This window comes from Apostichopus japonicus, chromosome 7 (assembly GCF_037975245.1).
Source record: "Apostichopus japonicus isolate 1M-3 chromosome 7, ASM3797524v1, whole genome shotgun sequence".
Lineage (NCBI taxonomy): Eukaryota > Metazoa > Echinodermata > Holothuroidea > Aspidochirotida > Stichopodidae > Apostichopus > Apostichopus japonicus.
In genome coordinates, this window is record NC_092567.1 from 22313684 (window position 1) to 22385772 (window position 72089).

Genomic DNA, 72089 nt, shown 5'->3' on the forward strand with positions numbered 1-72089 from the left:
CCTACTGGCAAATAAAATGTGCCCCTTTGATGAAGAACAGTCTTTTGGATATCTTAAGCCTTTGTTAGTTTTAATATTTTATTTTAATTATTCATTTTTAGTCTGTACATGCTATTTTTAAATTGGCATCCCATATCTTTTTGTAGCATGGTTAACAATAAACAATCTCAATGAGTATATTGATAGCATACTAACACTTCATATATATTTAAGTGATATGGCCGTTGTGTGTCGGTTTATAGCATAACGAGTGGTGGTTGTGGAATGAGAAAGTGCCCCTCTGATGTTTTGCCCCCCCCCCCCCTTTTTGGAAGCTTCCTACCCCCATGAGCACGAGAACTCTATACTCGCTATGTGAACAAGTATACATGGCTACAACCGCGAGTTACGAGAACTTAGTATTGCACTAGCGGCACTTCAAGTGTATGTACTTATAATTTCCCAACGTACCATAAGTGAGTACCATTAACCAGAATGCAAAAATGTATTGTGGTTTCGATGATGTAACATGAGCAGTTTTCTTCATGAATCTGACGTAATTTATAGTGAGGGTGTACATGTTTATAAGGGTTTTGCGATTTGACCTCTGATGACCCCAAATGACCTCCAGCAAAAACAATAGGCTTCTAAAAAATCACTTTAGGTGAGTACAATATACAGGTAAGTATGCTAGAATCAGAGTAACAACTCACGACATTAGTTAAGCTAACATCAAATGTATGACCATGTCCGTCAGCCAGGAACTCCGAGTTAGAGGGGCAGCTGCAATTTATGCATGGAGGGCGGGCATCAATAATTTATGGAGTGACACAATAGTCGTGTCCTGTAACTTGTGAAGCATCTGTAACCATGATGGTACTCACAGATGAGAGGATGTGGAGAAAGGGAGGAGCAGTAGTCTTCAAGGGTTGACGCCCCTTCTCCCCTGGGGTCGGGCCTGTGTATAACAAATTAACAATGTACGGTGTGTCATTAGCACGACAATTAAGCATCGCTTCAAATTATCAGGTGTAAGTTGAAAAGTTTTTTCCAATTTGCTTTTGGCATCTGACTAATATTTGACCTGAAAAAGTGTCTCCCCGGCGAATTGTTGAAAACCACATATTAAGTGAACGTTTATGAACCTTGGTCAATTTTCGTTAGACTTCAATACAAACTGCTAAATTGGGAAATATTTAAACGGCTTGTGTCTGTGAGCGACCCCCCCCCCCCTACACCCTGCATCGCTGAACCGACCTCAGCCCTTTCACTCTCGAAAATATCATAATATCAGTTATGATAATTTGCACAAAAAATTCCAGCAAGACAATATTAGTTATTATTATTATTCTTTTTTATTATTATTAGAACAATAAGAACAACATACAGATACCGAAAAATGAAAAAGCGAACAATTTGTCCAAATAAATACTCGTTTATTTCTTGTAAGGACGGAAGCACTTTGATATACAATGAGATAGACCTATCTAAGGTTTTGACTAATTCTACAACAAAATATTTGGCTCGATTCTAAAACTACCTTCAATAAAAAGACAGAGGAAGGGAGAGAGACGGAGAAGAGGGAGGGGCAAAGAGAGGAGGGGGAGAGTGAGACACAGAGTGGAGGCAGGGAGAGGGGTGGAGACAGAGTGGAGGGGTGGAGACAGAGGAGGGAGAGACAGGGGATAGGGAGAGACAGAGAAGAGAAAAGTAAAGAAGATGAAAAAGTGCGTTTTTGTGGCAAGAAATATTTCGACCCTGAGATCTTGTGAAAGTTTAAACTACTATGTACATGTTTCTTAAAGTAAGTTAGGAGTGTAGTAGCAAGGTAACGTCAAAGGCCCCACCCCTCAACCACCCCTCCCCCTCCTCCCCCGTGGGTAATGTTGGCAATTTTACACCCAGGCAGAACCAAATGTAAAACCAGAAAGCTTTGAACACTTGAATGTTCGTATGTACACACTGCTACTTTTCAAAGTAGGTGTAGTATTATTTTCTTTATCATCTCACTGAAATGCAAATCGAATAAATTTATAAAATAGATATTGATGTCTATGTTTAAGACATGCTAATTCAACTATAAAGTTCTAAAAATTTAATATTTGTTTCATCTAAAAGGTTGAAATTCAGCCAGATTTTCCAAAAGAAAGATGAAGTTTTACAACTATTGTATACATTTAGCTGACACAAATGAATATTCAAAATTCAAGCTAATTAATAACCATATATTATTCAGAAATCACTAAACGGAGAGTACTATATTTTAATGCGATTTTTTTTCAACTGAAGTGTTAACTCCGCGCTGTAGGGGGTGTTGTTTTTTTTTTTGGGGGGGGGGGTGTACGATAAAATGGCGGACGGATATAATATCTGGATGGTCCGCAGTGCTTTACAGAAAAGAGAGGCGTAATAAATAACTATAAAATTATTTCTAATATTAAAATTAAGAGAACGTGAATCTGGCTCTGTATAAACGTTCACTGCTTACGGGCAAGGGTCATGTCTGCGTGTAGTTGTACAGCTTCCACACTGATTACTTCAGATTGGGATCTACATAACATTTATGATGGAATCGAACGTTATGTACAACAACTTGTGATGACGTCATACTCCAATAGCCGCACGGGTTACGTAACTTATTCCGTAACTAAGGCCCTTTATTGTTAATACCTTTAAAACATGTAACAGGTACAATGCTCATCTCAACTCACCTTCAAACAACTTCACAACGGGATTATACATATATAACTGGGTTAACGTTTCAAATTTGAGAACACTCCGTTTTGTATTCCGGTTTTCACATACAATTCCTATTAATAAACATATAGCCTAGTCCATCTATAGGCGTAGAGAACGAAAGAAAGTCAAAGTTTATGGTTTACTATATTCAAGGTATAGCATAGCACTTTGGCTGTAGTATAAGTCTGTTCCTTAAACATTTTCACGACGCCATCTTTTAAAATGGATTTATCACCATGGGTAACACCCTCTTACTCGGTAATAAAGTTTAGAATCTTATAATGATGTCATTCTATACTGTTAGTATGTCTCTCGCTGTCAGGATGTATATTTTATATTGGAATATTCCTTAACGGATCCCGATGCACGGTATATATGTGTGAAAGTTTTAACTCAATATACCTCTTTCAAGTCAGAGAAAGTATACAAATTTCGAAACATCTCTCGAACATCTATCGAACCCGGATGCACGTCACACAGTTCATCTCGGGAGAATCCAAAACTGTTATATAGTTTCGAAAACCTCAACAGCCGCCAGTTTAAATATATAATTGAAACCAAGTCAATTTTCGATCAAACGCTTTCGATTTGTCAATAGGCTCCAATCATTCCCATGGCAACACTGTGTTCTTTCGCTTTCATTCTCAATGCAGCGATGCTGTTGCTTCGTCTGTCTGGAGGAACGATTTCCGGTGTGTAACCGCCACCCTGATTACCGGACGTGACGGTGTTGGGAGCAGATATCGGTGGACTGGGATGGGTGGAAGAGGGTGGTGCTGACGGCATAAGTGGAGAATTCTGAGAGGAAAATGGCGGTTGACCGTGAGGGGAGAAATGTTGGTTTGTTGTTGTCATGTAGGATGGAAGGTTCGCCTGAGGTGACATGCAGGACGGATGGGACGGTGTGAAGGGTGAGCTAGACTGTGAATAACCGTTTTGACCAGGATTGATCTGAGAGAACGGTTGAAGTGGTGACCCCATGGATAGAGGGTGATTCCAAGAGGCTGGGTTAACCGTCATCTAGAAAAAAAAAAATTGAAAAAAAATTGAAAATAAATGCAAATAGTCAAGAATGTCACTGAACTTGTTTTCATTTAAAGACAATAATTTTTAAGGTACACGACAAAGCTTATACTATACTCTGTGACTTAAAAGAGATAGATAATAGTCGCAAATTTCAAGGGCATGCAAGCAAATGCAACAAAAACACTCAAATTTGTTATTATTGGAGTCTGCTCTTTGTACCCGTAAACAAGTTGTTGTCCTCAAAGCACACTACCCTTTTCTTTCGGGGTGGGGAGGGTGGGGTGGGGGAGGAGGGCGGGTTCAAGAAAGTTTCCGTGTTATTTGATATTGGATAAAACAAACAAAAGTCAGGATCTGAGACTAACAAAAAACGTCCTATATTTCGAGGGGATTTTTTTTATATATTTTCTTCTTTTTTACTGCAACTAATGACAATAAGTCCGTCCATACACATGTGGATTTTCTCTCGCTGACATATACATCGTAACACCAACAACCTAACACCTTTAAAGAGGAAGGATTGTTTTATCTGGTGAGGATGGGGTTTGTTACCTGGGCGTAGCCATCTCCTCTCGGCGCTATGGGAAGTTCATAATTTGTTCCAACCGCAGCCATGGCTCTCATATTGTTTAGTTGTCCGAAACGTTCCCTCTTACGCCATTTGGCTCTCCTGTTCTGGAACCAAACCTAAACAGGACGAAATATAAAGAAATATAGGATGTATTTTAATATTATTTAACAATATAGATGTATGTTTGATTTAATTAGCAATGGAAAAAAAGGTAACATAATTAATAATAGGAATATACCTGAATAATGACAAAAGGACTAAACGTGATATAACAAACATTAGGAATGTACTTGATATAACAAATAATAGGAATGTACCTGAATAATAACAATAGGAATATACCTGAATGACAATAGGAATAGCACAATAACAATAGGAACATAGCTGAATAATAACAGTAGGAATATACCTGAATGACAATAGGAATAGAACAATAACATTAGGAATATACCTTAATAACATCAATAGGAATATACCTGAAGGACAATAGGAATATACTTGAAAACTAACAATAGGAATATACCTGAAAAATGACAGTAGGAATGTACTTACACACATTATGACAAACAGTAGGAATGTTTATTTACAATTCTTTGTAGCCTAACAACAGCTAATGGGTCTTAAATATTGATATTATTATTATTGTTACAAACATTTTAAAACTGTATAAGATGTGGTTCCCTGCACCCCATCCCTCATATTACCCATTTAAATGTCTGTCCCTATAATGCCCCGGGATACAATATCATTGGTGAGATATTTCGTCCTCAACCAATCCCTTTAGCTTTTTACCATCAAATATTAAAATCGACATAAGGTTAGCGGAACCCTTTAACCACTTGGTATATATGGCCTAAGCTGTTTGAAATTGTTTACGTTTTGGATGAGAGTTAGGAAATCCCCTTGTGTAATTTTTTTACTTTTTATTTATTATTATTTTTTTTTTTTGCGGTTGTATGTGAGTTAGTATATATGGTCGTTGGCGATTCCCAATATAGGCCGACGCACAATCAAAGAATACGGTACATCATTAAGCTTTACAACCGACCCGAGTCGTCTAAACAGTTATGGGGTTTGTTCGATAAAGTTATAATATTCAACGTTTTGTTTTCGCGCCCTTTTCCATTGAGGATTAGACTTTGCCATTCAGCCGTTAAAACTTGAAATATGGTTTTATAATATCAAAGACATGCATGAACGTGGGGGGTAATGAGTTGATTCAAAGTGGTAAAAATTGTTCCCACAAAATAAATCGAGATAAAATAAAATAATAACAAGCGGCGGGTAAAGGCGGGGTGGGGTAGGGGTCAGGAAGAATAAAAAAGAAAAGAAATTGAGTTCATATACCAAGGGGAGTTTATTCGGACCGTCTGAAATACTGATGTGCTGATTGGTAGTGGATCAGCTTTCAAGGCTTATTAACGCCATTCACCATTGGGTTAAAATTTTATCTCTTCTATTGATTATCTTTATGGATTTTAAAGATATGACTGTCATATATACTTGACAAACAGCCACGCGCTTGAAAGAGGACATTTACGAATTCGTACGGATCAGTAGGGTTTTTATTTAGCATACATAAAACTGGGTTATTTATCTGAAATAATCAAAATTAGAACATTTTTGTTTAGTAGATATTAACGTTTGTAGATTATCATTTATGTTGCCTTTTTTTACGTTCCTAAAATATAGGCTCAACACTTCTGAAGAGCACGTAGGCCTACACAATGGACTTGTTATCTTACGAAAGAGAAACACACATTAGCCAACACGTGATTTGTGCGGAAGGGAGGTTCGCCGGGGGTGGGAGTAGACTACTAAGATTAACGCAATGTCTTGTTAGGGGTGTGTGGGGGGGGGGGGTCATAGGACTGGGAATGTAACCACCCAGAAAGTATCCCAAAACGAGACCCAGGGGTACATGAATTGGTTCGACAAATTCGTAATATCACTTTCATGTATCTAGCCTGCATCACGGGATTATCTACACATTTTGGTCAACATTACACTCGCTTTTTGGGGGGGATAAAAAAGACTTGTTAACCCTTGCAGTGGACACACTGTATTTGTTTTGTCCTTTCTATTAGCAAGTTTATGAAAACCATTAAAATTATTCAAGGTGGTCCTTTTTGTATATAAATATATAATATATATATATGTGTGTGGAAAGTCATTTAAGAGTAATGGTCCCAGAATCTCACAGGTTTCCGTTTTTCTCAGCTTCCGATTAGGGTCCCCTGGTAGAGAGAGGGCCCTCAAGGGGACCTAAGGCCACCCACATCTGTTAACCAATCGTAAATAAAATTGAACTTTTAGGTAAAGTTTATTCACGGTCTCTTGAAAATCATAAGGGAGTTGCTATTTGTTACGGTACAAATCATATACTTTGACAAGAGTTTCTTTTTAAATGTGTGTTCTCTAGAGTGTGAAATTATTTCCTAGTTTTAATGGGAGTTCGTGGAGGTCTTAAACGACACGGTTTGATAATCCGGGACAACTTCTACATGGTTCAATTCCTAACCACTTGTGAGGTAAACGGAATATTATTCATTGTTTCCATTCTTCAAAAGATATTAGAGAGAAAAAAACGCAGGATAAATTAAGTTTGAAATATCAAGAACAAACACAAGAATTATTCTGGAGAAAAAAACAAAAAAAAAACAATCCCATTTCATCTCTCTGTAGACTTTGGCAAGTGTTGATGAAATTTGTTCACTACAAAATTGGATGGCATAGGCTGCTCATATTGTGTAAAAAATATGTTAAGCGGCAATGCAAAGGCCTCCGCTTGTACGACTTATATGTCTGTCTGTCTGTGTGTCGATAAGTCCGTCATTCGGTGAATTTGTCTTTTTTCTCTTACTCCAGACTAAAATCTGTATATCTGTCCGTTCATATGACTGCCTTGCCTTTAACTTTGTTCCAGACATTTTCTTTATTTTCAACTTGATGTCAAAGGTGTTAAACGATTTCATGGTGAATGAAGCACTAACATAACGTCACTACCGCAACGTCGCGTCGACGTCGTTACTATAAAGGCCCGGATGGAATGACGTCACTAGACTGTGCCTCGCGCAGCATAGTTTTTCTTCCTTGCGTTGGCCCGGAATGATATTTTGCTCCAAAGTAGCAACGCCGGGCCAGGCAGGCAGGCAAATTGCCACCACCAGACCTATAGACTGTTGGGCAATTACTACCACTTCACGACACTATAGCGACTCTAAGATCTTAATAATCAGAAAGTGTCTCCCCCACACCCCCCCAGGCTTGTATATGATCGCCCCGGGCTGAGATAGATGTGCAGCAGCGTCTTATCATAACTGTATCAAAGCACCTGTGTCTGGGGGGCGGGCTGTGTGTGTGTGTGTGGGGGGGGGGGGGCAATTATGTGGGAGCATACAAGATTTGACAAAAGAATTCAAACTATACAATCAATATGGATCTTAACAAATATTACGAAGATACTTATTAGCTTTTTCTTTTTAATTTAGCAATATAAAGATCTTTGAAATTGGTCAGATAATAAACCACTAATATTAACCCTGTTTTTTTTTGAATATTTCAAAACTGAATTCAATCACCGCACGGTTTCAATATCTTGACCATGACACAGACTCACACCCACAGTCACAGACGGACCAACAGAAAGACTACATGCAGGGTTTAAATTCTTCAGAGGTCAAAGGTCACAGACCATATACGCCAAACAAAGAACTTTGTCAACATGTACATTAACAATTTGCCCCATTGAGAGAATTGTGTGAATAAAAAACAAACAAAAATTATGATATAGATAATAGACCTGTATATGGACAATAAAAAAACCAATCAATAAATGAAAACAATTTCTTCTGATCAGATTCAGATAAATGCAAATTTGAAGGAAAAGTTTTTCCAAAAAATATTCTGGCTTGTTCATCGATTGTAGCCCAAATGAAGCAAGCGGTGGTGAAGTTGGAGTAAAAGATTTGCCCTATGACCTACATTTACAATTCTTTTCGACAATAGGTTAATCTATTTCAATATACACTCTTATGGCTCAAAGGTCTGTATACTCCTGTTGGTATCAACCACTGGTAGGTAGGTATGGGTGACCCGGTGTGCTTATAATGAGGTAAATGTGTCTCCCTACGGCTGTTTGGAACAAAACGGAATAAAAAGTAGTGACAAACCTCTCTTGCAGGTGTTTCGAGCGCCTTACTGGTTATACACACTCATTAGCTATATACCAGTTGAATAGGATGCACCTATCCTAAACCATTCAAAACAAAACAGCGCGACATGGTTCTTGGTTATAACATTCATAAAGCTTGCTTGAAATTGTCTGCCCAAATTGTCTAAAACCACAATCTATTAAAGCAACGATAAGTGATATTGCGTAAATGCATTCCGGTAACAGCGGAGTTAACTAGAACTGCATTTGCATGCAAATACGCAGTGTTGTATTGCGAGTGGTGTGTTTATTAATAGGAAGAGCTTTTCGGTTGTTCGTGGTGTTACTTTTTGGGCGGACAACACACCAGGAAGTATAGTCATGTAGATACCTACAAATTGAGGGCGCTTGTGAGCGCCGTGACAGGCTCAGAATAAGTTAACTACGCAGCTAGCCTCTGAAACTGCAAATGTACAGAGGCTATATGAAACTTGAAGTTTCAACGACCAGTCATGTAGGTATCGTTCGCTTGGCCAATAATGCCAATATTGTAGCGCGCACGCGCACTACAATAATGATGTCACCCATGACAATTGAGCTGCAACTCCACCCCCCCCCTTAAAATTAACAAATCATTAATCCAGCAAAAAAAAAATTCTCATCATCAAATTGCATCATGAAATTCTTAGATAGGAGAGCAGACATTCCAAATGTATCATGTTTCAAGAATAAATCAACAAGTTTACTAGCATGGAACAGTTCAAGCTTTTGAAGAACATCTGTCATGATGACGTCACAGGTTACCCTTAATGTTCCAATTCCTGGATTTTTTTATAATTTTAAAATTGTTCTTTAACTAGTATACAACTTGTCATTAAAGCAACCGTATAGTTAGTAACAAGATATTTGAAAATTACGTTTTCAACTATATGACAGTGTGGAAGTCTATAGTCATCTCATCCACATGTTAGAGTTACATTGACTGTTCACCTAACTATCCCTTTAAAGAAACTGTATCTATATTTCAGTAAGTCTGAATAGACACGAACAAACCCCATTCATTGGCTGATATTCAGTCACGTCATTAGGCTGAGTTTGATGTTCGCGTATGTAACCTTCGACACCGGATCAGTATCGAAAAACCCCCCTTGAGGAACCAAAGCCTCACCTTCCTACCAATCATGAGAACAATGTCGGCAAGATCTAAAGACTAAAGCTCACGATAGAGAAGAAGAGACAATTCCTACCATCTATTCTCCATGTAAAGTGGTTGTTTTATAAATTCACTAGGGAGAGTAAAAAAAAATATCAGTTAAAAGAACCTATATGAGTCTACACCCACTTCTAGGTGGCGAAAGAATAAAAGCAAGAGAAAAAAAGAAGATAGATATAAAATAACTCTTAAAAAACAAATCAAAAGAGAGAAGAAGAAGACAAATAGACAATATCACATTTTTGAGGTAATCGAATTTTTGTTTACACCCAAACTTGGATAATTGGAAAGGTTTACTATTTCTGATGTGAGGATACTAGGAGATAATGGATTGTTGCGGAGTCCAATCATCGGCCGGGTGGAGTATTCAAAGAACCTATTTATTTCGATCTCTCTTCTGATCTTAAAGTAGCTTTCTTTGAGCGGTTGTAGTTGATAAAGTTTCGATGATATATGTTTATTATAATTCCCATGATAATACAGGGGCGGGTCAAGGATTTGGGAGTGGCCCTATACATAGTTGTTGAAGCGGTCTTCCGTGAAGAGGGAGGGACTAGGGGCTTCCTCTCGCAAAAGGAAAAAGATGCTTAGACTAAAATTAGCTAGGTCTATAGTTAGCTCCAAACGCAAGGTTGTGCTGATAAATACTTTAAATTTTGTGGTGTGAAGTTGGACGGGGTGGGGGGGGGTGTACACCCCGTAGTAGTGGTCTAATTGCTGCCGACTGAAACATTCCCTCCCCCCGAATGAAACATTCCTTCGCCCGACTGACGATGCGTGGTGGGGGCCATTGTCCCCCTGCCTGTTACTTAAGGGGTCTACATCTCCACTTCCGCAACCTCACCCATACCCCATATACAGAGCTCACTATTAAGCTTTAACGAGACGAAAGTTGATGGAAGATTCTATACCTGTTACTTGGTCTTAGTTTAGAATACAAAAATTGCAGAAAAAACGGTCAAACAACCCATCGTGGTGACGCATGACAACCTTCGGAAACGTCGCCTTCGTCCCTACAAAAACTATCCCATCCATACCAATTACACAGCTTATGAATTATGATCGTGACGTCATTTGTGACGCCATAGGAGGGCCGTTTGATTAATCGCAAAAATTGTACCGCCAATACAAAGGCATCCCTCCATCCATCCATCCATCTATCCATTCCTCCCTTCCAAAGCCATAGTTTCGGTTTTGTAACAGATTTTTACATCATCACTATTCGTTTATCATATACGTAATACCATAATAACAAAATAATAATACAACATTGTTTTCCATGTCGAGAGAGAGGATCATCTTTAGACACGTGTCATTTTGGGGCAATCAACGGTATTTTCATCTCAAACGGTATGACCACAGAGCCCCCGGGGAATAACTCCAGAATATGTTTGATGTACCGTCACAACCGTACGGTCTTTGGCGCTGTACTTTGAGTTTGGGTTCACGCGCAATCTGTTCACTATATCATAGAGACGAATAGAGTTTTGTCTGCTGCCTACCATACTCGATGGCATTAACCCTCTTCGCACCCGTGAACTATTTATCTAAGTACCTCCCTGATTCGAAAGACAATACAGACAACAGCTTAGTAACAATTGTCTGTATCATTGTGTTCATTCACTTAAAACTATTCAACGGTTTCTTTGGAGAAATAATTTATACATGAACTATTTTTTTATTATTGTTTTCTTCTCTTTGTGTTTCATTCTCGCTTGAGTGTTTCTTTTGAAAATTGATACGAAATTTGCAACATTTTTACCAACAGAATGGCGCTAGCGAAAACCCTTACTTACTTTCTGGTCATTAGTTTCTACCATCTATATAGAAGAAAACACATCCACATGATTGTGGCTTTCTATACTGCAGGTTCACTCTGTCTTCTTTTCCAAAAAAAGACAATTTATTTAAATTTTAATTAGCTCGCATGTTATACCATCAATGGAATTAACTGTACCCACCCACCCCCCCCCCAAAAAAAAAAAAATTCAATTTATTTAGTAACAAAAGTCACGATATCACTCTAATTAATCATCCCTCCCTATATATTTATGAATTCATCGGCGCGTATAAAAAAATGTGATTAAACGAATGTTACAAATCCGTCAGCCCATTCACAAAGACATTACTTTTGATCATAATGATGCCCCAAGGTAGAAGTGTGGGTATATGGATGTGATGTTTGATAGACCAGGTTCCAAATGAGGAGGAATCAAGCCAAAAATGGCCAAAGTGAGGGGGGTGGGGGGGGTAGGGGGAGACACCAATACAAGAGGGATATGAAGAAGCGATGAGGGGAAGCCAAGGGTCTAATACAATGCGGGCCTGTACCTCTCAGGGGTAATCGAGAAGCACATAAGTAAGAAGAGCTATCAAACGTGCTTCAAAGAAGGATGGGGTTGGAGAGCAGAGGAGCGGGTGATGGTGGGGGTGGGGCTGTTACTGCAAGGCTGACCTCACCTATTGAAGGTCTTAGTAGGGAGAACTACCACATGCAAGGGCATCCTGAGAGGGGTATGAAGAAGGGAGGGGGGAGGGTTACGTCTCATTGAGCTAAGCTAAACATTCTGTAAATACTAAATAAGCACAGGAAAATAAGGTAGACTATTAACATTGACGAAGCTATACCAAATGAGCTGTAATTTAGGAGAAACTTTTCGTCTTATGAATTTTATATAGGTTATGTTTGAGTTCACAAAATTTACAAAGGTCAATGGAACCATATTTTTTGGAGGATAGTTCTCAAGCCGGATGCCATTGCTCACCAAGGGAAAGTTCAACAGGGATAGCGAGGGCAACGTGCTGTGGCGACACGTTGACGGGTCAACAAGGTCGGCTAACCTCTACGGACCAGTCGTTCGCAGGACGTAGAAAACCACCTGTCTCTGACAGGAGGGGTGGATTGGTTCCCTCGAGACGAGAAGGCAGCGGAATATTGACCACGAGCGGGACTTTAGGGAATGGACGTGAACGGTAAAATAGATCGGCTGAACCGAGCAGCAGTGGGATTGTTTTCCAGTTTTGTACAGTTTGTAGACAACCGGTGATAAATCTCATGGATCGTTTGGGAATGGTTAACGTAAATTAGGCTGCACTTTGTGATTACATTCAGCTGTGAATTATCTTGGCGAAACAATTAAAAACGATATAATGATAAAGTTCTGCAGCTTTTTTTCTTTTGTTTTTTTTTCTTTCTGATAGCAGTGGACAAAAATCCTTTCAAGTATTAATTTATATATTATGAAATTATGAATATTCAAAATTAGATCATTTCAGCCTAAAGAGATTTATATTTGTTGGCAATGCATTGTCTTGTTAATCATGTACAACAAACATACACATGCACGTATTATAACACAAATACTCATAAAAAAAAACTTTGGTTCCGAATGGCGACCGAGATACCGGGTCCGGGCCCGTGTTAGATGGAGGGCTGTTTTGATAGGCAATTAGTGAACATGATAAAATATTGACTGGTGAAGCAGTGAACATTGTTTCTCTGGAAAGGGGTGTGTGGGTGTTTAAGTTTTGACACCGTCGCCTGGTAGTGTTGGTAGGCCTATATCCAAAGTGACGATGGACCGAAAGAGGGAGCCACACCTAGTATCTTGATCCATAAATGAAGGGTTTTAGGTTAGGATGACCATTCGAATTGTGGTCCGTTAGTTGTGACGTCATTTCAATTCAAAGAAATGTAGTGGTGCAGTATCAAGTGTTGACACGAGACTGCAAAAAGGGGAAGCTTATAATTTGATATGGTTTATTGTGCGAGGCTGTTTATAGGATGATCTTGGACAAAAGTTGTTAGGACAAAAAGTAGTTCTTAACGTTTTTTTTTTAGCTATTCCAGTTTTCAAAGTATTCCTTAAATGTAAAAATATACGTAATCTCTGGAACGCTCCTTTAAGGCTATAGTGACTCATCAGTGCAATTAGCTCTAAGTATTAATCCGATAATCCTTTGTTTTATAAATTCTTATATCTTCAACCAAAACACATGTTCTTTTTAACTTCATGTTAACTACAGAGAACCATGGAATGACATTTCAAAACACACTCGCGCTTGACAAATTTGACACATATTTATACAAACATATTAGCTGAGGCCATAAAAGGTCTTCATGTTACCTTGTTTTGTGTTGATTCTAAGAAGCTGACCGAAAATGGACAATGTGATGGCAACTTACTGGTTAGACTAAATAATCAAGACACTTTATTTCAGAACCTGATGTTTTAAATGGTCATTTCTCACATTAAAGTGTTATAGAAATACAACATGCACTGTTAGCAATGTTTTTCTTCTTTTTTTCCATAACATATAAAAAATTAATTTTTGTACCTACTATCATTCTTTAACGATGGAACACAACAAAACATCTTATATTCTCAGTCGTCACAAATAAAATCGTCGTCACTACAGAAAAAAAAATTCTAGGAATTAGTAAATATTTAACGTAAATATTAAAATCTCTACACGACCAAAACAAACCATTCATTCACCTGCCTTTAGTCTTCATACAGTCGGTTTAAAGCTTTTTGAGGACTCTCGGAGGACCTAACGGTCAAGTGAGGACAGGACAAGTTGTCCCAAGAGGACAATCAATTTAGAGAGGCCATTTCATAAAACAAAAGTTTGTGTTTGATCTTTTCAAGTCTATGAAATGAGTTCGCACAATTGGGTATCACACGGCATAAATAATAGCAGAAACTAAGATGTTATGTATATGTGTTTGAGTACACACACACATATACATATCATTGATACACCGATTGAAACGATTCAGTGTTCCAAGGGTTGGTTTCAATTATAGTTAAGGGCAATAAGAAACAATAACGGTTTGTTTAAATTAGAACGTTTACTTGTTAGATAACAAAGGAAAATAGCTTTCTAGTTAAGAAAAGATCACGGAATCAATATTACAAGACCCTTGTGGGATGTTTTACGCACATGAGCTTATAATATTGGGCACGGCTTGTTTAAAGTTGTTCGAACAATCTCAATGATGGGATAGTATTGCGACAATATCAACATTGATAATTGCATGAAACCACAAACAGTGATCTATCTATAGGAACTTGTGGAGGATACGATTACGATATCTGATTTGCTTAATAATTACACTTCAGGCTATTCTACTGAAATAACATATATTAAAAAAGCTGCTTTCTGTGGTAAATATGCCATAATTTGGCGGTAACGTAAATCAAGAAGATTATGAAACTACATCACAGAGAAAGTTGTCCTTGTCCACAGACTACTCACTCTGAACTGAGTTTAATTGTGCGCTCCCCCCCCCCCCACACACACAATCAGTGTAATTGCTACCCCTCCCCCCCAAGAGACGTCGAGATTCATGGGTTGGGCTCCGAGGACAATTATGTCACCAGGGCCTCTTTTTGCCCTCTTCATATATCCCATATTTTCCCGGCCACAAAATTAACCCTTGGACCGGGGATGTAGTCCACCTCTGACCCCCCACTCTTGTCTGGCCTGATCTTACCCCTTCTGCCACTCACTCATTTGTGAAACGTTGACTCTATCCGTTCTCCTTGCCCCGACGGCCCGGAAAGTTTATAGCGATTATCTGTACAGTGCACACTGGCATCAATGGGGCTGCCAACCAACCATCACCTCCTTTCTGTCAGTCCCTCCTTTCACATTAAATGTACCCCCCCCCCCCCCCACACACACACACACTCCTGCTCTTACTGCTCAATACGAAAATGTAAGATTACTACTATATCACGAGTGAGGTGGGTATTCATGTCACAAACCTGCGCATGGGCCTAAGTGGGATACACCGTGTGGCTATAGCTTTGTAACATCATCTCCCACCTCTCCCCAGCCCCACCCACCTATAATGTAATTGTCGCCTCCCATCCGCTTTGGATGTCAGCTACATTATATTAGTAAATAAATTTGCATGTTACACAAACTAACCTGCACACGAGCCTCGGTGAGGCTACATCGTAGAGCTAACTGTTCTCTACAATATACGTCAGGATAATGTGTCTTCTGGAATACTTTCTCCATCTCCTCCAACTGGAAACTTGTAAAAGTGGTTCGGTTTCTCCTCTTCTTCCGACCTGCTGCTGTATCTTCGCTCTCGGGTGAACCCGCCTCTTTCAAACCGTGGCTATTATTCTTCTCTATGATCGGACTCGGAAGTGACGTCATTTCTTTGTACTCGCCATTTTGTGTAGGTCTTGGAGTTCCATTAGTTGGAACTGTCTCCGTGATTTCGTTCGTCATGTTCGGCGATTCTCGATTACTATCGTCGGAAATGATCGGAAAGGATTCGGAAGTTTCGTCTACTTGAGCAAGTCTGTTGCTAAGGGACACTTTGAATGAATCTGCGAAGGTGAAAATAAACATCGTATCAAACATTGTGCACTCATTTTGCATTTTAAAACAAAAGTCTCTAAAAGAATGCTCAAAGTAATGATTTTCGTTAATTATTTCAAGGATGGCTATGACGCACAGTATTAAGGTGTTACCCGATTAATCCAGGAGCTGTCATCGAGATGACAATCCTGAAGACAAATTGTTTCTACATAGTTAAGTGATTTTGATTACAGTTAACTACCCACTCCCCCACCACACACACACCAACCTCTACCCCTAACCAACGCTTTTAGCGTCTTTTAAAACCTTATCTGTATATACAAATCCACGCGGATTCAAATCAATTGCTCAATAAGCAAACATGTATATTCTTCTTGAAGTTTCTGAGGTTTACGTCGGTTAGAAACGAACAGGGGCGCAAGTGCGTTAGTCTGTTAGACACATATGTGAGCAAAAAGCTTCTTTTTTGACAGACAGAGAGAGAGAGAAGTGGAGATAAAACAGGAATCTCAGAGGGAGGAATTCAGTTTATTATCAGAAAACTTGGTGGACCCGAGCGTGAGCACACACGTGCCATTAATTGCTTTTAATCTATTCTGTATTTTGTGGTCGCACAAAGCAGTAAGATCCAAATTCCTAATTTTATTTATTCCACATGAACTGTCTACCGACATACATCATTATTAAACCTAATCACTGCAGAGCAAAAGATAGATCAAAAATATAGAAAAAAACAACTTTTAGAAAACATTTTTATTCTGATTTCGATCAATTCCGCTCAAACTTTTATGAAAGTACTTAAATGGACTTTTCTTAACTTTTTGTTAAGTTTATGAATGCAGGGACCGAATCAACTTTGTCCAAAGAAAATATGATTCACCATCGGTCATTTTTCAGAGGAAAAGACTGTTAATTAATATTAAAATGTTGTGCATTTCAAATTCTATCAAACACTGAACTTAAGCAGAATCAAATAGGTTTTTAATTGTTATTTCAATAAGATATGGGGAAAGAATAGATCAATCAGTGAACTGCTTAAAGAAAAGGAGACTTAAGCCTAATGACAGTTTAAATTTGGACGAAAAAAAAATATCGCAAATTTTACTTGAAATTGAAAGTTTGTTTTGTGATTTTTTTTTATGCTGATTCTAAAAATGATTGTATTTAAATACTGCCAAGTTATTTATTGATCTCCAAATTTAAATTTTAAGCTGATTTTGTCTATTCCCAACATTTCATGGCACGAATAACTGTTGTATATTTATAGTCAAATGTAAAATATAAATTGTATTGCCTTTTTTGAAAACTTGCAACGTGTTTTTGCAACAACAACAAATAACTACTGCGTGCAAAATAACTATGCAAGTTTATGGACATTTTTTGTTGAAATAGTACTTCATGTGCTTAACAGTTTGAGTTTCAGATATATTGCAAAGAAAACACTACAGACATTTTTGTGTATTTTTATTCATTTTTTTTTGAGGGGAGGGACAAGTTTGAAAGAATCATACATTTGTTTACTTACTCACCAATTAAACAATTTTTGACAGCAAACTCTAGCGTATACGATTTTTTTTTATTATAAATGTTATTTTTTTTGGGGGGGGGGGGTACATGTGATAAATACCAATGTAATCAAAGTCTATGGGTGAAACGTTTGATAAACTAATATAAATAGCGATCTCTGAAAGATTGGAGGGAATGTTATACTATCAATACACTCGTATCAGATGTGCTTACTATTTATTCTGATATATTCATTGCATTTGTTAACACTTTCTGTTTGCTTAAATCATTTTTGAAATTTTTGGCCTTAGTAGGACCTCCTCGAAATAATTTCAAAGTGATGTTAAGAACACGCATGACTAATTTTACTACTGTAACTTTACAATATGTACATTAATAAAGAAAATGTTTTTCTCTCTCTCTATATGTAGCCTCTGAAAAGAAGACCAAGTGAAACGTCATTATCACACTCCACATGCATGGTAAAATAAACATCCAGTTGTGAAAAACTACAAACTTTTCTACAAGCACTAAAATATGTATCGCTTTCCTTCACTTTTTAAGCTTTTTTTTAAACTGAAGAATAGGCTTACAAAATTAACAAGTGTGGAGTCATCGATGCACGCGCATATTGACAACAAAATTCAAAATTATATTGTTTTCTTTCAACTTTTGAATTTAATCGTCTATTATGAGTATGAAACTTACTTTCATTGATTATTGTAAAGGTTTTATTTTTATATCTCTGGAGTTCTGCTGATCTAACAATAGATCAAAATGAGATTATTTAATTAAATCAAATCAAAAAGCTGCTATTACTCTAAGAATCCAACTTAAAATGTATTCTTCTTTTACAGTTTATTTCTAATATTTATCAACTGAAAAATTAAGAAAAATCTATATGCAATCACTCAAAGGCAATTGGCTCATTTTGGTCCTTTCCATTTTTATAACAATAGTATCATTTATCAAAATAACAAAATCAGCTCAAAAATTGCTTTCACAAGTGTCTTATCTTTTAAACTGTTCCCTTGACAACATACAGTTTATACAGCCATCTTTCATATTTTCTTGTACTGTCAATTCTTTGCATAGATTGCGAGCTATCTAAATATGTATTTTGGCTTACTTTCAACGCGACGGCTGACTAGCCAACATCAAATTGCAGATAAACGGTACGGAAAAGGTTCATTTATCATTTGTCTGAGTGGGGCACATCTTTTCTTATGGTTACTCAATTACGACATTAGTCCCGAATAGTACATGTAAGTTGGGTAAGCTCTGTTGTGTAAATTTGCTTTGAACTTGTGGAGACATATATGGGCAAGATAAAAAAAAAACAACACAGAAGTGTTGAAAATTCATTTCCTGAAAATATATTCAGCTTTAATCAAAACGTTAACGGATTTTTTTTTAAATGCAATGTTTTATTATACATATTGTTATTATTATTATTTTGATGTTTGTTTTCGTACAAGAGAGTGTGTTACTTTGCTAAGCCTACCAAGGTTTTTAATTCACTTCCTTCCACAGATTATAATTCATTTGTATATATTCTTTGTTTTTTCTCTTGTAAAGTCGTGAAGAAACAAATAAACATATGAAATGAAATGTTATGAAAATACTGTCATTATTTCTTCCAACTTTGTGATCAAGTCAGTTGATGGAGGAATGTGGCCAAGTGGGAACATCATGAAAACATTTCAGAAACATGAACATAAAATTATGAAACATGAAATCGAGGGCACGATTGCAAAAAAAAAAAAAACAAGGGTCCTCTCGATTAGCAAAAAAAAGTCATTAAATACAAATAACAGCAACATATACCAACTTTGTTTAACCCCCCCAAAAAAATACAGTAATATAGCGTACATAGCATGCACACATCTTCACACAACTATATGGCGACAATGTTTGCCTCAGATTCCCCAAGAGAACTTGTAAAAGTTATAACGTGAACGTGGCTAAAATAAATCAAACTTAAATATTAAAGTGATGCAATTTCAAGAGAAAGAAATTATTGCAAGAAATTTAAATGTTCGTATATAGCTTAAGTTTTCGATGAATTTTTGCTTTCTCAATAATCATTTGTAATAATAATTTTCGGGGTTGGAGTTTTGTAGTTCCTTAACGATTATATGGTGATTACAATTAAAGATTCCCGCCGTTTACAAAAAAAAAAGTAACATATATATACAAAGAAGGTTTTTTACAATTGTGCGTTTATGTAACAATTTTAATAATTTAAAAAAATCTAGTTGTTTCCTGGATTTTTCATTCAAAATTTAAACCGCGGTCAAAGAAATGGGTCAAACTGATTTATAAGTAATTCACCACGCATGCGTATAAAAGATACTACAAACATAAAATTTTGAATTTTGATACATATGTTTCAAGATACTAATTCATGCCAGAAAATGCGATTTTTGAAATACCGTGAAAAGAGCTCATTTACATGTGTTAAAGAATTAACTAACTGACTCTCTTTTTGTTTGGGGAGGAAGTGTATGGGGATAAAGGGTGGGGAAAAAACACCGCCAATCAATAACGCTCTCTTGGAAGGAGATTCTGAAATTAAATAATTTCACGAATAGACACCTTTCTGAGATTACTTGGGTTGATTTTCGACAATAAATGGGTTATTTTAATTTTCATACGATGACAAAACAGTTGATAAGCTGGAATTTATTCCATATCATTGTAAACTTATCAAGAAGAAATATCATCCATGCTTTTGCTTGTAATTTTCAGTTTTGCTGTTAACTGCATGTAAATTGCATTACTAAACCATTAAAATCGAGTGATATGGCTAATTGCTAGGTTATGATTCTATCAAGATTGGACAAAGGGAGACAAATTGCTTAAACGTTTCATAACTATGTTGTAATCATTACATATGAGTTAAATGCATTTAATGTGGTCGTAAATGTTACCTTAACCTTCATTGACGAAAATAACTGCTTTAAGGAAGTTTAACGACTCCATTAAATCTGTTAGGACTATCACCTACAAAATAATAATATCCATAAATATTAAAGCCAAATGAAACCAAGAAAAGTTAACCTTATCCCGTACAAAAAGCCAGACGGTTTAGTTTTGGTAAAAACAAAAGATATTGTCTAGATTCGAGACAATTAGGAGGCTGATAACGTAGATGAAGAAAGTGGGCCTTTATATAATGCCAAAACACTCAACAAATTGTTAACGCACATTTTTAACTAACATATATACAAAATATTTATAGGTTTGGAATGTTAGTGCGTGGGATAATGGTATAAAGCCCGAGGTTGGCCATCACCAAACAAAGCTACAGGTGTCTGAAACGTTGTTGGAAGTATGCCCATGCAATGTTGCTAAGAGTGTCAGTTTATATCAGGGGTTCTAAATAGGGGTTCTCTAGTCTACGAAAAATACAAAGAATCGGAGTACAATGTTAAAAAAATCGTGTCTTATACCTTGTGATTAGAACCGACCTATATTCACTACACATTGCTGAATCCGAGTGTATACAGTGAGATGCTGGTCTTGGCCACCTCGTAGAGATTTTATTTGAGACGATTGCAATTTAGGCTTTCAGTCGAGGTTATTTACAGAATAAGTATACATGCAATGCGAAAGTTATAGACCGGAACGCTACTTCTATTCAATGCATCATTCACTATGAAGTACACAAGTCAGGGTAAGTGAACTATCGCATTATAATATCAAACCCTGTTGTAAATATCTTTGCTTTGCAATCCAATATTTTGTATATGATATATATGAAGCTATCAAAACTGAGATATATGATGTATTTGCAAATAGGCTGAAATTTAAGGTTTCTCAGTGTTTACGACACCCTACTCGAAAATTGTTTAAGGGGAAAACTAGGATAACTGAGAATATAATCTCTTGCGTGATATTACAGTACTAATAACCTGTGCATAGTACGAGTAGAACAACACCAGTACGAGTACAAGTAGAATTGAGTACAAAAATGAGATACCTACAAATCTACTTCCAATGTACGGTATGTATAATCACGCATAATGTCCTCATAATTATGTCCTCATAATTATGTCCTCATAATTATGTCCACACAAGAGAGTCGTATTGTAATTTAATAAACTATTATGACAAAAAATAGACAATACGAAGTTTAAATAAAGTATACTTGTAATCTTACAATGAACTTTACAAAATATGAAAAACAAAATAAATATACTAAAAAGAAAATGATATTAATGCTTGTATACGTCAAATGTGTTCATAAATTCTAACCATGTCGTATCATTTTAAAAGTTTGTCTCATTAAAAAAAAAGAAACAATTCTTATATTGAAAAAGTTTAATACAAAACGAAACAATATAATATTCATACATAGTTTGGTTTGTCAATATTATATGTTGAATAATTATTAATACGTTGGTTGGTTTTTCTTTAATAGTCTTTAACGATGTAACACTTTTTGTTGCACAAATTCTTCAAATTAGAAATATTATGATTATGAGTATTAACTTACCCCGTTGGACTTTAGTCAGGAATTCCGGAGACTATTGAATATTCAGTTACAAGACTAATCCAAATCACAGAAATTCACCGACTGATGTAAACAATTGCTCAAACCTTCAAATGTTACTTTTGTGTATCAACTTGCAGGCAGAGATCCAAAGCGCGAACATACATTGGTTAGGCCCTTAACTGAATGTCTATATAGTGGTTAAGCAGCCTGGTAGAATTTGATACAGCCTTTCACACCCACAACATATATGATATGACATGCAGTGTATGTTTACCGTTGTACCCACTAGAAAGTAATGCAGTTATTAGCCTGAAGCCTACCAGTGTAACTAGGAATCTGTTACCGGGATGTGCCATCTGTGCTATAAAGTTCGCGCTTTGCCCAGCATGACAGAACGGAGCGGACACACTAAGAGAGTCGGTTATGAGAGCACGACTGTATATGTCTGCGCATGCGCTAGATTTCAGCAAGTACCACATACATACATACATATACATGCATGACTGAGCCTTGGATTTTTATTTAGAAAACCTTGAAGATAAAGACACTCGCCAAGGGTGTGAATTGATTGATTGCTTCTTATAAACTGTGTTTTGTCCTGATTTTTTTTTATCGCAATCTTGTGGCAATATATAGAAGTATTATTTGGAACAACGTACGCTTCCACTGTGAACCCAGGGGAGCTGCTACTTGTCCAAGAATACGCAGCTCCCTTGTCAAACTATATAGGGCCTGTATGTAGATATACAACTCTGTGTTTAATGTATATATGTATTTTAGATCCTCATGCAAGCAGAAACTCGCGAAGAAGCCATCATTGGCTTGTCAAAGCCGCAAGCTGACCGAAATCAGTCTCTTAGATTCATATTAAACGTCCTTGCTTATGAATTGTCAATTGTCAACAACTCTGTAACTGGACGACATACATTAATCTTGGAGGGACTCGAACTCGGGACCTTATGATTGACAGGCACCGGCGTTAACCAATCAGCTAACACTCCTATGTTACACTCCTGTGTTACAATCTTCGAACTGATGTGACTGTCTTTCCCACGGTGTGGATAAGAAGCGTTCAGCAGTATAGGAAAGAACTTGCCCCTTAGTACCCTATCCAATAACAGTGTCCCCCTCCCTCCCCTCCCCCTCCCACAACTTAATTTTGCTACCATGATTCCTTTCTCAAATAAGACTTTGATCTCCATGTTGCTCATACTGTCAGTACAACTGCTTTAAGGTGTGAGTGAGATGAAGAAAGTTTATAATAACAAATTGTTTCAACTGGACGACTTTCTTTGGAAGAGATCGTATGTACAATTATCGTTGCTGACAGGAAACCTTAATTAGGGCTTCTTACAGGTAACTGACGTAGTGACATAGTGACGACGTAATGCTTGCCATAGGCGTCGTGAAATTAGGTCTGGGCCTGGGGACAATTATGTTACCTGGACACCTACCGGAGCTCATTCTGAAAATAAGAATACGCGATTCCTTGGCACATTTCCCCCCATGCCATTCCACATCTCCCGTGTCCCCTATATATTCCCACCCACCTCACCCGGTGGTGTAGCCCATGACACTCCCCAACCATCTCTACCATGAATATATGACAAGGTACCCAAAGTGAAAAAAAAAGACTTTCCTAGCACTATGCAAACACAAATTAACCAAACGGAAGTTCTCTGAAATGACTTTTAACTCGAGATACATCACAAACGGTATAATATATTGCTGAACTGTTTCTTCTTAGCTGTTAGGAGATAAATATATGACATTTAGAATAGATTAAGTTTAAGTCGATGATTTCGGTTTGTTTGCATAATAAGCCTAAGTGAGAGTGTGAGAGGTTTACCTTCTAACAGTTCGAGAAATTGATTTGGATTTTCACGACTACAGGCCTACCACAAAACCATGACTCGAAGTTTACGTATATAAGATTAGCGACGGCTCATGAATCACAAGAATATCAGGAAGTGCGGTTAGCCTGACCATGATAGGATATTCAGCTATCTGTCATGCTTCATATTATGTCTTGGTCAAGTGTTTAATGATCAGCAGTATTTGGCCCCAAATTGTAAGCTGCTAAACTTTACTAGAACTTGTTTTCAAAAGTATTTTCCTTAGAGGGCTCTGATTCTCGAAATTATTCCTAGTCATTTTAGAATTATTAAAATAGAGATAATTAAACATCCCAGTGTGAGTATAACTGCTTTTACAACGACAGGTATATTAATTGTTAACATTTGAGCATGGGTGACCATTATTTTGACTTTCTAGCAGTTTTTGTGTGTGCAATACTGATTATCTTTAATAAAAGTTGAAATTTGAAATGATTTTGATTAATTTTCGTTCTTATTTTGATATCTACATCAAATGAAAATCCAATTAACCAATGTAGTTCATTAGCATCACAATAGTCAGGATTTATTCCAAACAATAAAAAAGGTATTTAAGTAAATTGTAATTTCCAATTTTATTCTTGAATATGATAAAAAAAAATATATAATAATAATAACAGCAAATATGTCAGCCTGTCAGGGCGACGACATTTTTTTCTTTATTTCTTGGCGTGAGGCTGAAAGGGAGGTGGAGGGTCGTTTACACCTACTACATCCCCACCCCTCGATCCGCGCCCGCTGCCGTGCTACCTATATAATACATGTTCAACTGCATGTACGCCTATATAATGTTACATCATACATGTATGGTATACTATACCAGCAGATGGTTAAATGTTTCGAAAGTCTGGTTTTTTTTCAATTACTAGGACTGAACCTGTACCCTGCTTTCACGTTAGCCTCATTAGCATATAAGAATCGGGATTGAAATCCGTCGTCCTTCTTGTGGCTAATTGCCGCCTAATTGCGCCAAAGTGGATGAGAGAAGAAAGCAAAAAAACCAGACAAAAAGATGAGTGAATTTGGTCTGAGATGGTATGCAATGGAGCCAAATACGCTCTATTTCTGGAATATGGACGTCTATAGGAGGCGGTTAGATTCAGCAGGGTAAGTGGGATATCCCCTATCTAAACTATGAGTATCGCATACAGGGGACTGACCTATAACGGTTCGTGATAGACTAAGTAGTTCAGTCAATTTAATTGACGAACAATTAAAAAATATTTAAAGTGTCGTTTCTCAAAAAATTGAAAGTGTTAGTTACAACCTGGGACTGCTATAGCAATGTTTTTTAAAAGTCTCTAAAATATCATATTTTATTTCGTACCTCAAGTCATCCTTTAAAACCAACTAATAAAGTGGTTCTATAAAACACGTAGCTGGGCGACAACAATATTCAGGGGTTGGGAATCCTCCCACGGAATAAAAATTTAAATGGTGCATTCTGGGGCTTCTGAACGCAATATTTTACTTTACAAGTATACTCTTGTACACCCGTATAGCAGTGGTTTAATTCTACCCAACTGAACTATTTCCCTCCCACCCGACTGACGATGGAAGGTGGGGACCATGTCCCCCGCCCCCTGTCCGGGCCCCTCCCTTGTGCACGCCAATTTTGCTTACTTAATACGCTAGAACAGTGGCCAATGTGAATAGTTGTCGGTAGGTCAAGATGGTAAGATTGATGTCAAAATTAGGTAAATACTGCTGTTTGTTCGAGATTCTAAATATGCCGACCTAGTCTCTCTGCTGAATCTTCGCATGTAACTTCTCGCAGCTGATATATATATATATATATATATATATATATATATACATATATATATATATATATTCATGTGTATATATATATATATATATGTATATATATATATATATATTTGTATACATTAGAAAACGAAATGATATATATAATGACCAAATTATCTTAACGTCGATAGAGAGAGAGAGAGCTCAGCTTGTAAAAGGTTTCCAAACCTAGAAAACCCTTTCTTAAAGCACATTCACCCCCAGTGTAGAAAACGACTGATACAAACCGCATGGCCGCCTCCTACAAAGACCCGCTGTTTCCGAAAATTAAATTTTCGCTCCACGCTGAGTCTTATAGTTGTCTACTGTGTGCGCGGTGGAGGGATCACCTACCGGGGTTGGAATTCAGAAAGGTGGTAGATGGAATATTTGTTATGAAGTTGACATGAATATTGTAGTTTATGGAAAGTTCATTACATGCTGTTGACATTTTCATTGCGACAGTGAAACGCGAAGCGCGACAAGGATTGACCAGTGACGGCTCGCCTTTCCTGTCATGCGTGTGGTCGGGACGTTCAACGTCGGTCGACCAGTCGAGAATCGTCACAGCGGAATCGTCACAGCGTCTACCAAAGCGGGGTTACGAGGAGGGGAGTAAAGACGGAAACTCGGGATCATGAAGGGAGGGGGTGGGGGGGGGTTCGGGAGGGAGATATTGATATTCCTTTGACGTAAACCAAACTAAAACTGATAGTTTTGTGTTTTCGTTCTCTGACACCTGCTGTATAGAAGTTGATAACAATTTTGCTTGCGCCCATATAATAGATGACGTCACAGGAGGAAGTGCAAGTTAGTTAAAAACTCCTTTCGATGACGTAATAAGTCTTGGATTTGAATAATTCAGTAAATTACGTAATATAGTATTATCATTATAGTATAGTAACATGCGATACAGTAAAACACTCGCTATAATTAACAGATATTAAGCATAATTCTGTTTAGCAACTTCTTTTGAATATTCATTGATTATGTAATAGTTTGCATGTCTTGACATTAACTCGATTGGAACTTTAAATTTTGAGCTTCGCCTTTAGGATCACTCCAATGAAACAATTATTCATTCAAACATTCGAAAAACTTTGTATCACATCTATTTTGCGAACAAAGTTCCACCACTATGAGGTGAATGGGTGCACAATGAAAGTGTTACCCTGATAGGGCACCACTTCCATACTTAGACACTCGTTAGGGTACATAACATTACCTGAAATTTCACCTTTTTCGATGGCTTGGTGACACAACGTTCTCCGATGATTTTTCATGAATTGTCTACAATTGACATGGTTTGGGCTACTCCATGACATCATCCCGTTTGTGTCATAAAACACGGTTAAGAGTGGTTCGTTGCCATGGCTGCAGTCACGCGTGCGCATTGTGGTACATTTTACGTCACGTCTTCTATCACTTTCGTTGAGATGTTTAATACTTCGACGACAGTTGAATGTGTCTATAGTAACAGGTTCAGTTGTAGGGGGAACGTGCTTGTCACAGTCTGGCTGGGCGTTCTGAAAATACGATGGTAATGCATTAGTACCTATTCCGCGAAATCTCTCTAATGCATGTCGTCCGAGGTTATACATGTAAGCACCGTTGCTATAGGAACAGTCTTGAGGCATCGATTGGTAGCCGAAGTACGAAATATTATGAACGGAATCCAATCCAGTACTACTGCATTCTGACCATGTTTGTGGTAGGAAATAATTCGCAGTTGTATATTGCAAATCTTCTGGATAATATTGGTCACTGAATGTGAGAGGGTCCTGAGTCTGAGTCAAATTAGGTAGAGAGTTAATCGTTGCATTTTTCCGACCAGAAATAAATTCCATAGATTTCAAAGAGCCATCAGACTTATGATTTGGTTCATGGCATTTATGAGACGCGGTTGCCCCCTCCATCAGCGAAGATTGTTCAGTTTTATACCTTCGCACGTTCACCGAATCAACACGACTTTTGCTGTAAGGTACAGTGCATGAATTATCGATCGTCTCCAATTCATCTTCATAATTCGTGTTATAGTTTGTATGTGAGGAATAAATGCCAGAACTACTGGAAGCTGTCGACATGAAAGAGTCTTTGATCGTGTCCCCATCTTCAGTATCTAATTTCAAGGGTTTAGACGTATAAAGCAACTCTCCGGGAGGTATAGTTGTTCCATGATCCCTCCTCAATCCACTGTCCATGTCTTTTACATGTTGCATCGCGACCAACAAAAATCTGTAGAAATTATCAAAATCGATTTCTTGTTGAAATTTCTTCAAGTCCTTTTCTACGAATGGGGGAGACGTTTACTCAGCCTAAATGCAGTATTTATATAGTAAAGTTTCTAAACTTCTTCCTGTGGATAGAGAAACATAGTCCTGATAGGTCTATGTACAATTCTTCTGAAAGACTTTCAAACAGGAAAAATATGAACTTTTCGCGAAGCACGTTTTCAGGTGAAAATTGAAGAACAATTCAAGTGTCAAAATTTGATCCAAACTGCACCTCTCAATGCGGCAATATTGTTTCTATAGGTGTCACAAACGTGGTTTGTGTAATCATGGAGGTAAATGGTGTAATCCAGTACTAAGCCATGCAGATTGAAAAATCACACCAGACCAACAAGAAATAAATAGACACTGTCAATCTCCAACTGTAAATGAGAATATAAAGTTACTATAGAAGTAAATTTGTCAAGAGAAATTCAATAGTATCGACGGAAAAAACAGTAGAATCAGAAAGAGCGGAACTAATTACGTAATAATTACGTAATAGTCGCAACAAGGCAGCATAAAGTTTGCCTTGGCGGTTTTTTACTTCGATAACGAAAAAAAAAATAATGGGAGAAAAAAATAGAAAGGGAGAAAAAAGAATGATCTCTCTCGAGTATCCCATGAGTATCCATGCAGAGGCAGGTCTAGCTGGCTGAATGTGATGATGGACAAGGAAGGGTAGGTGTTATGACCTTCCTTTCTTCCAGAGAATGATTTCAACATCCACATTTGATACAAAGACAATAAATTTTGTTTTCGAATTAAGTCTATATATCTTTTCTTCATTTTGAACACAGGAATAGATAGCGGTTACAACGAGAATTACGCCGACTCGTACGGCAGCTCCCTGGGTATACCATGGAGCTATACTCTGTGTATAGCTCCATGGGTATACCATGGAGGTAAAAACTGTTTTTACCTCCATGGGTATACCAGTGACTAGCGGCTAGTTGAATGGTAACTCCCTCTGGTTATATCAAGAAATTAGTCGTGCATAGCATGCTCTGATAAGGTTGTACGTTTAAGGGAGGGGGAGGGGTTCTTGTAGTGGTAAGGGGCGCAACCACATATACTTATGGGAAGTTCAACACTCACTGAATGAAATCAAGGAGAACCCACACCCCCCCGCCCCCCGTGCTTGGCAAACAGAACATTAAACAAATTTCAGTGTATACAGTACGAAAGGTTCACCACTCCCCTTGAACACCTACCCTAGACGGCATGACATCTTACCCCCCCCCCTGCTCATCATAAAAATGGGTGGAACCCTGGTGGTGGATATGATATAGGGTAAGGGGATGTTATAGGGTTAGGGGTTATAATGTTGCAGTCAGGGGTTTCGTCCAAGTATACCACTGCATGACAATGGTGACACTATTGAGGACCTTATACGTTATAATAAGGTAACCTTTCTCAATTAAAAAAGTATTTACTCTTTTCACATAGCCTTTATATATATATTTGTTAGTGTTGTAATTTGAGTAATTGACTAATTGTATCAGGGAGCTAATGTTCCAGCTCTCTGCAGTACCGTTCTATGGATGCATTATATCTCTATCGATAAACTAATTTTGTTATAAGAGCAAAACGTCAACCGAATTTTCGTTGTTTTAGTACAGTCATAAGTTATAAGGTAATAGCTATATGCATGCACAGACATCCGGCTCCAAGCTTTAGTTCAGATTGATATGGTTGGCTCAAACCGCCGTTTTTTACCCGCAGTGAACCAAAATATTAAGACATTTTTAGAGTCTCTAAGACTATATTGTCACATTTTTAGTGGTTTTCTTCGCCAACTCAAGGTCAAAACTTCAAATGGTTAGCCTCCGGCATAGTTTCTATTTGAAGGTTACCAGAATCAACTCATTGACAACTCTCTTCCCTAATTATAGTTTTTATATCATAATATGTTGGCAGAATAGGTTTCGTTCTTTTCCCTGTTTTTTTTTTCGTTTTTTTTTGTTTCTTTTCCCTTTCCTTCTCTGTTTTATTTCTCTCAATATGTTGACATTTTGCAGCAATTGGAATCTGGTCACATCATGCTACGGCTCTACTACTGAGTAGTAAGATCGATATGGTACCGTATACATTAGTAGCATGTAGATTAATTGTTAATCTGCTCAGTGACGCAATTTTTTTTTATCATTTTTTCTTCATTTTAAATTTTATTCGACGGTGTGGGGTGGGACGTGGGTGGGGTAAGGTGGGGTTGGGGTGGGGCGGGGAAGTGTGCAATTTTCTTCTTCTTCTTCTTCTCGGGAATGGTTACTCCACCGGAAGTTACTCTATCGCAATACCGTGCCGTTCTTGTCTTCAGGTTATGATTAATTTATTATGATATTTCGTAATATTGCCCATAAATATTAAAAGACAGTCAATGAGGTATATCCTGTCACGTCCGTTTGTGGTAGTGTTATAAGCGTGATGGCTGACGGGTGTTTCTGGTGTGCGGCGTTCGTTAATATCAAGTTAAACTGAATTATTATTTATGATCGCCGGGAATTAAAACTGTTTAAATCAAACAATTTCCTTATAATACTGTTACTATATGGGTAGGCCTATCTATACGATATGATCCTTGAAAAAGGCTTGAACCAAAAAAAAAAGGAGAAAATTAGTGCATCTGTTTTTTCTTCTCTACTATAATTATTTTTAATTTTTCAACATTATACCACTGATATGGTCATCTGTTTATTGACGTATTTTTTCATTTTCCTTTTCTTTTCTCTTTTATTTATGAATTATATTTTTAAGGTTGGGGTGGGTAGATATGTTGAGCCATTTCGTGTAAAAGAAAGTGAAATAATAGTAACAAATTGCATCAAATCCATTAACTGCTCCGTCGCTCATTAACCTTCGTAATAGATAAGCCACCTGTCAAATTTGCTTTCACCAAATGAAGGTTTTTTTTTTTTAATTTCTAACGAAGTGTATGTAATTAAGGGATTGGATTGGATTATATCACATTTCTTTGCTCAGACACTTTATTTATATATTACCACAGTATCACACATAAAACGAAATCGAAAAAAAAACTTTAAAACTTTCGACTTTTATTGAAAGTAGATCTAACTAAAACAACCGTTTTCCAATTTGTCTACAATATTGTTTTAACATTTTCAATTCGTATACATTTATTGTGTTATTATAGTTCTGGACGAAAGGCTGGACGCGGCTGGACGAAAGGTCAACAATGAGCTCTCGTTTAGTCGCGCAAAGTCGTTAATTAAAATATCCACAAGAAGGTCCGGTGGTCAGAACTTGTTGGTTTGTCCCAAGGAGCTCGTCAGATGCGGGGCAGCTCAGTCCTGACATATAGTTTGACCATTATGCATTGACCATCATGAATGAAAGTCACCTCCCCCCCCCCCCCTGCTAGTTAAATCCATTCTGCTATTTATATTCCCGTCAATCGCCGTGTGATATCTCATCAAACCATGTCGTGTTTAATAATTGAATTGATCGTGCTCGCAGACACTGATAGACGCGCATGCGTGGCCGAATGTACATTGTAATCTTGCATGTTGAAGGAGCTTGCATAACAAAAATTGGTTTGGTCAACAATATGAACAAATTACTGAATATTGGACAAAATAATATTACAATTATTCCGAAAAAATGGTCATGTTAAAGGATGACTTTAGGTTTATACAAAATTAATTTTGGTATATTGTAGATCGAAAAAAAAAAAAAAAAAAAAAAAAAAACTTGCAGTGGCTATCAATCCAGTTTGTATTTCTCGTACCATTGTTTAATTTTAGAGTAATGCCCTATTGAAAAAGTGAGGTTCATCAAATAAAGTGACTGGACCATTTAGTCTATCCCACAGAGCATTAGTTCAGTTCACCGGCTACGATCTATGCAGCTTTATGGAATAACTATACCGGCACATGCAATGTTTTGGCAGTGCTAATATGTGGAGGACAAATAGTGTTCAATGCCATTTAAGGATGCTCTGTTGCTTAAACATGAAGGTAAAAGAACATGGTTTGGTTGAGTTATTAGAATTTAAAACAATGGATTAACATTAACATTCACAATGACTGCAATGAGGGGTTGACGTCATCACCAATTTAGCAGTAAAATGGAGTATCCCATAGATTGAACATTATTTTCAAGGTGAATAGCTAGAACACCGTTACAGCTATAGAGATATTACTATCACTATGTAATAAGAGAAGATATGATTTCTATCACCCCATATATGCACCCCTCCCAGAAAAAATGGTCACGAAAGCAAGTTAAAGGTAGCCCCTGCGGCTCTAAAGGTGGCCAAAGGCAGTGTAGCAATTGGGCAAACCGAGGGGCGGGGGGGGGTGGCGGTCCATATTATAGGGAGGGGATTCTTAGCCAATTTTAAATGTCAACGAAATTTTCTTCTTGCCACTCAACCCCACCCGTCCGAACTCGAACACCAATGATGAGCGTGAGAAAAACTTCCAAACCATTTATAAGGTTGTTGACAGCCAGACTGTGTTCCACACCAGTGCAATGTATAAACGTTTAGTGGTCATTCCTTGCTACAACTACGTATATACACACAAGCATGTACACAGTATATGAATAATCCCGAGGCAGAACTTATCTACTACAGGACAGTGGGAGGGGGACCAATATCAAGGTAAATGCGATAAACAGTCGTTTTGTTAATCATGTCACCTGTCAAAATGAAAATTAATGAGATGAAAAACGACTGAGACCACCTTAAGTTATATGTTCTGCTCTTTGTGACTTCTGGCACTGAAAATGATAAGAAGAGAGATTTGATAAAAGATAATGTTTGATAAGATTGATATAGTAAAAGGGTTAGATAGGAAAGATCACCGTGCATGTATGTGTCTTTTTTAGCTTTGATTGGCAGGTGAGTTGAATTTGTGATACATTGATGGTTGCTATGCACGTGATAAATATTTCTTGGTAGGGTCAGCATACAGGAGGCCTAACTTACTCATAATCAGCTAATAGCACATAGCGAAAGTTAGGTTCCAATAGCACATTTACAAATGAATAGTGATTTGTATAGCCAAGAATGACAGGTGAAGCTAACTTCAAGTTTTAAGAATGATCGGTGTTGCTAACTTCAAGTTCTAAGAATGACCGGTGAAGCTAACGTCAAGTTCTACGTATTTATTAAGTCCCACGGTAAGGTCACGGACGGTAGTCAACGTATACACACTAACGTATTTAACATAGGATTTTCACCATTACGAATTATTCATGGTAGACATAGACATAAACTCACGGAATTGACTTTGCATGACATGTTACGTCAATGATGACGTAACAGGGTGATGACGTCATACTTGTATATTAATGATTGGATACGAATGTTAACCTTTTTTTGGGGGGGGGGGGGAGAATTACACTTTAAAGAAGTAGGAGGATGTATAGTTTAAAATTATTGACTTTAAATCTCATATCCCTTAACTATACACGGCGCCCTCTTTATGTCTGCGTATAACAGCGCCATCATTACCCAAAAAAAAGATCAACCTTTTGCAATCGAATTGATGTCTAGCATGTTTGAGGTATGTGGAGAAACCTTGGGCCTCAAGATAAGGTGACCAGGTTTGTATTGGCCATAATGAGCAACAGCGTAGGATTGCAAAGACCATCTTGATCAGCCGCCGTTCCTCGCTGGAGCTTGTTGCACCTGTTTTTATATAACTGCCACATTCAATTATGAATTAAATCAATGAAACTCGTTAACGTATCACTTATAACTTTAACGCTGCTTGAAAAAACTCCTGAAGATCAACTTCTCACGGCTAAGAAGATGAGCTTGAAGTTAGAACAACTGGAAAAAGGCAAAAGAAAAACAACTTTTGTCTGCATGTCGATGACCTGTATACAAAACATGTTAATTATAGTAACATTCAGGGAAGAACAACATCATACAACAACAACAACAACAAAGAGTTAATATAAACATTGCCATTACCGTTCTATAAGCTCCTTCAAAGGAACATTTTAACAGTGTTAATACAACTTAAAGCTATATAGGTTGCATGCTGCAAGGGTCCGCAAAAAGTTAGGCTCACGACCCAGATGTTCCACGAGGACCATCGGCGTACCGTATACATATATATATATATATATATATATATGAAAATCGTAATGAGTTGGAAAATCAAGAACAGTGAAAAAACTTTCAGCCTCCACCGGGATTCGAACCACGGGCCTCCCGCTCTGTACGCGGACACCCTAACCACTAGGCTATGGACGCTGATTGTATGTCTAGAGGTTCGAAACCGGTAGGGAAGATCGTAATTCCACTGTAGGCGTTTGTCACCTGTATCGAAAAGTACTAGTTCTGTTTTTGGTGACATATTTTGCCTTACTCTAGAGATCAAACATGATGCTAACCAACTCGAAAATCATTTGTGAAAATCATTTATATATATATATATATATATATATATATATATATATATATATATATATATATATATATATATATATATGGTGTACAAATCCGTTCACAAAATCAACGCAAAACTTGCTATGGATTGGCCTATTACTTTTCATAAAGTTTTCGAACCGCTGTAAGTAGTTCTGCAAATTCGTAAACCTTGATACAACTGCTGATTTCATTCTACATATAACATGTAGAATGTGTCTATAAAATAGACTGAGGGAATAACGGCCGTTACTAAAGGGTATATATGGTTGTATGGTTTAATTAAAATACGGTCGACGGGATATCTGTTTTTCCACTACCCGGGACGTCCGGGCTGAAGCATGCTGTCACCGCCGCTTCTGCAAAGATACATGGACTTTGCCTCAGGGCTAAGCAGAAAATAGTTTATTAAAACCTTTTTTGTTTTGTGTCCTTAGTGAACTGGTTTTCTCCTACTGAACTAGGACATGGAGTGAAATTAAGAATTGGTCAACTGCGTTTCCGAAAAAAAAAAATGTTTCCTTGGGTATTGAAACATCACTGGTTATAGAGTATAGTTGTGGAAACGACTTGGTCAAGTTCAAATGACGTATATGTGTTTAGTAAGAATGGATAATGTCCGCATATGTACATGTAGCTGTATATAACTGTGTGTAACCACAGGATAAACTGGACAATACACTTTATAACTGTACTTATCAAAACCTATAGAAATATCATTCTTATGTAAAACCTAGCAATACATTATCGATAGGCTTTTCTCGCATTTGTATACCGATGAAGTGATTACTGGTTTATCATATCCTTGAAAAAAAGGTTTGGTTTTGGCTTCCCATAGCAATGGGACATACCCTATAGCTTGTGTTTGGAATTGCATAGGTTGCTATGGGAGATCATCTTCATAAATTCGTGCACTTCTAACTTTCAAGTTTTAAGTTTCATGATATAAATTTGTAATAGCGCCACTAACATCTGAAACCTTTTACTTTCTGTTTATTTTTTATATTTTCATATTTTCATATTTCATATTTTCATATTTTCAACGTAGGACTGTTATTAATGTTGAAGCTGAAACCAATGTCATCACTGGGTCATGTGACGAACGTCAATATTTAAGATTGAACACTTACAAGAACCCATCTCTATTACAGAAAATAAACAAGTTAAGATATCCAGATAAACATATAATAAAAAGCCCGAAGTACACGTGGTTTATGATGTCATATTTGAGTGAAGGAATATTTAATGTGTGATATCTGGAAATCGAAATTCTTGAGCTGTTCGGGGATCGTTGAAGTTCGCCACAGTTATTCATATCGCATACACCAATGAATGATGGTTGCTTGGATAATGCCTCCTACATGTAAGCCTACCACGTTGACGGCGTATCTCTTTAATTGGGTCAGGTAGGAGAAACCAAACATGATTAGTCCTACACTATCCACTTTGTCGACGGTCAGTGATCTAATTATGTATCCCATCGTTCTGATTGTTTCTCTTTCATTAAGAAATCAGCGTGTGTTGTCACAACACAGGGTATCGGAGACCATTGACACTTATTTCATTAAAGAATGTAACTTTGTTGAGGGAATAGTTGAGTTAAGTTCAGCTTAGTTCAGTTCGGTTCGGTTCGGTTCAGTTCGGTTACTTTGGTTTGGTTTGGTATACGTTGGTAAGGTTAGTTTAGTTTAGTTTAGTTTAGGTTAGTTTTGTTTTGTTTTCCCTAGCAACTCCCTACTCGGATGAAAGAATCAACACTATACAGTATGAATGGTTCCCTGAAAGGAATCGAGGGCGGTATTGAAGAACTTAGCATGCATAGACTCCGGAAGTGTGACCTGATTAATTCGCAGATGACATTGCAAGGGTCCTACCTGCACCGTGTAAGATTTGTCATAGATGTTCAATACTCGTAATGCGTAAGGTTGGCATATAATATACATTTTTGAGGAGTCGAATGAAAACTTTATTTCAGAATACATAGCAATACGTGTGTTCCTTGTACGACTTCTACCGTGCAAACATTGATTTTTCGTTACAGACATATATACACTTTTGTGGTATTTGAATCCAACTTAGGATACTTCTACCAACATCATAGTACTAACCAAAGCTTCATTTACATGGACTTTAGTACAGGGGATTACCAATGTCTGTATCAAATACAACATATTTTAACATTTAAAGACATGTTAGCAAAATATTATCAACATTTACTAATTTAATAGTACCAAGTACAATTATAATGTTCCTTTGATATTTTATTCCACCTGTTGGAGGAGTCTTAACATGGAAAAACAGTGCGGACCCAACGATTTAAGTAATAGTAACCTTTTTGAGAAATGTCGGTCTGGCGTCGCTGGACAAAGGATTTGTACCAACGAAGTCTTCGGCTTTAAGTACAGACCTTCTGTACGTTGCCGTGTTGGACGAATCTAACTGTAATAGTAATTGACGACTCTGCGATCCGCGTTATAGTCATTGCCGACTTTGCAATATGTGGTCCCCCTCACAATTGGCGAGGTCGGTAAAAGTGACTCCATAGTTTTCCCTTTCGGGAATCCAAAAATGAGGGCATAAAGGTTTGGTTCAGAATTTGGAGTGCAAGAGTTTGATAACTTTAAAAGGATGGTCCAGGTGAAAACATATTTTCGATTGATGAAAGAGGCGAATATGATCAAGATGCTTAGAATATTTTCCCTTTTTATATTTTTACCTATTTATGCCAATCAAATTTTCCTGTTAACTATACTTTTAATACTAAAGCGCAACCATGTTTGCAGTTGTCCCAAAGTTTGAAATTACAATTAAATTATAATCTAATTATAATGTATTGTACCCCTGTGCCGCATCAACTTTTAGGATTGAAGGCAGTAGACCACAAATCCACATGGCTCTGCCATATAGAAGTGTTAGTACGAAGAGCTCAGCCGCATATTACCTATAATTGTATTAGTTAGCACATTAATCGTGATGTCACACGACAGTCGAAACTTCAGCAAATATTGGCAACTGAATTCCGTTATCAAACCGAAGATGTAGCCTATAAAATGACAGGAGAGCCTGGCGTTTCAACAGCATGATCTTAAGACTACTAGTACTAGCCGTGTGCCTCTAAAAAGTGACACCTTACTTACATCAGGCCCTCAAACTATTCCACATTTACCTATACACGGTTTTCTTTCTTTAGATATGCAGTTTTTTTTAACAGAGTTTCTTCCTTCTTTAATCAGACGATATTAGGATTATCTTTACTAAATCTGGCACATTCAAAGAGGCCACCTATATATATCACAAATCAAAAGTGTTTCCTCTCATAAAACTTCAAGTGCAAAAAGACCATGCTTGTATATGAAGCAATATAATCCGTTTTGGTTTTAATTTGTTCAAGCCCTAAAATGGTCACAAAAAGTGACGAAAAGGAAGCGAGAGGAGAGAGGGGAGGGAGGGAGGGGAAGGGGGACTTCCATCGAATATCATGTGTAATAAAGTCCTAATCGGTTTTCAACACGTACATGACGGTATACTTAAAGCGTGGTTAGTAGAGTACCTGCCTTATGTTTTAGTCCAACTTTCATTAACTACGAAATCACTTTCAATTGACATGTATATGTGCAAAGTTCAAATGTAACTCTGTTCGAGATGCTCATGACATCGCACATACATGTCAAAAACAAATCGAAACATTTTAATGGCTCTAGCTTAATTGACGGAATCACCATTTCGACAGCCAGATTAAAATATAATTGTAGAAAATCGGTAGCCCACATCAGGTATTCGTGCAAGCTGTTTGCGATGACATATTCTCTCCGTGGGTTGCCGTTTGTCATTGAAATTCGCCAAATTAAGATACATTTACTACCAGAAACAAGAAAACAAAGAATATGAAACTATAATATTGTTAGTTGTTTCATAGGTTCCATGAAATATGATTTCCCTTCCATTTCCCCCTCTGCCTACTTTCCTTCGCTATTCCCGATTTCTCCTTCCCCACACCCTTCCCCTATCCTCCTACACCAGCGAACCTGTCTGCCATAAACATAAATGGCATCCCATGAAATTCGATGGATTTATCAACGGCGGGAAAAACTTTTCGAAGGCAAAAATTGAACAGAGGTACCACTTTCAACTATTTATTGGTAATTTAGTTCATATTTAAGCATAGACGAAGAGCAAGATATGGTAGCTTCCTGTCATTTTGTTATTCGTATGATTTTTATACTAAATAAGAGAGGGGTTTAGCACTGCGATTAATAGTTGAGCTGTGTGATACTGGTACTGGTAGCAGACGGCAACGGTGAATTGTGAGCAAATTATACGTCACAGATCAGACTGTACGGTCCAGTTAGACTACACAGTAGGATAGCTTACATATTCAACAGGCCAGGGACGTGAGTACCTCGAGCTACTGTCTTTTCTGCCGGTGAATTACTTGCAACTTAGTGGTGATACTTGTTGATACAGCCAGCGTACGGTGACGCACTTCACCACAAATCGTTTCCGTCTACCACCAGTTGAGCTCTCCATTTCTTGTACACAATATATGCTTCATTGTAACGTTCTAACTGTTAGTCCTAACGTTAGGCCTAAGTAGTAAGTACAGCCTATACTATAGCTTAGGTGCAAAAATTCTCTTGAATACATATTTTGTTTGTTATAAAGGAGGACACTGATCGACGTCCTGGGTGGGGGTCCATGGGAAGGGGATGCTCCCCTGCCATGACCAGGGGAACAAAATCCTTTGAGGAAAAAAGGATTTTTATGGTGCCATAATTATTATTTTGACTTTTGGAGCATTAGCTAGGCCTAGCCTATTTATACATGGATTCCTGAACCTTAGACCTAGCTTCGCCGAGTGAGCGTCACAAGCATAGTAGAATGATCCTCTTTACTAAAGGTTTTTTATGGTCAGGTAGATAGCCAATTAGAATGTCTTTTGTAAGACTTGTAATGTGTATGATATCTTTTGTTCGCTATGACCAATTGTTATAAGAATAGTTTCTTGCCGTGCACTGTTAGGGACTGGAATAACCTCTCTACCAGTCTTATCTGTAATTTATGTTAATCAAATTGACTCTACTAAGTACATTATCACGCGTATTAGGGCTTGAGTGGCCTCTCGGCGCTTGCATGGTGAGCATACCCTTGTGGATGATTCACTGAACCTTTTTCACAGAAGAAGTGTAATCTTCAAGTTGAGGCCCTTCCTTGGTAAAGTACTGTGAAATTATACAGCAAACTTAAAAGCTTAAAAAAGAGAGATCTCATCATTGCATTATCTTTTACAAGAACATCGGTGATCTCAGCATCCCAAATTTACAGTAGATACCAGTCATAGTATGCAGCATAACTCAACATTACTCATGCAGCATTGCTTATTCTCTATTACGTTACAGATACCCATCAGATAGTTCTTCCTACCCACCACAAATCACACCGACATCTCTATGAAGACGGTCAAAATGCCGAAAGGTGGAAAGAAAGCCAAAGGGAATCAGAAGTCTAAAGCTGAGCAAGCTGTAGACAAGTTTGATTTTGAGGATGACATCAATGAAGAAGATTCTGTCGAAAATCAAGGTACAGTTGTGTAGGAACCTATCAATGAGTGCCGGCATAGAAAAAAATGGATTTTAGTACATGTATGTAAATGCAACAGGGAATATTTAGCGTTCATTGATCATGCATTGTTATTTTGGTAGATATTTCTTGGACAACCAAATTTGTTGTTCAGACCGTAACCGAAAGGTAAGACCTGGTTGTCCAAGGGACAACCATTAAAAACCTTAAAAAAATTGCCCCAGTTAAAGAAATAAGTTTACGGGTCAGCATGTGCAAACTTACGATACTTATGATTGAATAATAGTCACACATGAATATCTATCATTCTTAGATCCTGCTTCCCCAGTTGCGCTGAAATCTGTGAAGAAAAGGTCCTATGAAGAAATGCAAGACAACGGTGTCCCTGAGCCACATATTGAGTAAGTTTAAACCTCCCCCAGTTTCCAACCTCAGCATTTAAAGGATTGGTTCAGGTGTTTGACATGTCAATTTTGTATGAAAGAGCACAAAAAGAAAAATAGAACAGTGAAGAAACTACCATGATAGCATGCTCTGTTAAGGAGATATGACACTTTGAAGATATCAAAATTTCTTTGAAAAGGACTGGTGTAGAAAGACTTACTGTGAGGGTGTGACGTCACATCCTCAATTCCTTAACATTTGTGAATATATTTCTTTAAAAATTATCTACATTTTTTAACACATTTGAAAATAATATAATCAAAATTCTTCAGATGTTTAATCTCAAATACTTCCTTTGACAAATATGAGATCTCCTGACATATCTTTTGGTTGAAAGTCATGAAATCTCACAAAATATTTAGAGAAAAAAAGAAAAGACTTTTCAGGAATGTGAGGATGTGACATCACAGCTAGTCAGATTTCAGCAGTTTCTACACAATCTGATAAAACTTTACACTTGAATATCTCTTTAACTGAAAAAGATATTTGAACAGTTTTTTCACCATTGTGTTTCTTTTATTGTCCTCTTTCATATAACATTAACATGTATGACAGCTGAACCAATCCTTTAAGAGCTACAAAAAAAACTTGGGGGAAATGGTAGTCAACAATTAAATTTAATATTCAGACAAAATGATATTGCTGCTTAATGGGCTACCTCTCTGGAGTTTGATATATAACTCAATTAGTAAGTTTAACTGAGTTTTAAAACTTTAGTTGGAGAAAAGAATAGGAGAGAGGAAAAATGAAAGACTTCTTTTAATATCTAGTTTCCCCACAATTTAGCAAAAAAAGTTGGAGGGCTGAAATACGTAGTCGGACTCAAGTCCAGACTCAAACCCTTTTTTTGCTGGACTTGGCTCTGACTCTGACCTCTCTGGACTTGGCTCAGACTCGGACCTCTGTGGATATGGACTTGAAGCCGAGTTCAGTCCGAGTCCACCAGCATATACTCTGATAATGTGGTAATCAGAAGATGTACTGGCTAGTTTGTGTGATTAGAATTTTCAATCTATTACAAGTACAACAGTCAAGTTGAAACCAGTTAACCACTTGACAGTCAAGTCTACAGGTCTCAACTCTATGTTGGTATGGTAAGCCCTCCTTTCCTAATGCCCCCGGTTCACAAGAGAGGCTCAACAATGCAGCTGGACTTGGCTCAGACTCTGACAGTAGTGGACTCAGACTTGGCTTGGACTCCGGTAAGGTGGACTCTACTCCAACCCTGGAAAACAGATATTGTTAGAATGTGGCATTACTGTCATATATATATAAATATGAAAACCTCAAAAATATCAGCATACCTACCTTTAAAAACCTGAAAGATTAAACTTTGTTTCCAAAATCCATGTCAGCACTCACTGTAAATTCTAGGCCTAGAACAGAACCCTAGCTGGTGTGTGTACCTTGGGCCAAGCTTAGGAATCTTTTGCGCTCCCCTTGTAAATGAATTGTATGCATAATTCTACTCTTCTATTTCATTAATTTCAAAACATCTTTGTATAACATGAACCTGCCAAAACTGATAACATAATTTAAGCCGTCGTGATAAACTTAAGTTTCTCCATGTATATAAAGAGATACAATAATGAAGATTAAGTTTCTATGGGTGTACAGTGTCTTACGTTCCTTTCATTATCAAGTATAATATCAGTTTTTTCGTCAAATTCAGTTTAAAACTTATAAATATAATATATTTATAAAGTTTCTCGGTTTTCATTTGTAGTGGTGAAATGCAAACTATGCTTCAATCATTTGGTGGTAAGTTTAATTTCTTTTTTTTCTCTTTCTCCTCTGCTTTTGTTAATTTTGGGAGGTTTTGAGTTGTTTTTTTGTTATCAATGTTCATTAGGTCCAGGATAAGTGTTTCCCCAAACAATGTTGCAAATTGGAATTAGAAATTTGTGGAATGAATGAGCTGGATATCACTATTTTTATAATCAATAAAGGATCCTTTAAAAGTGCTAACCTTACAATGTACACCAATTGTCTTGGGAATCTTAGAGCAGATATGTTTTTCCTGGGTGAGGTTCAAATGGAGATAAAAACCCAAAAAACTTAATTTTGTAATTAGTGTTGTGAATGTAAACACTGACATGATCTGTCATAAGTCAGTATGGGTGAAATTACACATGTAAGTAGTTTTACTGAGATTTAAAGAGAATTTGTTTGCATTTAACCCATTAGAAATAATTTTAATTTCATTGCTTACAACACTTGCAGCATGTAAGGTTTTAAAGAACATTAGTGTAATCAGTAAAGAGAGTAAACAAAGCTTTGTAAAACAATTAAAAATGTAGGTGATTATAAAGAACAAAAGTGGTCCTAATAATACATCCATGAGAGACACCATATATGACGTTCCTGGGAATAGAAAAGCAGAGAGAAAAGCTGATAGGTGGTTGTCTAATATGGTAACTAAATGACACCATAGTGGTGAACTGCTTACATACGTTTTATGACAGCTATCCACAACCTATATGGTCACAACCCAAGCATTGGATTTAGGAATTTGGATGGGACGTAAGATTGTTTCAGAAATCAAAGAAAAGTTGTTTTACAAAGTTTTAAAGTGTCTGGTCATTGATACCCTTCCAAAGTATTGATACATTAAACGATCAATGGTGCGTATGAGAGATATGTCAGTCAGCAGATAATAAACATCATTCAACACAAGAATGTCCAGGAATTCGATGTCCTGCCCTATTTTTAATATCTTTGGATGTAAGTTTTCGGCATTGTATTGATCAAATTTGGACTTAGGTTAGGGGAAAGGAGTGATAGATGGGTCACGGCCAAATGCCAAAATTTTAAGGCTGGGCTGCAGCCTATAACGATTGCTGTCTCTGTTTCATGACAGCATTCCATAACTCACATTAGCCTGTCTTTATTTAAGGCGAGTCAGAGAAGAAGAAGCATGGCTCAAGTCAAATTTTTTTTTTATCTTCCTCAGCTGATATGCGTAAGTCCATGAGCAGTAAAAGGAAACGGCTGGAGACTTTCACACAGCAAACTCTCAAAGCTGCGAATGGAAAACTGGAGAAAGTCTGGAAACTACAGCAGACTGAAAGGTATGCTGAATAAGATTGAATTTAGTCGAGTTTAATTTTCACTGTATCCATAGAATGTTTCATAAAATGATTCATAGAAGAATTATTTAAAAAAACATCTATTAGCACCCCCTCCCCCTTCCCTCCCCATCCACTTCCTCTTCAATAAACATGGAACAATAACTGAGATGGAGGAAGAAATGCATGAACAATAAAGAGTGTGAAATATTCACTTCATTCTTGTGTCTGAAGTGTCCAAACTCTTTAACCTGGCTTCGTCTACCAGCTGAATTAAAACACATATTTGACGCCGGTGTGGCAGTTTATTTACACATTTGTAACCTCTCCTTGTGACGTTAACTGGTAAAGTTCATTGATACTGTACTACTTGCAAACCTTTGGCAATTGTATATTAGATTTTGATCTGATAAACTTTCGTCTCCTCAATTTTCAGAGCACCTTCATTTGTCCTCTAGTTCTAATGGGCTGATAGCTATTAAACTAGCCACCATGCAAAGCCAATGTATGATACATTGCTTTATATTTTGGGTTGGATGTTCTCTAATTCATTATGGTTAATATCTGCATGCCCAGAGAACTAGTTAAAAAGTTAAAATGTTACACGCCTGATGTAAATTTCACAAGCCTCTTGCCAAGTGGGACAGCAGGTATTTCGAGCCCTTAATTGGGTTTCATAACTTAATATTTTAACTATTAAGTGGAGCAAATGAATGTAGGTTTTCAGGTAATTGTTACATTGCAAAGTATGTGACAAGTGAGAAATCAGATGTATAATTGTAAGATGTTCTAGATTTCTGAAAATTCAACAAGTAGTAAACTACCATTTTTTGGTGTCTTTTGTTGTTGTTGTTGAGATAATTTGTGAGCTATGCAACAATTTTCATAAAATTGGTCATAAAACGAAATGAATAATATACGTTTTATGATTTTTATGTCACCTTAACGGTTCCATGCAGGACCTTTATGAAAAGTACCTTTGAAAATCTTGAGCATTTTTATAGCATCAATCCGAAAGTTGGAGGTATTTGCTGAAGGACCGATGACCTTTTTAAATTGAAATTAAATATTTCAAATATTTATTCAGTAGTGCTAAAAACTTGACATTATTCAGTAATATTTGGTTTGTTTTGTGAAACCTTCGACAGGCAACGTCTGAGTGATGAATACAACAAACAATTGAATGTAGTCCTGGAGCAGTGGGAGACGGATGTAAAGAAGATGAAGGAACAAGAGGAAAAATTACAGGTAAGAACAGACAAATGAAATCGCTAGTTTAAGGTCACATGATCATCATCTTAAATATCAAACGACATTATGTGGTAGTCTGCATGTCCGAGACGACCAAATTACTGTTCAGACGACCAAAAATCTGCTGTGGGGGCTGTTCGACTAGTTGATTACGTCTAATTCAGATTGAATTGTAACTAAATACCCCCAATTAGGAAAAATGGTAATTTGGTGTCACCCCACACCATCCCCCCCCCCCTCCAAAAAAAAAACATCTCTCCTTCGGGGTACATATAAGTCATCATTTTTCTTGCTACATTTTTTTCGGACAACCAAATTTGCTGTTCAGACAACCAAAATGTAAGGTACATCCAGAAATATTTATTTAAAAAATTTGTTCTGCAGACTTGAATTATTTTTCAAGGTAGTAGTAGAGTAATTTCAGCTTTTAAGAAAAAGCAGTTATAAGTGTAGTTCATGAATAACCTAAAGATTATTGCACACACATCCAAGTAAAAAATTGAATAGGATATATACAATATTTTATAAAGCCTCAACATCGGAAACAAGCTATGAAGCTGAAAGGTGGATCAATATTCTTCATATCACAACTTCTGTGCTATTTTTTTTTAATCAAATAATTCTTTTTACTCCATTCAGGATAGTTTTGGGGTTGTTTGTGAAAGAAATTAATCTTCTTGGATCACTGGACGAGCCTTAAACGTAAACGAATGTAACTCCTGTTACCTAGTATTTGTAACAAAGGCTTGGTTCAGCGGTTAGAGTGTCCACCTCACAATCCCTTAGGTTCCAGGATCAAAATTCCAAGATTCTCTTGACCTATTAAAAAATTGCTGCAGTGCAATGGTGATGTGCGGAGTCTTCCGTGGATTTGGTATTTCTGGTTTGTGAACTTGGGAAAGGGGTTTGTTTCTGTTCTTCACGTGGTTTCGAAACAACTTTGTTTGTTATGGCTGCACTGCAGTGATGTCTAATGGGTGCATTTGCCTACCTCAGTGTTTGAGAAAGTGGTCAGATGCTGGGGCATACACTCTCGTCCGTCGAATGGGGATGTTAAGTGGTGGGAGAAGAAATGGGAGCGAATTTACACCCTAGGCCCTGCCTCGTTATCCTCTGAACACTTATCAAAAAGAGAAGGCTTGAAATTAGCCAGTGTTCATCCACGATCTAACATGGAAAGGGTCTCAAAAATAAGCTACTGGAAGGCTTCCCTGATCCCTGGGTCTCTAAACTAACCTAAACTATGTTATATTTACTGGTACTGTGCTAAATTGCTTCTTTTTTTCCTTCTTTTTTCGCAGACGATGTTCAAGCAGCAACAACGACTCATGCAGCAGAGTTGTGTGAATGTCAACCAGAGACTCAAGAATATCAGGCAGCTCTTTGAGCAATACAGCAAGGTCAGTTTAATTTAAAAGCATCTGATTAGCAAATTATAATTAGCAACAGTTTTGGTACAAGAACAATAAAGTAATGATACCACAACTTTGAATGAACTTGAAGGAAAACATATATATATATTTATTCAATATTAAACACAGAAATGGACCAGGATTACAAGTACCTTTTAGGCACAGCGTCAAATGTAGGACTCAGAGTTGTCTGATTTATAGGACATGATCTCTTGTGCGATGTGCGTTTCACTGTCACACAATAGGCACTGCTGGCCTAGGGATGGATAATCTCTATTGTTTTGATTTTGCTGCCGCTGCAGCTTTTCTTTTTGACTGGGACGTCAACTCACAAGTCAAGAATAAATGTGATCTGAAAGGTTATGGGTTGAAGCCAAACACCCCTTCAAAGTAGCGAAATGTTCAAATACCATTTGGGTGTCACCGACAGGATTTCCAAAGACAACAGTCATTGGATTACAATTTAAAATACTCGTCTTGAGAAAACATTCATGTTAGGACCGAGGAATATTTCAATGATTTCATAGTTTCTTGTAAAATTGAAAATTAATAGTTTGATGAGTTGTGCTTTGAAAGGATGACTTTACGAAGAAATTCAATTAAAAAAAAATTAAAAAAGAAAACTTTGAGAGCTGGTGACACTTCTATAGCTGTATCGGTTTTCAAGATATTGACCTTTAAAATATACTAAATCTCTGGAATGCTCCTTTAAGGCTAAATTGATGATGACATCTGCTCATCAGAGCAGGCCTTAATTGTTTATATTAATACATTGTATTGTAAATTCAAATCCCCCCCCCACCCAAAACTTGTCCTTTAAAATTCATATAAACAACAGAGCCATAAAATTTGCTTGTTTTCCTACTCGAATTTTGTTTTGCATCTAAGGAACTGGTTTACTGGTCTGTTTGTTAGCCTTTGTAGTCCAGCCATTTCCATTGATGAGCCTTAGATGTTCAAAACAGTCATTTCTCCAATATTAAAAGTGGTTTAGAAATCTAAACTGAAATTAATTTTTTGCCTAATGTAACCCTTTAATAATCTCCAGGACAAATTATGAACGGTCGTCAGAAACGACCAACTTTTGTTCGGACAAAGGAAATCAATAGGTAAACAAATTGGTATCTCCCTCCATCACCTTTGATGAACTGGGGGAAAAAATGTAGTAGATCTATAGTCCACCCAAGGAAGAGTTTTAATGGCCCAAAGCTGGTGTTCTATTCACAAAACCTTCCAGAAAAAGTCCTTAAAAATTGACACTTCTAATTGTTATGAAGAAAAAGCTTACATTCTGTAATCTGATGCTGTAATATTCCTCAATGGGTAGATGTGAAAGTACAAAGGGCAAACTAGTACACATATTGGGGTGGAAAAAACCACCAAGTCGCTGAATGTTTCATTTTTCAAGTGATAAAAATTAGACAGAAATCGAAAGCAAAAGTTGGTTTCCAGCCCCCAAAAAAAGGTGGTGATATGTGGGCTCTGTCATTTTCTTTGTAAGAAACTCTTTATGTAACTCGATGGGGTTTCAATTACTGAATAATTATGTAAGCTCTGACATGTTTTCGTGGTAAAACTTTTGATCATTAATATCTCAAGTGTGACAATAACGAAACTTGACGTCATGGCACCGATCACCAGAAAATTCTCTTGTAAAGAATAATTTCATTTAAAATCTTTTTATGGTCACTTCATACACTATAGAGCCAAATTTAAAGACATTTTCCACCTCCACCCCCCCCACCCAAACAAAAAGGGTACATATTGTTATCAAAAGACTGAACAGTGTGATAAACCGCACATGAGTGAACTGTGCATGATAAACCAGTTGTTGGGTCTGATTGATATATGTTGAGTACTACTTGCAATATAAAGCTTTGTTTACATGCAAAATAGATCCTCAGTGTCTTTATTGCAACATCTCCACCCCTCCCCTTCACCCCTCCCCCTGCTAAACAAGGAAGACGTGCTTAATACCTGTGTGACTTAAGTGTAACTTATTTCTCGGTAACCACTGTGTACGTGTCACTTGAGTTGAAATGTTAGCCTTGTTCACATTTGAGAACGCTAGGTGGGGATCGGATACAGCAAGGACGATCGACTTGGTAGCTATGCTTTGTTTAAATATCATGCAAGAAGTGGACGTGCCTTTATACCTCTTCATTGAAGTACTCAAAGCACAACGGTAGAAGAGATGTGTTTGGTTAGATTGTTCCACAATGTTAAGTGAGTCAACATCCCGGAAGAATGATAATGTTTTGCAATCCGTTGTGAGGAACAGTAAATAAGGATAATCTGTTGGGACCTGAGAGGTCTCACTGGCAGATGCCACAGGAGAATCACATCTATGGTTGTTGACTGTTATGAGTTTGGCACCCCCTCTGGCAGTATTTTGCATTCCTTGCACTGGTTACCTGTCGAGTATAGGATTAAATTTAAAATATTACTTTTTGTTTACAAATGCATACATGGCTTGGCTCCTTCTTATCTAGCCGAGCTTATTGCCTTTTCTGTCAACCCTCGTTTTCAACTAAGATCTGGCAATAACATGTCTCTCATTGTACCTAGAACTAGGCTGAAAACCTATGGTGACCGTGCATTCTTGTCAGCTGGTCCTGTCTTGTGGAATGATTTACCTGTGTCTGTCAGGACGTCTCCTTCTCTCTCTCAGTTTAAGTCACAACTTAAGACTCATTTATTTAACTCTTGCTTTTTCAAAATTTTCGTACACGCGCCATCGAAAACTCTGTAGATTTTGCCGCTTTTAAGTTTATCTATTATTATTATTATTATTTTTATTATTATTATTATTATGATTATTGTGATTATTATTATGTGAGCAGGTGAGACAGAAAGTGAGGGTGTCTGAAATGTGAGGAGCAGAATCTTGTTGTGGTCAAGTGGTTAAGGCAGTGGACTTGTGATCTAAGGATGACAGGTTCGTCGAGCCCTGGCCAGATCATTGCGTTGTGTCCTTGGGCAAGGCACTTTATCTCCATTGCCTCTCTTCACCCAGGTGTATAAATGGGGACTTGGGAGGTAACTTGTAATTATAGTTGCGTGCGCCGGTTTGTGGCTGCACCCTATGGGAAGTCCCCCAGGGGACACGTGGCTGTGGTGCACTGTGGTGCCCCAGTAGAGATTGTTTGAATTTTGCACACTTTGGTGTGTAAGTGTGACAAGTTACCAATGACCAGGGTTAAGTACAGCACGGCGAGACTTTATTGTAAGTTGCGCTATAAAAGAACTGTTAATTATTATTATTATTATTATTTGTAGCAAAGGGAAGTACAGGTCACAAACTAGGCTGTTTACCGGCTAAATACACATCACTCATTTGTCAGTAGCTACAAAATAGGCACTGACACTTCTATGCCCAGTGTAACATTAATCTTACACTGGCATAGAGATGCCAGTGTAACATTAATGTTGCTTTTGTATTAAATCAGAAGAAAATGCAAACTTGTGTGAATTTTGGTTGTAGCCAGTCAATGTTTTTTTTCTGCATTGACAAACGTTTTTAGCAATTGTGCTAAAATATGTGGATGTTTATAATGATCATGCTCCTAGTACTGAAAGGCATGATGAGGGATGTATTAATTTTTTTTTTGTCTTTTTTTTCCTTTCTTGGTAGACCGTCTGTGACCTGGAAAACTGTCACCAGGAACAGCAAGGAGGTGTCTGTGGTGATCTGAAGAAAGAGATGAACCTTCTACACAAAAAGATCCTAATGGATACTGTAAGTTTATTGATCTCTGATGATTCATTGAAACTTCAGAGAAGTCTTGTAGGGCACAAGTGGACAAAGTGTGGCTTGTCGACCACATGCAAAATTTTTATGCCAGGGCTGTGATGAGGTTTTTCATGATCCTGTTCATACAGTCTGTGAAACCCAATAAACAACAGAGTGATCCATTTTATCCAACCATAATTAGACTGAATCGGTGAATTCACCGAATGGCCAAAACGGAAAAAACAAAAAATGTTGGGGGAGTTTGTCAATAGGGCTTACCTGTGATAGGATATTTCAACATAACAGATGTACAATGAGCATGCATGTAGTACTCTGTGATCTTTTAGTTGTTTTCACTTAATGTGTTCACCTCTGGATGTGTTCACCTCTGGCATAGGCAGATTCGATATATCTAGTACCCTATAGTGCTGTGTGGCCTGTGGATTGGACACAAAATTTTCACTGCATCAACAAAGTCACACTTGCGAATAACCGTGGGACCAATTCGAAACGTGTCTGTAAACACAAAGATTTGAGGAAGAGACGTGAGAAATTGTGATGACAGTTTATTTAAGTGCTGCATCTGTTTAGTTTTCTTCCTTGTTTTTAGGGCTGTTTATTTATTAAAGCTTTCTCCCCCATGCACCCTCCTCATCAATTCAGAAATTACTGTGCTGTTTATTTGTTCAGCTGTTTTTATTGGGTTTTTATTGTTTTATGTCTTTTAGCAACACCAAGAAATGGCTAATTTCAGGAAATCTTTACAGTCCATGTTCTTTTGAAGTTGTTGCAGTTTGACGATTCGTTGATTACCACAAACCACGAAGAGGCTTTCCCTTAAAAGTTTAAAAACGTTGATATATCGTTTTTGTTTTTTTTTCTTACGAATTTCACGTTCAAGGTTTTAATCTATTGCAAATTTGAAGTTGCAAAGTAAATTTTTCGTCAGTTTTGATGTAAAGGAAAAATCTCCAATCACCATTAATTGTATAATGAAGTCTATAGAACTCTGTTAGTGTAAATAATTTTCCAAGATTTAAAACAGGACACTAAAAGATTCAGTGTGTGTGAAAGCTGATGGAAAAGTTATGGGGCCAGATACCAGAAGGAGGGTTGGGGGGGGGGGGTATGATGGTGGGTTGGAAACAGGATGGGTTGTGTGGACATTGTATACTTTTAGGCTCCCATATTCCTTTTGTCTTTCATTCATATTTCTTCACATTCATTCCAAATCGAGGGGCGTGAAAATCTTGTCATTTTGATTACCTTCACTTTGATTACCCCCCATTCACTATTGATTTCCTTCACTTTTGATTACCTTCACATTTTGATTACCCCCCCAACCCTCACTCCCATCAGGTGCTAACCTAAAGCAATTTTCATGCTTTTTTTTGTTTTGTTCATTTGATACATTTATAACCTTCCTTCTCTAGCAACTCCTTGATTAAACTAAGCTTTCAACAGATGAGTTTTTAAAGATTTTTCACAAGTTTTTCTTTTTTTTCAAATTCCTGGACATAACTCAAGTATACAAATACTATGCTGGGTAAGTCATGAAATATAATTCATTGAAGTTTGCAATCTGACTAAAAAGTAATGGAAATTTATAGTAGAACTTCCATGGCTATATATTGGAAAAGTAGGCCATGAATCCATTTTCACCTTTATTTCCTAAATTGTGTTTGTCTTTATTCTCTCACATGAACCTCAGTCACAATCATGTTCATGCAGGCCTTTGAGGAGAATTACGTTTAGGGGGGGGGGGGGGGTTGAAGACTTCACTTTGAAAATCTGTAGTACAAAATGTTCAAAATGGGGGGGAAATAAGGCTTATCAATATTGAGACAATTTTAGCAGACACTCTATAGATTACACACTACATCCAGTTTTGGGGAAATTTATGAAGCTGTGTCAATGAAAGGATATTCTTGGTGACAAGTGAACCCCCCACCCCCCCCCCCCCCTCCCCACCATTACCTATTCCTCAACCTACAAAAGATGTGCCTTATGTCCAACTCATTTTGTGCTTTCATTCCGTCCAATTTGATCTTGCCATTAAGTATTCAAAAGCTTTAGTGATTCCATTTATAGGTCATCACCAAATTTTTGCAAATTATTTAAAACGCTTTCTCTGGGAATTCTGTACTTTCAAGCTCTTTGCAAGTGCTGCATTGTGTCCCATTAGACAATGAAAATTTCTCAGTAAGGAAGAATGCCTTGAGGCATTTTGTGTAGTTGTGTTTGTTTTTGGGGTATTAAAAAAAAAATTATTACTTAAACCCCAAAATAGTTTCTTTCTCTCTCAAAGCTTCGTGTATTCACCAAGACTTGCCAAATAGTTTGCCAAAAAAATTGTTTACTTAAAGAGTATAAACTGTAGAGTTAACTTACATACCAAGTTTTGTTAAGTTCTCCGAATTGAATAAAGAAGTATTCACAAAGTTTTGCATTGACTTGGTTGTTTTTGGATTCGAAGATAATCGTAACCTTTGCATTCATGATGGCGTATGTGTGTGAGTTCGTTTGTGAGTTTTCTGCAAGCTGCTTAACAATTGGGATTGAACCAGGGACCTTCTGCTGCCAAAACTTTTTCTCTACCACTAAACCATTCTGTGGGAGAAAGCTTTTGCTTGTTTTACAAATATTTGAAGATCCAGTTGTTTTGACTTCTCCACTGATCCTTGTCAGGGAGAGGGAACCTTGTCAGGGGGGGAAGGGGTGCAGGCGAATTCCCTTGGCCGCTTGGGAACCTTGTCAGTGGGAGTGGTGCCGGCGAAGTCCTTTTCCAGCGATCACTCACCCTGGACTTGAACCGAGCTGATCAAAAATGTGTAATCGCGGAAGGAACTACCGATTACACCATTTTGGTTCCCAGTGAATAAACTTCGTTTCTTACCTTTATACTTCCACGTCCTCCAAAGAACAGAAAATTAAAAGGCTCTGGCTGGATTTGAACCATAGACATGCATTCTGTGGGAATTGAACCCTAGACAAGGAGTTTGCCTTGCTCTTCAGGTACAGAGCACTAGCCACTGTGCCACTGTAACTGTTGAGAAATGATGCTCGTTTTTAATATTTAAGGTTCATAATGGAAAGAAAGAGGTATAAGAATAGAAAAGGAAAACTGCCTTCACTGGGGATTTGAACCCTAGACATTTAGTTTGTCTTGCTCTTCGGGTACACAGCACTAACCACTGCACCACTGTATCTGTTGAGAAATAATGCTCGTTTTTAATATATGAACCTAACAATGTAAGGAGACTTAAAAAAAAATATGGAAAGAGCCAGTTGGCTTTGTGATTCCTTGCCATATCAGTGGTAAGTTCATTAGCTGAGGAGGGTCACAATACTTGAAATTCGAATAATGGACTCATAGAGTCTATCAGAGGAGTTCTCAACAGGCAGGCGGACCAAATCCGACCCGCGAAAGAATCCATTCCCAACTGGGCAGAATCATATATTAGTCAAATTACATTCTGTGTATTCGTCAAAATTATCTGACAAATAACAAAGGAACCTGGGTCCCTTTGTATCGACATCCATTCAAAATGTTAGCGAACATTTGAAACAATTTGTATAAAATAGGTATTTTGAAAAGATTTTCATATCAGCTTTATTCTAACACTCAAACCAAGTCTTTAGCTTGTAGGGTTGGGAAGATACACATTTTTCAAAACGTTGGTTTTTTTTTATATTTGAGGGGGGGGGGGCATTTTCCGCCCTGTATGAAGGTTAAGGGGTTAGAGCGAGTGTCCAGTATTAAACGAAAGATGGTCAAAACAGAACCCAACTACAGACGTGTGAAAAGACGTTTGAAGTGAGAACACAGTAGTGTACCTTATTTGCTATTGAAGTTTCAATATAACATGGTTCTCAATAGGCGATCCTCGTTCCTAAAACGGCACATGAAAGACTTCAATTCGGTCACAGGAAACAAAAGCGACCCACAATCTTGCACCAATTATGATGCATTTATTATATTTATTTTTATATCAATATATATATATATATATATATATAATATATAATATATATATATATAATAATAAGTTTATATATATATATAGTATATGTTAATATGTTTTTATTACACCAATTATGAGTATGCAGGCCCTTGAGGCCTTGGGCTTGAGTGCCTGGCCCACATATCTTGCCTGCATATCCCACATGGCCTACATACCCTGCCTACATGGTCCACATATCCTACCTACATGGTCTACATAACCTGCCTACATATCCAACATGGATTACATACACTGTATGATTACACAATTTAGAGACAGCTAGATTTTACTTCCCTCTGACCCTTTGCTCTAACCAATATTTCCGTCTCTGGCCGTCATACAAAACAACCGCCCGGTCAATATCAGCTCCCATCAACTGGACGAGCCCCCAGTAAAATAACAGAGTTACATAACGCAAACGTCATTCGCCGCACTTTAAACAAACACATGATCAGGGTAATATCCCTTTCCTCTCTGACGTCATATACAAAATTGCATTTTACAGTTTGCAAAACTAATGCTGGTCATTGTTTGCTGTTGCTGGTTAAATTTCTATAGAGGCTTTCAGTCATAACATTCCAAGTGTATTTGTAATGCTATTGGCGCAGATAATAATAAGCAGATCTACGACAATGCATTCTGATTTCAAGATTACACGTATCATTGTTTGATTGTAATGGAGCTTCCTGTTGACTTGTTCAGTTATATCAATTATATGTGTGTGTGTGTGTGTGTATTTGTCTGTATTCGTCACTTACTCTTCTAGGAAGGCAATAACAACTCCCTTGGGTAAACGTCTTAGTATTATTGTGATTCAATGGTGTACACAGATGGGATCTCTGGGTTAGTAGGGGGGGGGGGGCATGCACAGTGGTTACACATTTCATAACAATCCTTGGGAAAACAGGTCACGTAAGTTTAATCAGATGCGTATCAGGCAGTGACTTGCGCAAAGATGAAGGGGGGGGTGGGGGAGGGGAAGGGGCTCATACTCACCCCATCTCAATATTCTTCATCAATCCATCTCAATATCCTCAGTCATTTTTTCGCACGCACGCCCTGCTATTAAGATTCATGACCTTACCTAAATCAGTCAAGAATTCATAATTTTGGTCACAACTTTAATACCTCTGTTTAAGATCAGTGATAGGATATTATTTCTGATAGTGAGCAGGGGTACTCTTATTGGCTGGAAAAGCATATGGACACCAGTGGGTAAACCAATGGTGGGAGTTCAGTGGACGAAACCCCTGAAAGCCACAGGTTTTGTACATATTATTTCGTGTTCTCTCGTAGCGCTTTTCAATTTTCAGTCACATATAGGATATTAGCATTTAAGTATATAACGACTATTAGGGTGCAGGAAAGAGGGGGGGAGAGTTAAATACAATGTGAAAGCAGTGGCGTAGGAAGGTACTTTTGAGTGGGGGGGCTGAAGACTGATGACCCGCTTGGGGGAGGGGTTTAAGGGGAGGGGGTGTCCCCCTCCCCTTTGGAATTTTTTGCATTTCCAGGTGGCCTCAGATGCAAATTGGTGCAATATAGCACACTTCAACACCCGCTCCATTTTGTAAACTTAATTTTGTATTTTCACCTGGCCTTAGATGCAATTTGGTGCTCCAAATGAGATTTTTTTCTCATTTGGAAATGAAAAAGGGGTTTTCGGACTTGCGAAGCGGGGGGGCGGAATGATACTTCCGCCCCTCCACATTTTTCACTGGGAGGGCTGGCGCCCCCCCCCAGCCACCCCCCGGTTCCTACGCCCTTGTGTGAAAGCAAAGGAAACTTTTCTGTCAGTTATATTGCACAAATATTGGCAGGTATAGGAAAGAATTAACACAAATATTCCGTTAATTATCAACTGTTTCAACCAATCACAAACGAGTACGAGTCTGTAAGAAATGACTAATTCATTTTAACCATGGATGTGTACTGACCCATTAAAACCGGTTCCTAGAAAAAAAAAATTGGCAGTGAGTTTCTTGTCAACAACCATTCACACACACATATACCATACAATGCACTTTAACAATATTTGTCAACCCGTCCTGATTCACGCAATTTAATTGTGATAATGGTTTTTTCTTTCTTTTTTCTTTTTTTTCTCGTTTTCTCACTACAGCTATATATAGATTGTTTCGTCTCAAATAAATAGGTATAGAACTGCGATTTATTTTAAAAGGATAATACGATGGCCAGATGTAAAAATTAGTATACATGAACTTATATATGAAAAAAGAATGACTCTATATATACCTATATAATCATTTTTAAGTTGGAAAGGCACCCCAAAATTGTCCATATTCCCTGTCTCGAATATCCTTATATAGGAAACAGTTCTTATCTGTTAAAGATAATAGATGTAATGGAAATACATTCTGTTTTTTGATTATTAAGCAATAACTGTGATGCTGATAAGGTGAAAAGGAAAGACGATGGTATATAGTATCTCTTCCTATCGGAAACATCGTGGTGCTCATGCGTATTTATGAGCATATTTCCGTCACCATGCGCGTATAGGGAATCACATTGAGTTCCGTTTTAGAAATGCCTTTCATATACCGTATACGTTAAAAGAGACACAACCCCAGCCAGCCATCATTATTGGTTGTGTGTGATAAATATCTCATTTACAGTAGCCTATTGTCAATATAACAGTCACTCACTTCATTGTGTACTGGACTTTCCCTATGTGAAACCGTACATGTAGCAGACTGCATACAGGCGAAAGTTGCTGATGTTCGTCGCGGTGATCATTCGTAAAAGTACTGAGTGACGTCACCTTCGTTACGGCAGAGAAAATGTACTGAAATATTCTAATAACCACTACGTCACGACCACGCCTCTTTAATGATGAACAACTATCCCAGAAAGCAAAAAGAAACCTATACATAAAGAGAGACAGGGTTGAAATTTGATGTCTAAAAGTGTGGGGGAGGGGAGGGGAATAGGGGAGGGTCTAAAGGAGGGGTCTAAGGGGGAGAGGGGTTTGGACTTTGTAAAGCCCCTACATGTAATATGGTGCGATATTTACAGGTTTTTCCCCACTACTGGTTGTGTATTTATGAATGTTTTTATGCTGTGGTCAAGCTGATCGTTAATGAAGGGGCTGGACGTCGCCCGTTGACACTCTCATAGATGGCAAACCGACTAGCAACTCTCTCTCCATACCTATATCAGTGTTTCTCTAAATGTTCAATACAGCCAAGCTGGATAATCTTAAAGTGCATGTAGGCCTATATGGCACTGTTACATTAGTACTACTAGTAGTATGTTAGTACTATAGTGCGTTACGGAGTTTAAATAAGATCTATACATATTCATGTATTAAAAGAGTGCAGAGAAGTAAAATTCGATGAACCGTCGAGAGATTTTCGAAGAAAAGGCTAACACCAAGCTTGACAAAAGCAGTCAAGTTTAGCAATTGTTCCTGTTCGGATATTACTGACACACTGCGCCGGCGGTAGGCGTCAGATATGGTAACTATGGAACGCGCTAACCTACGTCATAAATAGCTCTAGATTGAAGGTCTCATACCGAGTTCGATAAACATACATTTTGTATAAACAATACTTAGTTATTTTTGGCAAACACGCTGCCAGAAAAAGAGAAAGATAATAGTCTGTTACAAACCAGCTTTCGGTGTTTTGATTGCAGTAACAACGTTTATTAGAAGTGCGTATAGCAGACATATTGTTTTCCTACGCATTTTGCATCGCATTTACCACACTCATACAGAGATACAATAACAGGATAGTGAAAGTCCATGAGACTTCTACTGTTATGCGCGTAATGATCTTGGACAATGTTATGACTGCGCAAGTCTACAAAGCGCTTCTCGCTTTCTCCGTTAGCCTAAGCTTCGTTTGTAGTCTATATTACCTAAGAAACTAGAGATTCGTGATATACTTCAGTGACTCAACATCGTCATAGTTGATGACATAATCACATTTTCAGTTTTCATTTCGAAAATTTCGACTATTTTTGGCAATTATATAAGACGTTACAGTTTAGTGCATGCAATAAGAAAAAGAATTCAACTTGTACACACCCATGCACTCTCTCTAACAATATAGGTTTGTTGATAATGTGGTTGTTGTTGTGATTTTGCAATAATTTACAGCCTTCATTGAATTAAAGGAATCTGTCCTTCTGTTCAGTGTCTGTCTATCTGTATGTAAACAGGTATAATTATAAGTGGTTTAGCAAGCTTAGCGTGTTTCGTTTATACAAGTATAACAAGTCATTCTTCGTATTTCCATTGAGTATTCAGTCTTTGAGGTAGTCATGCATGTATTTATATATATATATATATATATATATATATATATATATATATATATATATATATATATATATATATATATATATATATATATATATATATATTATGCTTGACTTGTCCTTTTATTCGACTGCGTGGGTGTTCTAAGGAGTAAGAGAGAGTGAAAACAAAAGGTTTACGTTAGAGTAAGTGGCTGTGTAGACCACCTACATTATAATAAACTGATTGATACTATTGTAATTGCGCATATGTCACAGCTACTGCGTCACCATGACGTAGGCCTACCGTTCTTCTGTCGGAATACGAAACAAACAAGTCCTATACCCTATAGTCAATCGAAGTAGTTATCTATATTGGTTGTTCGGTGAACCCTTTACTTTACTTTGTGTGTCCCTTCCAGGAATGCTGTCTTTGGTGATCAAGGGAGCATATCATATAGGGGCAAGGAACCTTTTTTCTTTTAACAAAGCAGACATTTCATTTTGGTCGTCAATTTTCCATTAAATTAGTCACAATAAGATATCGATTCATCAATCGATCATCAGTTCCATGCTATATCGGTTTTCACTTAACTTTAAGTTATTTATAGAGGACCTACAACGATCAGGTAATATTTCGATTAATTTGTAAAATTTTCGTCGTTCATTATATCTAAAGACATTCAAGGTTTGCAATGGTGGAAGTTAACAGGTCCAACCATATAGAGGGTGGGGGGGGGGGGCGTGCATGATTGATTGCGACAGGGCGCGGGAGATTCATAACTGAATAGTATTCTGAGTATAAAGTCATGTGGGAATAAATCAGACAAAAAAAGAAAAATGAAAAAAATCAAGAGACAGCATCCAGGGTCAATAGGCCACGCACATATACCAGTGGTATGCATGTCCCGACATGTCCTTAACTAAACAACCAAGTAACTTATGGGATTCAGGGATCATATGCTGGGTCAAGAGACCATGTGCATTATCAAGGGGTATACATGAGGGGTAAACATGAGGGATCAGAAATCCGATGAAAACTGACAAACATTACAAAACAAAGAGAGATTTTTTATTTTTTTTACATTCTCCAAGATATGGTAAATGTATTTATTTTCATATGCATTTTCATATGCTACGGATACATATTGGAATGAAGCGAAACTTTATTTTAGTTTACGGCAAGTCACTAAGAAATGAAATCACATTTTTTAAATTTTTTATTCCGTTATTTTCACAATTTTTTTTTTGAAAGTTTACTCTTTTAACTTCTTAGTACTATTGTCATGTTACTGAAGCCAATTAAATTTAATCCGATAGATACGTGAATATTAAAAACGATGTATTTACAAGAAAAAAACAGATCGACATGAAAGACATATTAGATATATTATTAGTTTGATATAAGTTAGTTCTTAAAATAAAAAAAACCTTAAAACTTTGCTTAAAGAAATTGAAGAAGACTTTCAATGCCTCTATTAATCAAATTAACAATGAAACAAGGATAAAAATGCCCTTGTCTAACATTACACCTCACTTTCACACCACTCTTGACATGAAATATGTTTAGATCTCGAAAATTAAATGTTTTTAACTTTCGCAACACAAAGCTCTTATACCCCTAAACCAGCCTCCCCTTCCTTTATGAACGTTTTTAAACAGAACCATGTCAGTCCCCGTTATCCTGTTCATGTTGTGTTCCCCCTCCCCAGCACAAGTATCCCCACATCCTCCCCCAAAGTCACAAATGAAATTACAAAATCGCATTTTTGTTAGTTTAATGGAACAAACTTGAAAATCATGTCTCACTTCTTATAGCCAGTACTACTTTCCCATAGCCGGACACTTGCCCGGTGTTAAACATAAAAATGAAACATAAAACGCTTAAAATTTTAGGCTACTATTTCAAGAGAAATAAAATAATAACAAAGAAATATGAGAGCAAAAACGTATTGACAACAAGAAAAGAAAAAAACAAATACCAAATGATAAACAAAGAAAAAAATTAAATGATAAAATGGAATATTTAAATGAAGAGATGGTAAAGTTTTTTTTAAAAAACTTTGACCATATTTGTAGGTTCACAGAACCTTACGATAATACATAGCAAACTGCCATGGGTTCTAATTTTTGTTGGTGTTGTTTATTTAGCAACAAAAGGTTCTTTTTGACACTTTTTTTCGTGTGCAAAAGTTATCTTACGATAATAAAGTAATGGTTATAAAAATGTAATTATATACAAAAGGAAAGGAAGTAAAAATTATTTACAACGAAAATTAAACAAAAAACTGGATCATTGTAAGCAGGTTTTGAAAAGTGTTAGGTAGTTAGATATCCTTGATTCTTTTCACTTGGCAACTCTTTTCCAATTTATTACGTACGTCATGATGAATGAGGCAGTATAATATTATACCTCTGGTTGTAACAATTCTTCACAATTCACCTGCCTGGTCTGATCCATGTTTACAAGTCTATTTTCACATCAATTTCGTGTAATGTTGATCATTTTGTAATTAAGAATTAAAATAAAAGATATTTACACAATGTTAAGACGACTTCATCGCCTTCACAAATGTTTTCACAATTAAATAGATACAAACAAACATTATAGATTGCTCTATATGTTGTTCCATATAAGCCTCGTCTGTACTAAAAAATAAAAAAAACAGTTACACTGTCAAGTGCTTGCTTTAGTTGTTACACACTCCCCTTCTAAAAAGGTTTAACAAACTGATAAACCAACCGTTGTGAGATTTCTGTCTTTTTCATGATTTCCTTCTTGTAATATTGGCGAATAGAACGGCTGAGTTTATCATAGTTCATGGCTGGTCTGTTCTTGCGCATGCCCCAAAGACGAGCAACCTCGACAGAATCTTCAATTTTAAATATTCCTGAGAGGTGAGAAGAACAATAAATAAATGTAAATATATATATATCTATAACATGATAACATCATTTGAAAAACCGGAATATGATATATCAAGATATTGTTACAGAACTCAATACCGCATTTTGTATTCAATATACGATGAACTCAATTGCTTTACAATTTACTTCCTGGTGTTTATTTGTTTAATTTCTCCAAACAAACGCTTATTAGCCGGGGAAATTCCTTGGAAATAACCAAGAATAGAAATCATCAATCACTGCTGTTTATGTTTTCTTACTAGGAAGTTGTACTACACTAATGTACTTTGTTATGATCTAAATAATTCTTGTAACTAATCTTTAGTACCAAATCATTTCAGAAGAGGGCGAGGGGAGAGATGAGGGGGGGGGTTGTGTGGGGAGCGGATCACATCCCTGGACATCCCCATTGTTTATGATTAAAATAAGGAGAGTTAATTACCTTGTACTCTGTCCAAGAATCTGATGCAGTAATTGTAGCTGTCTGGCTGAAGGAGTAGCTCTTGCAGGAATTGCCACAATTGGATGGCTCCTGTGTGATGGGGCGTCATAGATGTATTTGGCCCGCTGGGGGATGGCAGGGGTGAAGACATACATTGCTCCTCTGTAAAACAAGAAAATAACGGCAACAAAAATTAATATCTTGCTCTTTTCTCTGTTTGTCAATATCATTTGAAAAAAAAAATTGAAAACCATGGGCATTGTTCGTTCATTATTCATTAAGGTGTGTGAATGTTTACTTGCTAAAAATTGTTTTCTTAAATGAGATTGATGAAGCGACCATGAAGAACTAACTTTGTAAAATACAGTTTTGTTGACGTCATAAACATTAAGCAGATTTTCCTTACCTTCGTCAGACGAAATGGAGGATCCAACAGAACTTGGAGGCAGATCATTCTCTTGCAGCATGGGAGGGGAAGATGGGCCCATAGGAGGCATAGTGAATGGGAACATCATGGAAGGTTCATAACCCATCTGGTGTGAGACAATTGGTGGAGGTGCAGGGTATTGCTGTTGCTGCTGTTGCTGCTGTTGCTGTTGTTGTTGTTGACATTGTGTGATGATTGGCTTAATGTCTTCCATTTGATCTGTAAATCATACAACAGAAAAATCATAATAATTATAAATAGAATAGAATAATTCAACAATTACTTAGAGCTAATGTTAACTCTTACAAAGAAAACAAAGTTCAGAATTATACCAAAAAGACTACATCAGAATAAGAAAAGTGAAAAATATTGAATATGATGTTAAGTAATGGTCATTATTAGTTTTCTTACATTATCTCCCTCCCCTTCCCCTACCCACCCAATCACCCCCCCCCCCACCGTCCCCATCCCCTTACAGACTCTCTATTTTCAGGTTTTTAGGAGTTTCGATTATTTTCAGGAGTTTCGATTATTTTTAGGAGTTTCGATTAGATTCACTCGCCATAAGTCTCACAGACCTTTTATTTTTCGTGGAACTGTTCATCACGTGATTTACCTCGAAGATTGGTTCAATAATGCATATTGCGTGAGTTGGATTAGCTTTTCTAAATAAATACCACAACCAATATTTGAGGTATTACAAACACCACAATGGGTACCATAACTCGTAGACAGGAATTGATGGAAGTTATACCAAACTGTTCAACTTCCTATACATATAACCGGCGGATATGACGTAGGTCATGACATTGTACTGGGTTACTACCAAATTCGGGAATACACTTCCTTTGTGAAACAACTCAAGCGTATACTTATTTAGCATACGTGGCACTAATACAAGAATCCCAAAGAACAAAAATAGATTTTTTTGTTGTTGTAAGTTAACAATGACTGTACGTTGCCACCATCCATTTTTTTAGAATAAACAAATTGAAACTTAAACTGGAAAAAAAAGGGTATTTTCTTTTCTTAGAATACCCGTTTCAAAGCGCCAGGTCCTTCACGCCTGATTTTTCTGTTTCCTTTTTTTTTTTGCTTTTTAGGTTCCCTTCTCACTTTTTTCTACTTGTGAATCTTCAATAATTTTAATTGATAATTCCACAATTATGTCTTCAAATGACCTGGGCAAGAAAATCTAGACCAAATGTTACCAATCTAACAGTTTCTCTTGTCAATAATGCAGGGAGGAGCTGTTTTGGATGGTGGGGTGGATGGGATGCGGTGAGTGGGGGAGGGGGAAGGGGTAGATGATGTCATTGGTATTTCTGTGATGATCAATTTTCAATAGTTTCAAAATGGAACCAAAAAACCTAGAATAACTACCACATTTCTCGCCTTTTGACACTTTCGTCAATGATATCGAAATACTCACTCATTTTAACAAGACAGTTGAGGTTAGAATGAAGTAGGTAACCGCTGCCTGGCGCCCTCTGTTCTAGTTCCTCCTGTGACATCTGGCAAAGTGTGTAACCGTCGATTTGGAAATGATACAAGTTCACTTCTGGCCTTCCATATTCCTGATGGAGGAGTGAAATCCACGCTTGTACGTGTTCACGCGTCCATTGTGTTGGATCTTTAAATGGAAGAGTAATGAAAGGAAAATTATTGCGATTAATTTGTGGTGGACCTTTTTTTTTGGTGTTGGAGGGGGGGGGGGTTCGTTAGGAGGGGGTAAACCTTTCATGGACAACGTCTTATTGATGAAGTTTTGTGAGGATAGACTTATACGAGCTGCTACTCAGTCACTATAGTAACAGTAATACCAAGTATATGCATGACCATGGTGTTTGTCATGCTTGTGACTTCAGAAAGACCCGATTTCCACGCCGAGTTATAATCAGTTGCTAAGGTAACTCACCTGCAGAGATGCCCAGTCTGCGGATAATGGTGGACAGGACCTCTTCCATAACGATCTCGTAGGCTTCGATCATATCTTGTTCGCTCACCTCTGTGGATGCGGGCGACGCCTGGCTCGGAGGGTAATATTTCTCCATATCTTGGAAACTGGCCTCACTCGAGATCATGTCCTCGGTTGTGCAGGGTGGAGTCAAAGTTTGTGGCAGTACTTGTGGTTTATCTGTGATCATACTCAGGTCTGGGTCAGAGGTCAACATACTCCTCTGGAACATGTCCAGATCAAAGAGAAAACTTTTGTCGTCTTCAAGCTGTTATAATCATGAAAAATTGAAAAGAAAACACATTAAAAACACATGATAAGTTCAAAGCAGAGAAGAACTTGATTAAAATATACTACTATGAATGTTTTCATGATGTTATCTTGTTTGGAGTCCAATCAACATAACAAGTAGTCGAGTATTAGAGGCAAATTAGATAAGTAATAACTAAGTCAATAGTTCATACCAATAACTCTCCAAGGTACTTTATATAGACTTTGAAATTTAAGAACGAATAGCTAAAAAAAGGAAAATAAAATGAAGTCCAAATACTAGCCAAAGAATAAATGACAATTGTCATACAACAGTACAGTGAATATATATATATATGTATATATAGATACATATATATAGATACATATATATAGATACATATATATATATATATATATACATATATATATATATATATATATATATATATATATACATACATACATACACGCATACATACAGGCCAATATAGTAACAACCTACAATGAAGATAAAACATTTGATCAAAGCCAACAAAAAAATATATAAATACGTTTTATATAACAACCTGTTGTTTGACTCGCACCGTACCCAAATCCATAATTCAAACAAGATATAATATATATGTATGTATCTATCCAAGGCAACTCGATATCAACTGAGCATAAGAAACAACATCACTCCTTAATATCTATATATTTCCCGTGTCTATTTATAGCCCACGGGAAGCTGGTGATATCATTTTGGAAACTGAAAGGTATTTCCCCCTTACAGCTGTTGTTTATTCATATTGTCCGCGTGACGTATGAATTGCGGTCATGCGGAAGCATACGAGTGCTATCTGCACGAAGGATTTCGCAATCCATCGGAGATAATATCAGTTTTGTGGGACGGACATTTATATACATTACGTATATCACACTTCAGTTGTAATAACCCTAAAACCTTGAACTGGTTTGGGAATCTTCTTTCGCGTATCAATTCTTTAAAATCACTACAGATATCAAATATTTAAATTTGTCCGGTTTTTGTTATGATATTGATAACTATGATAGCTATTCATTGCTAAATCTTTTAACGTGGATTCCCTATGAGAAACTGCAGTGCAGTATGTTGCTATGCGGGGTGTGTGGCCGGGAGATTGAAACGTTCATAGTTATGGAGGGGGGGGGGGGGTGGGTGTGCATCGTGGAGGATTTGAGGCCGGAATGAGTACAACAACATTAACGCAGTTTTAGTCGTGTTTTGAAACAACATTATAAATTTGATAATCTGGTGATTTTTTAAAAAAATTTCTTACCTGATTCAACAGACTGACTTGATCTGCAGTGAGCATGGTCATTTCGTCGACACAAGGCAACATATTGTTTGTGGTATTTGTAGACGACCTTGAAGAACCTGTTAGAAAAGAAAAGAAAAATGGTTATGGTTTTATGTAGGTAAAGAGAGTACTTTGGTGAAGGGGGAAATGGGGGGGGTGTGTTCATTGTCATTTTGGAGATTTTTTTTTTGGGGGGGGGGGGTTGTTGCTTTCTTGCCTTGAATGCCTTCATCTTTTCCTCTTTTTATTCTCTTTTTGTTCCTTATTGTTTTTAGAGAAGAATGGGGATCAGTTCCCAAATTATAACAACTTTTCGAAATAAAACCCATGTCAAGGACAGATGCATGCAAAAATAATAATAATAACAATAAGCATCATAAAAGAGGTTCACAACTCAAACTTGGATTTGCTGGCTAATTAATGAAATGGGGACTTAAGTTTAGAGTTACCATGCCCTGTATATATAATGTAAGAACCATTTTCTTTTATATAAATACTGATGGAATAATTATTAGAGAACAACAAAACACTCTTTGAAAAAGTTTGGTAGATCCGTCTTTGAAGGCACAAGTTAAGAAATGATTTTCTTCTCTACCACAGAACAATCATGGTTATTGTTTGGGTAAAAAACGTAATTGAAGTGGCTATTATTGAACCCCTTGACGAGTTGGTGTTGAACGAGCCACCGAAAAACAAACACGTACAATAACAGGCCACTGCTCTATAGCATGCATTGGCTCTTTCACAGTTAGCCCAGGCAATAGTAATTTATATAGACTATAGATGGAAGAGAAGCGACATGCGCCATTGCACAAGCAAAGCGGCTTGTAAAGTTTTGATGGGGTTCTTTATACGACAAGCCACTTAACAATGACAGGGAGTGACTCAGATCAGTGCACAGGGAACCTGCTTCGATTGCATTTAGGCCTAGAAGTACAACTGCATGCTCTCCCTGGTACAAGGTGAATGGCAGGGTAGCATGCAACTTTGAATACACCCTAGGCTAAGTCCACCGGGCACCGAGCCCTCAACATATGGAAGTGTCGTCATACCAAGGTTCATGTTCATTAGTCTAGCCAAGGTAGTTCCACGGTCCTACTACCCATGGCCAAGTATAATACCCTCCAACACGTCCTATATATGTACGCTAGGAAAACTGAACCCTCAAACTGCACGTGTATATATATCAATATATAGGCCTACCCGCACACGTAGCGAAGTTGAGAATTACCAAGAAAGATAATTATCAGTTACTGAGAAATTTAGGCTGGTACGCGGCGGATACAGGGTGACCCATACCACACGATTCCAATAACTCATTTTGGTAAATTGGTATATGGTGCGGGTATAGATTAAGTTACCACTACAGGGAACCGCCAACTGGCAAAGTCCGTACAAATAGTTATAATTCGGAATGGGTTTTTACCAAAAGTAATATTTAAAAAACTCGAGATGTAAATATATGTATTATACCAAAACAGTATATACTTTGTGGTTACAATACAGTCACTGATCTATACGCAATATTTCGTTCCCCAAAATGTGTAATTCGTTACACAATGTGGGTTAGTATACTGTTTATACTGTTGTATATTTGAATATAATTTTCTTTTATTCATTGCATACATCTATCGTAAAAAGAGACGACTCTTTGGTTGTTTACAACAACAACAAAAAGTCCAAATGTCACATGAAGCTGCATGATTTTAAAGATATGGAATAAATAAAGATTTAGTAAATAAAATGTCGTATTAAATAGTCACCGGTCTTATCCTATACAATATACATGAAGTGTCAAAAAATCGAATAATATGCTGAATTAACATGCTAGATACATGTACATAAAGTGCATAAAGGACCACTTAGCAACACAAGCTATCGTACAAAATAATGCCCCCAAAAACTCTTAATAGTGAAGCATTTAGAAGTTCCTGTACAGAAAGGTTAAGTAAAATGATAATATAAAATAGAAAATTAAACCGTGGAGGTTATTGCCGGATGAGACGAAATATGAGAGCAAACTTACTGAAATATTTCGAAATGTCTGCTTTTCTCAAGTTCCACTGTCACTGCCCCTGCTTTTTTTCTCTTTTTTTTTGACTCCACGAAGACACTTAATCGCACACCACCTTACTTTCTGAGTGCTGTAGTTAATTTGTATTCTGGTTCGACGATACTTCCTATTTTGTTGAGAGAACCATAACGCACGCACACAGTAGTAGCGTACAGAGGTCAAAGTAAACGCTTTTTGATTGGTTAGAGCGTGCCGATTATTATTCATTAGCGATCTCTGATTGGCTGAAGTCTATGTCATATCTATATTTAGATTTTACGCATTCGCTTGTTCTGTTCTATTCTTTTCCGACATAGCCTTCGAGTTTAGGTACTACACATGTATATAGAGGGGAAATTCCAAGCCAAGAATGACCCAAAGTGGTATTGTTACACACTGTGTTGTGTGTCTAATTTGTTGTATTATGAAGATAGGTAGCAGTTTAAAATGTATACACCCTTGTTTGTTTCTTCTCGATGTTGTTGTGTGTGCTTTATACTACCATGTAAAATGCAACAACAACAAAAATCAGTTACCCTGACGATGATTTGAAGTTTACTATAAAAGGACTAGATTTAGTATGCAATCAGCCAGTTATCACCCAAAAAAGGCTCACCACCCCCCCCCCCCCCCTACACATCCCTCTCCACCTAAAACCTAACGGACTAAATGTATTCGTGCACAACTGCCTTCCGTCAACTAGTGTCAGCTGGAGTGTGGAGAGGGTTGAAGGGGGGGGGGGGGGGGCTCAGAGGGTGGGTGGTATGTAACACTAACTACAGCGGGCGAGTAAATGTTTTTTGACGTAAGATTGACCGTATGAAAATCTTGCTCAGGTGTAGTCGATGTTGTGACAACCAATATGACCTTGTGTTATTGCAGTAGCATATAGTTTGTACCATAACCAGAGATTTGCAACTGCTTACCAAAACCACAGAGATACACGAGCTGCTCAATTAGACCATACAAACACCCAAAAACAGTGAATCAAAATAGATTAAAAAGTCGAAATTCTTCTTGTAGATTTGATACAATGCTAGTATTATTTCCATGATATGTTTACAACTAAGAAAAAACTTTTATGACATTTAAAAAAAAAATTGTGATAGAGAGAATGTGACAGTGTTGTATAATGGTACTGGGGTGAAGGGTGGGGTGAGGTGGGGGAGGGGCTGTGCTAAGATGTTTGTCGTTCATGAGAGCGCTCTAAAGCGAGGGGTGGGTGCTCCCCCTTTGAGAAATTTTGTTAAGATGGATGGTGCTTGGATGCAAAATTGAAAGTATTTTCGACCGTTTATCACACATACGTGTTAGATACTTATGTCAATATACGCTAGGTTTGTTTGTAAAATTCAACCCCCCCCCCCTTTGACACCCCCAGAGGTACACCTGGTTGCAAGCTTGCTTTCGATACCACCGTGTGTCGTATTACTATGTTCTTTCGCAATTCAAATCTAGTTATTTCAAACAGCGAGGCAATACCTGTGCTCCCTTTCATGATGTCGTTTTTTTGCAAATCTGTGATGTCATAGTTCCATTAGCACCTGGAACCGTTCATACTTTCCCTCTACAGTTTTGCTTTCCATCAACTATAAAGGTGTAATGCTAATAATACACGGTGTCGGCGCTATAGAAACCAGTACCGTCAGCATAGGTCATTTAAACAGCTTCACTTATGTCTTTATCAGATCCTCAGTATTTGCAAAACCCATCTCAATTACAGAAACTAAACATCGCAAGAACTAGAACTGAATTTGCCTGCAAATACGTAGTACTGTAGTGCAAGTGGAGTTTTTTCAGTATTAGGAAGAACTTTTCGGTTGTTCGTAGTGTTGTCAATTGGGGCCGACAACACAACAGGGAGTAGTAGGTAGTCATGTAGGTTCCTACAAAGCGAGGAAGCTTGTGAGCGGCGGGACAGGTTCAGAATAAAGTTGCCTAAGCAGCTAGCCTCTGAAACTGCAAATGTACAGAGAATATATGAAACTTTAAGTTTCAACGTCCGGTCATGTAGTGCAAGTAATGCCAATATTGTAGCGCGCACGCGCACTACAATAAATACGATCAAAGAAAAAGGGGCAAGAAATTGAATGAAGCCTGCACGTGTGGCTCGATGACGTCATATTAATTGACTTGATCAAGACTTAGTCCATGGCTTTGTGGGTGTGAAAGAACCATCAAATCTGTACATATCTCCCGTATATGGAATAATTCTTTTCACACTTGTTCTGGGGGAAGTTCCATGAATGCTAAACTTGTCTAGATCACATTGTTGGGTTCGCCCGGCCTGATTCCGTCAAATTTCGACAATATGATCTTGATCATCAGACGGCGGACGTGGTAGAAGAACATATAGTGAATCGAAAGTGAGCGGGAAGAGGGAAAGCAAGGACGGTTGACACTCCTGTTTTCTATCATTTCCGTACAACTTGTTTGCTATTGGTGCAGCCTTTTGAAATTTTGTGTTGATATTTCGTGGACAAAATCCGGGGTTGCATGATCTGACATTTCCAAAAGGTTAGATTTGGTTTTGTTGAAAACAAATAACGCAAATAAACCGCCTTCGATGTGATTCAGGTGACATACATGTGCAGGCAATACAACAAACAAACAAAGAAACAAAACAAAGAAAACAAAAGAAAACAAAACTATAAAACAACCCATGATTTGCAAATGTCCAACTTGAAACCTGTAAACCTACTGTAACAATAATAATTAAAGCAATGCTCTACTTTAATTTAGAAGGGAGATTTGTAGTTTATTTGATTTGTCATGATATAATACAGCCTAAATATGATATTTATAAAAAGGGGTCTGTGCGACATCAACATTGAAAATAAAACTAAATTTTATTCTCAATTTAAATGACTAAGGTATCATTTCTTTTGGTGAAAACAATTACCGAGGAGGGTGTCTTAGTTTGACCATGGAGTTGTTTCATCAAAAGCAATCTTATTTTGAGATAAACTCAGTTGGTGTATTTTGGGCCGGATCCAAAGAGGAGGGGTGTGACGGCGGGGTATTTGAAGCCGACCGCCATGAAGGGTGTTCTGGGAGTAGCCCCCCCCCCCCTAAGGAGGAATAGATCTATATAATTGGGTTTAGATAGTGGGTTGTGCTATTAGTTTTGCCGGGTTTTGAAAGAGGGGAATGCGGGGGGGGGGTATACACGTCCTGGATTCTCGTCTAACCAAAATTCACATAGTGAAAACATGACGGACATATACACATTATAAGGTTCCACGTGAATACTGCAAATTTCTGACTTACAGCTATTTGTGTGTGATGTAGGCCTATACTGTGACATGTATAGGCAGTGTTTGGGCTGTACTGACATGTAAATTACTTCATCTACATAAATATATAGCAGGGTGTCTTAATTAAAATTACAGTACAACCTTACTTTATGTAAAGGCCATTCAGCATTAAGTTTGCCAGTGAAATTACCGAAAACTAGAAATAAGTTACTTATAATGTTCTTTTTAATTTACAGTCGCTGAACTCTCGGTCATATTTCTACATCATTTGAAACCACTATGAAATCCTTTTGATTTCTTGCACATGATGGAACTTGGGAGGTATGAACTTATTCGCCGCCTGTAACGGGCATATTTCCGAATTCATCAAAGAAACGTTATAAACCCCCTAGTGAGGTCTCCCGGGCCTAAACCCTTTTGGTGCATGAAGGACTTGTATCTATATATATATATATATATATATATATATATAAATGAAAATCGTAATGAGTTGGAAAATCAAGAACAGTGAAAAAACTTTCAGCCTCCACCGGGATTCGAACCACGGGCCTCCCGCTAATATATATATATATATATATATACATATACATATATATATGTATATATACATATACATATATATATATATATATATATATATATATAAATATATAATGTAATTCTACCTGCTTGCATCCTTGACACCGCGTTACTACGTATAACCGTCTTCTAGTTTTACACCTCATCGTCCCCCTCCTCGTCCTCCTGCCACCCCTTCCGCTGCCCATCCTCCTCTCCTCTTCCTCTCCTCCTCCTCCCTGCCCCCATCGCCACCCTTCCCACTCTTCTCGTCCTCTTTCTAGTTCTAGGCTACTGACCTTCCGTTACCCAAAAAAAAAAACGTTTCAATTCTGTCTCTCGGAAATTACATAATATTTAGAAACCACTACAAGAACGAGACAAGTTTCGACATTTCAGTTTATTTTGCAAGTTGGTCATTTTCTGTTGTTGTTGTTGTTACCATTTCACTTTTCATATTGGATTGCCACCCTGCATGTTTTAAAACTGAACTGGGAAAGAATATATATTATTTATGATATTCTTCACATTAAAACAAAAGGGACAACAAAAAGAGAAAAAAGATCGATATTTATATGATAACTGCAAGCTGCAGGACGACAAAAGATTATACTCTTATTGGATACTTCGACTCCAGATTGATTTTCGAGAAAATGTCTACGACAGACATAAAACAGAAAGTTGTCTCATCAATCTCAAATCAAATGTCAAGCCAAAGAAACCCAACTTCCCAAAATTACCAACAGGAAGAAATACAAACAGAACAAAACAAGACA

General features: G+C 37.3%; 3 protein-coding genes across 8 annotated transcripts in view; 1 reads left to right on the forward strand and 2 right to left on the reverse strand.

The window, feature by feature from the left end:
- Positions 1-1315: 1315 nt before the first annotated feature.
- Positions 1316-28337, reverse strand: LOC139969762 (uncharacterized). The gene is made up of 4 exons (XM_071974994.1): positions 26942-28337; positions 15622-16034; positions 4297-4431; positions 1316-3738 (listed from the first exon to the last, which is right to left on the reverse strand). The coding sequence occupies exons 1-4, from the start codon at positions 27933-27935 to the stop codon at positions 3310-3312; spliced, it is 1971 nt and encodes a 656-aa protein (XP_071831095.1). The 5' UTR covers positions 27936-28337; the 3' UTR covers positions 1316-3309.
- Positions 28338-38483: 10146 nt separating this feature from the next.
- LOC139969763 (synaptonemal complex protein 3-like) lies at positions 38484-51837 on the forward strand. 6 transcript variants are annotated; one of them, XM_071975001.1, is made up of 9 exons: positions 38484-38505; positions 39786-39966; positions 40280-40367; positions 42137-42171; positions 43364-43481; positions 44627-44726; positions 46031-46129; positions 49776-49880; positions 50603-51837. In XM_071975001.1, the coding sequence occupies exons 2-9, from the start codon at positions 39837-39839 to the stop codon at positions 50654-50656; spliced, it is 729 nt and encodes a 242-aa protein (XP_071831102.1). In that variant the 5' UTR covers positions 38484-38505; positions 39786-39836; the 3' UTR covers positions 50657-51837. The 6 variants fall into 6 exon arrangements, with proteins under 6 accessions (XP_071831102.1, XP_071831100.1, XP_071831101.1 ...); XM_071974999.1 differs by lacking the exon at positions 38484-38505 and adding an exon at positions 38633-38780; XM_071975000.1 differs by lacking the exon at positions 38484-38505 and adding an exon at positions 38680-38812.
- Positions 51838-59950: 8113 nt separating this feature from the next.
- Positions 59951-72089, reverse strand: part of LOC139969764 (uncharacterized) — a 45180-nt gene continuing 33041 nt past the window's right edge. The window contains exons 3-8 of the mRNA XM_071975002.1: positions 65425-65522; positions 63836-64142; positions 63350-63550; positions 61897-62136; positions 61491-61652; positions 59951-61032 (exon numbers count right to left, since the gene is read on the reverse strand). Coding sequence (XP_071831103.1) covers positions 60854-61032; positions 61491-61652; positions 61897-62136; positions 63350-63550; positions 63836-64142; positions 65425-65522 — 1187 coding nt within the window. The 3' untranslated portion in view covers positions 59951-60853. The remainder of the gene's footprint in view (positions 61033-61490; positions 61653-61896; positions 62137-63349; positions 63551-63835; positions 64143-65424; positions 65523-72089) is intronic.

Coding starts and splice junctions, on each gene's coding strand:
- LOC139969762 (XM_071974994.1), bottom strand. CDS start 27,935: ATGCAACATGTAAAAGACATGGACAGTGGATTGAGGAGGGATCATGGA. Junction 4,432..15,621: donor TCACCGAGGCTCGTGTGCAG/GTTAGTTTGTGT, acceptor CGTCCTGTTTAG/GTTTGGTTCCAGAACAGGAG. Junction 3,739..4,296: donor GAGGAGATGGCTACGCCCAG/GTAACAAACCCC, acceptor TTTTTTTTCTAG/ATGACGGTTAACCCAGCCTC.
- LOC139969763 (XM_071975001.1), top strand. CDS start 39,837: ATGAAGACGGTCAAAATGCCGAAAGGTGGAAAGAAAGCCAAAGGGAAT. Junction 39,967..40,279: donor AGATTCTGTCGAAAATCAAG/GTACAGTTGTGT, acceptor TATCATTCTTAG/ATCCTGCTTCCCCAGTTGCG. Junction 42,172..43,363: donor TATGCTTCAATCATTTGGTG/GTAAGTTTAATT, acceptor TATCTTCCTCAG/CTGATATGCGTAAGTCCATG.